The 72,089-nt window shown below is 39.3% G+C and overlaps 1 protein-coding gene across 4 annotated transcripts; it reads right to left on the reverse strand.

Moving 5' to 3' along the window:
• Nucleotides 1-5,919: 5,919 nt before the first annotated feature.
• LOC131234690 (transcription factor IIIB 60 kDa subunit) lies at nt 5,920-55,301 on the reverse strand. Of its 4 annotated transcripts, XR_009165743.1 has the most exons (21): nt 55,030-55,301; nt 53,652-53,746; nt 52,732-52,813; nt 52,448-52,523; nt 44,940-45,025; nt 44,778-44,854; nt 43,626-43,682; nt 43,166-43,278; nt 41,153-41,232; nt 40,962-41,048; nt 30,632-30,712; nt 29,474-29,641; nt 29,230-29,385; nt 15,798-15,876; nt 15,555-15,676; nt 14,869-14,949; nt 14,638-14,775; nt 14,150-14,258; nt 8,991-9,080; nt 6,940-6,993; nt 6,417-6,501 (listed from the first exon to the last, which is right to left on the reverse strand). XR_009165743.1 is itself a non-coding variant. In XM_058231618.1 (20 exons), the coding sequence occupies exons 2-20, from the start codon at nt 53,714-53,716 to the stop codon at nt 6,265-6,267; spliced, it is 1,929 nt and encodes a 642-aa protein (XP_058087601.1). In that variant the 5' UTR covers nt 53,717-53,746; nt 55,030-55,283; the 3' UTR covers nt 5,920-6,264. The 4 variants fall into 4 exon arrangements, 3 of the variants coding, with proteins under 3 accessions (XP_058087601.1, XP_058087602.1, XP_058087603.1); XM_058231618.1 differs by lacking the exon at nt 14,150-14,258 and having other exon boundaries at nt 5,920-6,501; nt 55,030-55,283; XM_058231619.1 differs by lacking the exons at nt 14,150-14,258; nt 41,153-41,232 and having other exon boundaries at nt 5,920-6,501; nt 40,962-41,086; nt 55,030-55,285.
• Between the last annotated feature and the right edge of the window lie 16,788 nt (nt 55,302-72,089).

The raw sequence follows: 72,089 nt of genomic DNA on the forward strand, positions 1-72,089 counted from the left end.
AAATTAGAGTGTGTGTGATGATGACTTCATCAAACACTCCTACAATCTGTGAAATTGGACTTAATTGCCTGCTACTAAAAGGGGAATTTTGAAGAAATCATATTTTAATAATTTTTAAGTAAAAAAAAAAAAATTTTCCGAAAAATCACAAAAAAAAAATAAAACATTATGAATCAATAGATCAAGCCTTATATATGTTTGATTTCATATTTGGAGTGTATAATTGCAACCAATTTGGGAGAAATTAGGAAAGTTTTGAAAATTTTCCCAAATTTGACCACCTACCCTCAAATCTTGAAATCAAATGCTTAAATCATTGATTTTCTATTCAAAATATAGAGAATTTTTTTTTTTTTTTTAAATGGCATTGATTTTATATGATTTGAATAAAAAATATGAATGGAAATGCAAAATCACTCACTGAATGAAACAGGGACTAAATCTATAAAAATCTTGATTATGGTTTTAAATTTCTATTTTCCTCCCAAAAGATTACAAAGGATGGACCGAAATCCACTAATGATATGTTTAAATTAGAGAAGAATCAAGAAAAATGACAAAAAAGAAAATTTTCTGTTCGGAGAGTTTTTCGTAAGAGGCAGTAGATTTCCTGTCAGGATATTTTGTGATATTGGCGATATTTTGCAATAAAGGCAGTAGAGTTCCAGAGAATTTTTCAAAGGAGAAATTGGTGACATTTTACTATATTTTGCAATATTGGCCATGCATTTCAATACAATATGTGATAGGCATGATTTTCTATACTCCATACATGTTTAGTACCATTGACATGCGATATTCATAATATTGGCGGATCTATACTGCAAACATTGTTGCCTAGCCATCAAATGGATGTTTAGGAGTAAAATCATTAGCGGTCCAAATTCATATATAAAAATTGTATGACTAATGTTTTTTATTCAATGCGATTTCATTAGCAATTTGGGTGGCCTGGATTTCCTTATAACAACACCATTCATAGTTTTGAGGAGTCATATGTAATTTGGCCCTTTCAAATGAATGATGGTAGACATTTTGTACATCTCACTATATTTTTAGACAAAGAAATTGAAAGATATTATTGACATAATATCATGATATTTTCGAAATATTTACATTTTGCATTTTTTTTTTCATGAAATTATCCCTATATTAACATGAAAACATTATTTAAAATGTTAACTAATTATATAATAAAAATTTTTATTAATTTATAAGAAATATTTAAAAAAAATTATTTTAGCAAGATTTTTTCAAAAATATCAATAGAAAATCCTTAAAAGTTAAAAATATCTTCAGCTCCCAAGCTGAGAAATTTCAAGAACAATATTTGTCACTATAGCACCTACAGTAGACATGAAGAGAGGAAATGGTTGCATGACGTAGAGAATGGGACGGGGAATAATATAGAAGCACATGTAGAAAACGAATACAATTATTGCCTTCTCCCTATTAATAAGTTCAATGGTAGGCTCTCTAAGTTTCAACATTAAAGTTATGGGTTCGAGTGCCCATGTGGTGTATGTGGATGTGAGTGTGTGCCTAAAAAAAAAAAAAAAAAGAAGCATAAATTCATAAAAGAAACTTTAAACACAATAATAAAATTGATATTAGGGAATGGGATTTTTTTACAATGCACTTGATATAACTTATGGAAGTAAAAATGCCCACAACTCTAATTTAACTCAAATTAGAAAACTGTCCAAAAATAGTAAACTTACAGAGAATAATAAATCTACACAACTCATAAACCACCCTTAGATAACTCAAGCCAAGACTTTGGACCAGAATTGGAATCTTACAACTAGGAATTTCATAAATTGTGACTTACTCAAAATAGTAAATTTGACTTTGGGCTCGAAATTGATTCCTAAAATAATTGAATTTTGTAATGGATTCACGGATCAATGAGCCATGGTTAATTTACAAGGACACATAGCTCATTAATAATTCTTGAACAAGATACACTACACACGAATCTGATGACTTGTCACCATAGTGCATTTAGGCCTTTTTGCCCTATAATGAACTTTCTAGGCTGAGTTTTTTCTGATATAAGTTGCCCATAAAGTCATCTTAACCTATTCTACATGAAAGGACCATAAAAGGGGAGTTGTCCAATACTTTTTTAGAGTGTTACATTGTAGACACCCCACCTCAGGCTGATAAGTTGATTAAGTTTGAACTGACGGATGGACAACCGAACTTCAATCCTAAACCCTAACTCTAGAAGCCTAAACCCTAGGAACCCAAGTCCTAAACCCTAAACTCAGTTCATTCAACCCAATCAACTTAACAGGCTAATCCTGAACCCTAGGAACATAAAACCCTGAACCCTAGGAACCCAAAACCCTAAAGCCTTGAGTTAGCTCGGCGAGTCAACTCACCCAGTCAACCTACCCCCCTGTTAACCCAGTCAACCCACCTAGTTAAGCCCAAAACCAAGCCTCATTGGAGAAATGGTCGAAACCTTAAAGCAACAACATTCCTAATAGAGCCTCCACATGCTTGGAGGATGTTGTCTACCAAAACATGGAGTCCAAGTGGGGACTCCCCCTCTTTGGAGCAACATTCCTCAAGCATATGAAACTCTCATTTTTCAAACCTTAAGTGTGTGGTTGAGGTGCGTTTACTCTAATTTTCGCCTTCTTACCCAAAATTATCCTTTTAACACCTCATCCAACCCATGAGATGATGTCATATGGCAATCTTCAATCTTAGCTATTTAACCACCTTTTGCCCCTAAGATTACTAGAAATTACAAGAAAAACCTGATTGGAAGCTATAAATAGCCCTCTTCCCTTCTCATTTCAAGTACTCACTCACCCCCATCTAAAATATCCATAAGAGATATCTTAACCTTAACCTTAGCCATTTAGTCATCTTTTCACCAAGGAGAGTGAGTGCCCAACCCTGATCTAGCCTAGCCTAGCCAGATTCCTAGCCTCCTGAGCACTAAAGTTCAAATCTGAGCCACTAAATCTAGCCTTGTGACCCCACTGTTCATCCAATCATTCAAGCTTTTATCTGTTTCATCAAACCTGAGCATTAGCATCGTGCAACATTCATTCCCTTCTCAACCCTTATGCTTCTCATATGCATCAGCATCATATTGCATTTCATCGTTTTCTTACATCTGACTGGCGGGCATATGCTCTGAGGTTTGCTAATATAATCAGATCTTGCCCACTAAAAACCTTAGCTAGTTAGCCGTCGCTTTAGCATATACACTGCATTCCATCGGTTTCTCGTATTCGGCTGGCGGGCGTATACTCTGAGGCCTGTCGATATAATCGGAGCAAGTCAACCAGAAACCTTAGCCGGTTGGCCATTGTTTTATTATAAACATCCATACAACATCAAGCATCTCATACATACATACTTTGCACATTGCACTTGATCGTTTCGAACGTATGCTCTACGGTTTGTCGATATAGTCGGATTATGCTCATTAGAAATTTGGATTGGTCAATCACTATTGTCATTACATCGTATTACATTTTCTGTATGCAAGAACTAATTTTATTCCTCAAAAATTAGTCAAATCTTATGAAGTAAAGACCGTACGTCCGTACGGGCAAAGTGGGTGCATAAAATCTTCCCTTTTCTGTAATTGCGGTCCCTTGCTTGGAATCTCTTGAACGCAAACTCATGAATCATCTTAAGGTTAATGATCTTTAGGTCCTCAATTTTAAGCATTTCTACAGGGTCTAAACGACTGTAGAATCGTAATAATTGGTTAGTGGTGACTATAGTCAAATATTATACCATTTTACCCCTTTAATGAAAGCCCTCGAGTGAGGCAACCAGTGAAAATTGAGAGTCAATCTCCCATCTCCTCAGGAAATCCGCCCTCCATCATCCACAAACACCTTATTAGATACATAAAGACATCAATCGTTGGATCTAAGACCCATTCAATAATTAAAACCACCTATATAATAGGCCTAATCATAGACAAAGGATAGGGGACTTCTAAAATAACTTTATGATTGAAGTATACCAACCCTTTGATGGTATGGGGTTATGATGATCATCCAAATTAACAATAAAGGAGTTAAATGATTAAGAGAAATTATTTGGATATAAGATATTTTGCCTTTTATATATATCTAGTCAAATGCGAGACCCTTCATATAAACAATTTTGGATCACTGGAGGATGACCTAAATTCAAAGGTTTAACTCCAACATACCCTAAAGCATAAGGTTGTCAACGGATTGGGTTCGAGTTAAGTCTTCTAGTACTCATACCCAAGCTAACCGGAGTTCGAATCTTGTCAGGCCGAAGTCTAGATCTTAGAGACCAGAACCCACATCTGATCAGGTTTGGGTATCTATTGGGTACTTGTCAGGTCTTTAGATCTAGGTTTCAAGTTGGGTTCGGGACAGTCAAGAGCATTATATGGGTAGGCTTACACAATGGATGCATGAAACCACACACACATGCACCACTTTGACACACTCATGGTATGTAAACAAGTTCTCTTACATATGTATGGCTTAGGAAACCTCATTTCTCTTATCAGGATAATCAATGTATATTAAATATATATAATTATTCCTTTAAAAATTTAAATATATATAAGTTTATTATTAAACATAGTTGGACAAGACCCGACCTAACTTGAATTTAATTGGGTCCATCACATGGACACTAAATCAACTAGAGCTAATTTTTAACCTAATAGAAAGGATTTATTTCTAGGCATATGACCGAAAAAAGCTCGAATTAGTTTAGAAAAAAAGAAAATCACTCATTTTAAATATTTGGCCGCTTAATTTTTGTCCACAGATTTTGTGTATTGTTTTAGATTTTCATTTGAATTTCACAAGTTAGGCATTATGTTTGTCTTCGGAAATATAATTGAAAGATCTACATCTGAAGTTTCACAAGTTAGGTATTATGCATTATAAAGACTAGGCATACCAATGGGAGAGATGGTCTGCAGGTGACATTCGTGGGAGCAAAGGGTACGGAGCCACCCTGATGTTTTTTCTAAAATCCACTCCAACCATCAGGTGCTTGACCCAATGTTAGGACTAAGGATAAAAAATCAGGATGATTTGTGAATTAGCTGCGCCACACCAAAGGAAACAGTTGGGACGGGGTCACCCACTCATATTTTTTGGGTGGCCACCGTGATGTTTATGTAAAATCCAATCCAACCATCCCATGCATCATCCCATGTTGGGCCCAAGGCCAAAAACAAGGCCGATTCATGATTCAAGTCAGCCACACCAAAGAAAACAATTGTAAAAGGGACACCCACCCTTGATTTTTTATAGACCCCACCTTGATGTGTATCTGAAATCCACTCCCACCATCCGATGTCTCACCAAAAGTTAGGCCTGGGACCCAAAAATCAGGCCCAACCGTATCTCAGGTGGGCCACACCAAGGGAAACAGTTAGGAGAGTAGCATCTCCCTGTAAACTGTTCCCAATCATGTGGCCCACATGAATCATGATTGAGCCTGATTTTTGGATACTATGCCAAACACTGGGTGATGCATGAGATGGTCAGCATACAAATCAAGGTGGGGTCCACCCAGAGACCCCTCCCATTTTGCTAACACAACTCCCCTGCGGCACTAATTATACAGGGGGACCAGTGCTCATACCAATGGCAATGGATGTCCAAAATAAAAACTATTTGAGTAAATTTGAAACAGAAACATTGCCATGGGATTGTTAGTTGGTGCTTTGGCTAAGAGCGCCTCGTTATGACACAACACGTCCACAGGTTCATCAAACCATTACTTACATATAAACCACTAATTGGGCTGATCTAATAATCACACGGGAATAAACTTGTGAGGGTTTTGGGTGGTGGTGGTGGTGGTGGTGGTGGTGGTGTGTGTGTGTGTGTGTGTGTGTGTGTGTGTGTGTGTGTGTTTATTCCTACAGTGTGGCCCACCTGAGTTGAATTGACCTGATTTTTTGTTTGAATGATAAGAATGAAATACATCCCTAACAAGCATAACTAATAAAGCCATGCAATTGTGACATTGTTCGAAGGATCTCAACCATAAAAACAGCATGTCTTAACATGTCTGTGCCCACCATCTATCAAAAGAATGAAAGAGAATGAACAAAAGGGGGAGAACAAAAAAACAATAGGATGAAGAAAGAAAAGAAAAGGAAAGGAAAAAATATATAAATTCCTCAAGTCGCCGCATGGGTTGAAACCGATGCTCACCATAGGATACCTTCGGAGCCTAGAAAGCTCATTTGAATGAGTTGGGAATCAAGAAGTTTCTGATTCAATAATCAGAACCGTAACCTTGATCATAACCATATCCATCATCTTGATTTCCATAATATGAGTAGTCGTTGCCATAGCCTCCCCCAGCATCATAATCTTCACCATATCCATACTTCGGACCATAGTCATCATTTTCAATTGCCTCGGATTCACCTGCTTTCTTTTTGTATTGGCCATCTGCTTTATTGCTGATATCTGACTCGACACGCTGTTTCTTTGCATTCTCTGCATTGGTCTGAAAGAACGCCAACATGAACAAAGATAAGGAGTTTGACAATGAAATTAAAGAAAAACGTATGTGGTGGAAAAGGATCAGGTGTGCCCAAATGGTGACTCCACAGCCAAAATAATGGGACCCACCTGTATTCTGTTATAGGCCACTATAAAGATGGGTCCCTATCATTTTTAGAGTTTGATTGTTGTTTCCTTTACGGTTCCTGTTGGAGCTATGATTGGTGACAACTGTCTCATCAAAAGGAGAAGCAGAGGATCTCGGTCACTTTCGCAATATACTGGGTGGCTTGAGCTAAATTTTACTGAAATGACCAAAATACCCCTTTCATTTGTTTTAAGAACAAATAAGGGTATGGTTTGTGCAAAAAGTTCGGGTGGAACTAGAAAGTTATCACCCCCCAATTAAATGCATATCAGTTTGAAACCGAAGAAAACTCACCGAGTCATCAAATAGTTTGTCTAAAACATCAAAGTTGATTTTTGAGCTAAGCCTCTGCAACCAAACCATGACAATTATCAGTAAATCTAAGAAACAAAGGCATGCAAAAATCTATAGAGATTTTATGAAAAAGATCAAGTTAATGAGACTTTTGAGGGGGGGGGGGGGGCAACAGAAAAACCTCTCATGTAGTAATATATGAAAATGGCACTTGTATCGCATGGATGGGATGGCAGAGAACGGCTTTGCCCTCATGTCCTACCTTTCGAGAAAAAAAATAAAAAAAGGATTCACCTTTCAGTAAAAGATTTCTTGCAACCAAAAACCCTTTGTTACCATTTTTTAAAAAGGATTCTGGAAATTTTTTCAAACTGACAATAACACCCTTTTTTTACTGATGGATTATTAGATATTGTGATGGATTAATTAGGGAATTTCTCTGTCCTTTTTTTTTTTCTCTGTCCTATAATGATAGTTAAAACATACAAAATGAGGGATAAGATGAGAGCCAAAAAGATGGACTAAGACATGTTACCCTTTTTTTTCGGTATCGTTATCGCATAATGTATTGCATCGTTGGGATATGGGTACACATCAGTTATCGCATGGGATATGTCGGTTGTATTGCGTAATGTGTCGCTATTATTGAGAACCATGGGAAAACACTGGGAAATTGGTCGAATTTTTCAATGAAACTCCAGTGATTGTTAAAAAAGACATCAACACACTTAGAAATCAAAACATTACAATAAACAAGTGCACATAATATGTTTCATTTGTATGAGGTCCTAATCTACACACTGTTTGATTGAACTGATGCAAGTATATTCAAAGTCTATTCATATAATTTACAAATATAAGAAGACATGTATTAAAAACAAAAGAAATACAAAACAAAACAAAAATAGACATGTGAGTAATGTGTGTGGTTGTGGCTCAGACCCCACATAGAGCTGCACGGTGGCTCAAAATCATCATCTCTATCTCCACAGGGTTTGGCATAGTAATGTAGCTTCACAAACCGACAACACTACTATGCATGGGTCATAATAGAATGGTACCAGTGAAGATACTCTCTAACATAAGTACATAACGCTGATACTCATCCTCTCCAATTTGAGGAAATTTAGAAAAAAAAATTTGAATTTCCACAGATCGGGCCCATCTTTCCCTAAATCCCAAAATTAGAGTGTATGTGATGATGATTTCATCAAACACTCTAAAATGAGGGCCAATTGACCGTAGATTGAAGTAGAATTTATATATATATATATATATATATATATATATATATATATATATATATCAATCATTTAAAAAAAAATTCTAAAGAATCCTCAAATTATCAAGAATCACTAGATCATGTTACACACATGCTTGATTTTGTGTTTGGACACAAATATTGCAACTGATTTGTGAGAAATTGGGAAATTTCGCATTTTTCCAATTTTTCACAACTCAGCCCATCTCTCCCAAATCTTGATATCGAAGCTCCAAATTCATGACTTTTCATTCAAAACATGAAGAATTATGGATTTGTAACCATTTGACACTAATTTAACATATTTATAACAAAAAAAGGATCGAAAATTGAAAATGCTCATTGGATTGAATAGGTGAGATATATTGGCACTATCTATGCATTTCATATTGCACAAGTGGGATACATGATATATCGTGGGATATATTGGTTGATATTGTCGATACTGAAAACATTGTTTGCACCGAAAGGTTTTCAAAGACAAAACCTACGTGAACCAATCTCTTTCTAAAAAATTCATAGAATGGCCCTACCTTCAGTACAGGAGTGCAACTCATAAATTATAAAATGCACAATGAAACCTATCCATACTAAAAGGTCAATCCAATCTCCTTTTAGAAACCAACAAAACCATCCAAGATTTTTGTGCATGACCCATATGTGGTGGGGCTTGCCAGATGATTGGGCTGGATCTTGAAGACGGTACCACAAGACCCAATGGGAATTGAGAAACTTTTATAAATTTCTGCTTCTAAATTAGTTTGGCAGCCAAGTATGCAAGAAGAGTTACCTTCTTTGTTAGCATATTGCGTGCTGCTTCAGCAGCAGTTTGAGCGGGTTTTGAGTTCTTTGCTTCTTCAGCTCGCTTTTGTTTCTTTTCCTGCAAGATTTAAATACAACGCTAAGTAACAATATGTCAGATGGCTATAGTGCAAAGAGAAATGTCAAGAGCAAAAATTGATCAACATCAACAATCACTTTCGGATGCACAAGCGAATTGAATTGTAAACATTCAGTTTAATCACAAGGAAATGACAAAAAGTAATGGCATTGCATGGTTTTCTAAATGATGAATCATTTTTGGAAAAAGAATCTCCAAAACTGTAGGAATAGATGAGAACTGGCAATACCTATGATCGTCTCCACAAACAGACAAGATAAGAATGTAGGTTCAGGTTGCAGCTTCGACCATTCTTTTGGTCCACTAAAATCTCCGTTATCAATGCCTTCAATTGGTTACCATGCAATACAAAAGGGGAAAAGAGGAAGAAGATGGATGGAAATCAATGGGCAAAAATATCTACCATATATAACCCCGACAGCTTTGGACACTTGTCGGCCTCGCAATTTGTTTTTGACGATCGCATGGACTTCCTGATCTCTTTGGACATTGAATGTAATTTATAAATTTGACAGTGGTAAATATGTTCTCTTACATTCTAACTAAAATTTCCCCAGTTATTCACACTAGGGGAAGTCATGTGCAATGCATGTGCACAGAAGAAGGGAGAGTTAAACCATTGGGTAGAAAATCATTTCGGAGGGTAAGGATGCAACCAATACTGTTGAGCCATCAATCTGGGGTGCCTCGACATAGGATGGACCATATAACACAAATCAAACCATGGACCACATAATAGAAATCAAACTATCCACAACAGATGGAATCCAACAGCCAAAATCCACAAAACCAAAAAAAAAGAAAACAAAAGAAAACAAAAAAAAAGAAAAAAAGAATGCATACTCAAATAAATCGAATAAAACATTCCAAACAGTGGAACCATACATCTCAAGTCAGACGTGCGAAATTGGTGGTACCTAATGGATGAGTCATAACCCAAAATCAAATAGCCAAAAAACCCCAAAATCAGATAATAATTTAATAATAATAATAAAACACCCAAAAAATGAAAAAAATAAAATAAAGAAAAAATCTTAACAATGTCTTCCTCTTCTTTTTCCTCTTGTTAATCTTTTTCTTCTAGGAGCCAAAGAGAAATGAAGAGATCGAGAGAGAAGGAAAGATTGACTAAGAGATTTTGGAAAGAGATCGATTTACAAGTTTTTCCCCCCCTTTTCCCTAAGAGGAAGAGTTAGGGATTGGGAATCCCTTCAAAACCCTATTAAATCTGTGCAGTCCATTCACCCAAAGTGGGGTGAAATCTCAACCGTTTATTGCCAAACACTAATACATTCATTTTCCAAAATGGTTTCTCCTCTCTTTTCTTTTCTTCCTCATCTCTCCCCTCATCCATTTTTTTTTTTTTCAATACAACTTGCATGAATTAGACAACTATACTGTAAATTACTGAACTCACTTCAAACCAAAAATGACAAAATTGCCACTGGGCCAGCCTGAGATTTCCTGTAAGTTCACTCTCTATTGCCAACAACAAACACACACACATGCAGACCGAACAATCAGTTATCCCTGCCTGACATGATACTATTTCACTATAAGCAGAAAGTAGCCTGAAATAGTGGTCAGCGTCTTTCAACTCCAACTTGAAGTAACATAATTCCAAATGAGAACTAATCACTGATAAGCAGAAAGTAGCCTGAAATAGTGGTCAGCATCTTCCAATTCCAATTTGAAGTAACATAATTCCAAATGGGAACTAATCACCTAGAAGCAAGAACATGGTAACTGGGCATGTAGATACATCTTTCCCACCAACATGGCATTTGTGTAGGACATCCGTACTAAGAAGATGGCAGGGCTCACCATGAAATATCATCTGGCACACAAATCAGGCTGGTCCACTCATTGGTGGACCATACCATTGGAATCAGTGGACAACCGACCATCTGACTCAACATACAGATGACCATCTAATGAGTGGATCAGCCTGATATTCAAATAAGACATCTTCATGGTGGGGCTTCCACTTGTGTGGTATTGCTGTCCTCACAAGTGGCACATGTTAGCAGGAATGATATAAGTAGATTTTTACAAAACAAAACTAGTAAGGCATTTCTTGACACCTGACAAGATGGTTGCTTAGGAAACTAATGGTGGTGGATTTTCCTTCCAGTGTAATAAGGTAAAAACTGATAGTTGTTCTCTGAATCGATTCAAAACTACATCCATCAAGAATTCGTATTAGCAATTTTTTTGACAAGGTAATGATTTAATCATCACAGATTGGAAAATCAGAACTATTGCCACGTCGTTTTCACAGGGAATTTCGATAGATTGAAATGCTACTTTTATATTTTAATATAAGTCATTAAGGTATAGAATTTTCGATTCACCATTTAGTAAAAATCAAACTCAAAAATTGATCATTGGTACTAATAGCTGAAACCTCAACAATATTGGAGAGCTAGAGATAAATGCAAATGTACACATACCTTACAACAGTAACTACAAAAGAAGATGCATGCTATGGCCATTCGTGCGAAGAGCATGTATTCAAGCATTCACCAGGAGGCTAAAATGGACATGACCTAACAGAAAAATCAAGTTCGTCCACTAATTAGGTGGGCCACGTGTACGAGATATGGCCCACATGGTGACTGAGACCTTCAGTTTTGGGCCAGTATATGCTCATGGTGGCACCCAACTGGATAAGTGGTCCTAATCATGTGTGTCTAGTTGGCACACGTGCACCAAATAACCTCTTCAATGGCTCAAGCAAGTTGCCTCAGCACTTTTCACCAAAAGAATATTGTTAGAAGAAGTGTTTTAAATAGCTACGCTATGTAGTATGTAGCTTACGCTACATAGCATAGCTTAGCCTTAACACTATGTAGGGCTGTACATCGAGCCGAGTCGAGTCGAGGTGGGCCAAGCCTGGCTCGACTCGTCCATGCTATACTTGAGTTCAAGCTCAAGCTCAACATTGAAGCTTGGCTTGTTTGCCAACGTTGTCGAGTCAAGTTCGAGTTGAGTCGAGTCGAGCTTGTTCATGTGTCATGGATTGGGCACAAGTTGCTCAAAGTCACCGAGTGAGCTGCGTGGGTTGCTTGGAGAAATCAGGATAATGAGAGAGCGAAATCAGGATAATGAGAGAGAGAGAGAGAGAGAGAGAGAGAGAGAGAGAGAAGGGGGCAGTTAATCGGGCAGAGAGTCTCGGGCAGTCAGGCTGCCTTGCTAGGTGCGGCCTACGGCGTCTGCTCATGCTCGGTAGGGTAAGGGAAGAAAGAAATAGAGGGAATGGGGATGGGTAGGGTCGGGTGGGATTTTTAGTAAAAAGTAAAAAGTTTTAACTTTTAATTTTTTTAAGTTTTTTAACTTAAAATATATATTATATATATTTAATATTAATATTATATATATATAATATTAAAATATATTCTTCGAGTCGAGCTGGAGCTTTGAGTCGAGTCGAGTTCGAGTTGAAATGCACCATGGTCGAACTCGGCTCGAACTCAACTCGAGCTTTAGAAAACAAGCTCGACTCGCGCCGAGTCGGCCTTTCAAGCCGAGTCAATCCGAGCTGACTCAAGCCGAGTCGAGCGAGCTTTTCGAGCTAGCTCGACTCATGAACAGCCCTAACGCTATGTAGCTTTTGAAATAGCCTAAAGTCGTGCGTAGCCTACACTATATGATAATTTGCATATGCTACACGCTACATAGCTCACATTTCAAGTTATTTTTCACTACAACATTAAAATCAATTAATGTTTTCAATAATTTATTACATTTTCTTATTTTTGGTAAAAATTAGTTAATCTTTTCAATGCTTTTAGTAAAATAATATAAGTAACAATCTCAAATCAGTTTTGTTGCTCTTTCTTTACCTTTATACTTCATAATTGGCATTTCCTACTACTTTAGGTTGCATTTGGTTGCACCAAATATCATGAAATTTTGTTAAATTTCATTATTAATCAGTCTAATTTGGTGCATAATACCCATGAAATTGGTGCAACCAAGTGCAACCTTGATAAAAATCTAGGAGTAGCGTGTAGCATGCTACACGCTATGTAGCCTAGCCTCACGCTTTAGAGGGATGAACGCTATGATGCACGCTATTCGCTATTTAAAACACTGATTAAAGATCATTAGATGGTAAAAGTATTGAAGAAACTCTTAAGGCCTGTTTGTTAAATGCCTAAAAATGAGTTCGGCTCATTTTATTTGATTGCAATTATATATTAGAGATCATATTCTTTCTGGAAAGGATTACAAATAATCCTGATAACAAACAATCATGATCCCTAATACATAATTACAACAAAATAAAGTAAGATGATCTCCTTTTAGGTGTTTGCCAAACAGGCCCTGGTGTATTAAGCGCAGAGAAGTTAATATTATCATGTGCAGAGATGCATGTGCGTTTAGCAAAAAACTCATTACATAATAACCAGTGTTCAAAGTATCGGTATCGCTACAAGTTTCGCTGGTTGGGGATACGGAAACAATATCGATGTCGTCGATAACCAGAAATGTGGGGAAACATGGGGAAAATGGTGGATCTTTTCAGTGAAACTTCAGGAGACGTTAAAATATACATATTTGAATATTTAGGAATAAAAATTTACAAAAAAGAATGCACACATAATAAGTTTCCATTTAGTGGGGGCATAAAAGCATATGCTATCATAAGAAACCAGTCCAACCATCCCTTCCATCCCATGTATCCATCCAACCTTCCATCCAAATATCTATCGATATTTCACAATATCAACAACACGATATTTCATTGAGAAATCGTCGATAACTGGAAAGGAAACTAAAGATTGTGGTCTTGATATTGCCTATATTGCAATATGATCGGTATCATCGTTGACAATTTGAACACCACAAATAACCATGCACCCATAAAAAATTTGAAATGGAAAGTTTTTTAATAAACATATTTTTGGCAATATTGATACATTGGCAATATTATCGAAATATCGCCAATATAGTGGTTATACAAGCGACATCTGGAATTTCCACAGTAAAAAATATTGGCGATATCAATACATTGGTGATGCTTAGCGATACATTGCCGATACCTGAAAATTCTCGGACTCCTGATGTTATCGGTATCGTTGAGCTGGAGATGGGGATAATATCAGGATACTCTGAACAATGGTAATAACTTCTTCCAACTAGTTTAAAGCCCTAGCCTCCATGGAAAAGGCAAGACAACCACGAAAAAAAAAAAAAAATCCTAAACTGCCCCCCATTTCATAAATAAATTAGTTCTGCACTAATGAATAATATTTACACACTAAACAACTTTTTGAAATAAACAACAATATTAAACACCAATGACACATTTTCAATTCTATGTTAGAAAACATCCCTCTTCGGATGCATCCAATAAAACCAATCAAGAAGTGGCCCCTGGCAAGAGGATTACACATACAAATATAGTGGTCCAAATCTATCAATAAAAAATGTTGGAAAACAATATATGAATATAAGAATTTTCCAGCCAAAATAAACCACAAGCTACAAATATTTAAATGATCAGGAGATGATAAGCTCACACTATTACCTTTCTCGATTTTGCAACAGCTGCTGCGGCTGCTGCGGCAAGTTCCTGTGCAGCGAGCATATCTCCGGAACAGTTCTCAAAATTGGCAGCATAAGCTTCCCTAGCCGCCACAGCGGCAGCTTCCTTCGCTGCTTGTTCCTGTAACATGTTACCACTTTACCTACGTTCTAGCACATCCTAAAATAACATGGATGATCAATGCTTACTGACCATGGAGCAAATGATAGTTACCTCAAGATACTCTTTGTTCATTTCTTCCCAGATAATCTTTTTATAACGCTTCTCCTCCTCATTGTGAAGGTACCCATCAACCTATTCAGCTTCAATGGTTTGTGTCATAACTCATAAACTCATGTTTAGGCACATAATGCCATTATAAAACTTATTAAAAGAGGGAAAACTACAAAGATTCCTAACAAAAGGGTAACAGAAAGATATAAAATACAGGGTACAAGAGATCCATCTCCTGTCTACAGTGAACAACAAAACAGCATATACCCCAGCTTTTGCTAACACATCTGCCACATATTCGTCTCCCTGCTGACTGTAGGAAAAACCACAGGATGGGCGTTTGCCAGGTCAGATAATTCCCCGGTAATTCTGGCCATTCTCCAAAGGCCCAATTTGGAACTCACCCAGCATATAGCATTGAAAGAATCTCCTTCCACAATTACCAGGAAGAAGCTAAAAATAGATGCCACCTGGGCAGCATGAATTTATGCATGCATGTACCGAGTGCGAGCATATGCATGAAGACAACAAATTCGAATAGCCTATGCCTAGCAGATGGAGTAGAGAAAGTAGCAAAATAGGTTATGTAATTATACTGAGTTATACATCCATGAAACGCAAGCAATTTTCACCTTGGATGGGAAGGTAAAGTTGCAGAAAGCTGTTGATATGGTTAGATTGCATACCTCAACATCATCAATATCAGAAAGGCTTTCTGATTCATCAACTCCTATGCTGCCAGTGTCCTGATGTGCTTGTGATTGGTCAGAAGCAACGCCATTAACTGCCTGTTTTATTTTTGCAGCCCCTGAAAGAGGATGTATTCTCATACAGTCTTGAAAATTTCTACTATTAAATAACACAACATGTTGAACCTTTTACATGAGATTGTCCATCATGAACTGTAGAACTATGTAATACGCCGATACCTTCAGACTTCAAAGAGGTGTCTAGTTTGTTCTTGATTACATCTTGTTGAAGCTTGGAAGACTCCACTTCTTTCTCATTCTAAAAAAGGAAGAGAAATCAATGAGGAAAAAGGTGATTGGTTATTCTAATTTTAATATTTCCATTATACGTAGCAACAAATGTACGAAGCATTTCAAACGCATGCCACAATAAGGCATAATGAAGAATAGCTAGATGAACTCAGACAAATGATAGAAACATCAGTAATTCTGTAAATGAATGAAATCTGGGACTTAAATAAGAGAAAAGTGCAGATAACTAAGGGCTCAAATGATCTCATGAGAACTTGGTGACAATGATATGAATCTATACATGCGTAAAGGATGAAAAAAGGAAAAGATGTCACTAACTTATTGACTCTTGATTAATACCACATAAGAAATATGAACAGGAAATTACGAAAACAACAAAATGGAGTTAGGATTCTATTTCGCCATCAATTCAACATTATGTTTAAACATGAAAGAACTTTTGAAAAAGCAGGATTCCAGGTAAAACAGAATTACAAATGTAAGAGGGGTATTCCAGTTAGTGTTCTTTTTTTTTTTTTCCCAGATCCATGAAAGAAAAAAAAGCACAGAGATTTATATACATTGTTGAAACACCTTGGAACTTCACCTTGCCCACAAAAGCCTTCCCCAAATGGCCCTAAAGATCATGCTTAGCACTGAGGTAATCAGTTTTGGCTTTGAATACCCCAAGGCTACTATTCATCTCTTGAACAGGCCATCAAACAGCTCATTCAATCCATGCTTTCCATCTAGAAAGTCCACTCTTGCTAAGAAAACTTCAGAGTCATCTAGCCTTTTCAGTTCTAACGACGTGTTCAGAATGTGATTTCTCCTCGATTAGTTCAGAACATCCAATGACAGCATCCTTGCAATGGAATAAAGTGCAGTTTCAATGAAATAAATCTCAAACACTACTCTTCACAAACTTAACGTTTTCCCCATCAAGAACATTTATACAACATGTGACCACACTCCTATTGTCTCACAAGTACCATCAGGGTGCCAAAATGGTCAAGCACAGACAAAATACAAAGGCAGGAGTGATGCTTGATGGTTGAAGGTCTAGAGAAGTGATAGATGGATTTGTTGTGGACATTCCTAGAGGCAATTTATGCTAGAAAGGCATGGCTGCCCTATCTTGTTGAGAGAGGGCTATCAAAACTTCTGTATAAGACCAGAAAAGGATTAGAAGAAGATTTAGCAAATTGATCTTTGATCCCTCTACTCTTCTTAACTTTTGAATAATGAATTAACTGCCAGTGTTCAAGAAAATGTCCCTTGTGGTGCTAGTCGAAGACAACAGAAATGGGGTGAATGTTGAACAGGAGGTTTGGAGGAAAGCTCTAGAGTGTAGAGGTCTAAAACTTAGCACACCCCAAACAGATATTTGGAATATGACTTTACTATGAATAGTTATAGATGTGAGGCTTTAGTTAACCATCACCAATATCATCCCAGCCTTTCTCCAGCAAATTGGGATCAGTTTTAAATGGCCCATTGGAAAATTTTCTACGGTCGCAGGCCCATCGTATCAAATAATAAACGCGTGCACTCATATTGGCACCAAGAGATGCGTATGAACCACCATCCAACCAAAAGTGGTAAGGAATGCTCAAGTAGTTGGCTGCAACAAGTAGCAAGAAGCTCATGATGAATGTTTACCAAATACCGCTCACATGCCAACACGATAATGCCCAATATTGCACTTTTAGGCAAACTATTGCAATTTTCAAATAATTAAGTTCTAAAGCATGCAACGCCAAACAAGCTCTCCAAGTATGATGTCAACCACAATATCCTGATAGTCATGAGAACCAAACAACGATTTCATGTAAATACACCACCAAACAGCAAACATTATGGTATGAGTGTCTCCTCTCTTGAATATGATCCTCATAGCTTCTATTTACATCTCAATGACATAGATACTTCTTAGTACATCTCCCGGCTGCTTAAGACAACAACCTACTCTAATATGCAGAATCACCTCAATGCATTTCAAGTTAATATGGTGATCCAATTAATGGGCTTGAAAATGCAATACATACTTCCAATCTAAAGTGAACCGAAACATGTTGGGGGCCTTAATGCATAATTTTGGGACGATAAACAGCCACAACTCGCTTCCCCATCAATTCATAATGAGTAAATATGATGAAAATAATGTAGCATTTCTATGTTGCTTGTTGCTATTAGTGGGTGATATTCTGATGCAAGACCCACTTGTTATAAAAGCTCGAACTGTTAGAGTATGGCGAATTAATCCCCTTATCTCATAGCCCAGGCCCCACATCTCATAGGTTAGGACCTCAACCGAACCCCCCTCATAGGCTCGTGGGCCCCAAATCACATGGGCTACCCACCCCGAGTGTGTCCCCGCATCCCACGAGCTACCCCACTCGAGCCCGGTATGAAATGTCATTGCATTAATCACCCCCGGTGAGGAGTCTTGAACACGAGACCTCCCTCGTGAGCCCCAAATCACATAGGTCACTCACCCCGAGTGTGTCCTCGCATCCCACCGGCTACCCCACTCGAGCTCGGTGTGAAAATGCCCCTGCATTAATCACCCCTGGTGAGGAGTCTCGAACACAACACCTCTCGCTCTGATACCAATTTGATGCAAGACAATTAACCACTTGCTCTAAAAGCTCGAACTGTTAGAGTATGGCGAATTAATCTCTTTATCTCATAGCCCAGGCCCCACATCTCATGGGTTAGGACCTCGGCCGAACCCCCCTCGTGGGCTCGTGGACCCCAAATCACATGGGCCGCCCACCCCCAGTATGTCCCCACATCCCACGGGCTACCTCACTCGAGCCCGGTGTGAAATGCCCCTGCATTATATTCTTTTCTTATGATCTTCATGTTTTGGTATCAAATTGTTTCTTTTACATTTTGTTATAGCATCTTGTTCACTTTCAATGTAAAAAGCATCTACATCTTTTTTTTAGGTTACACTTGAATCTCAAAAGGGGTTAGCTAGGACATCTTCTACAAACTCAAAACATTACGATTCATCTCATCTTTTAAGATCGGTCCCTAGACTTTCAGCTCGGGTTTCAACAGTCTCGTGGGGATCTAAATCAATTTAGGCTGACCTTCTGCAATGCCCATTACGAGTCTTGCCTTGATTGCTCTTTACAAATTACAACCATATGAGGTTAACAAACTCCTAGAGCCCCTAATGGATTTGGGTTTAAAGTCTAATCACAACTTAACTAAAATGGTGGGAGACATTCCAGAGATCATGAGCTTCTACAAGATGTTGATTGAGTGTCTTCAATCTGATGCAGATACAGGATTTTCAATCGATTGACAACAGTTTTGATTGAATCAAGGAAATCTCGAATTTCCCAGTTTTAGACCTATTCGATTGATTGATCATCAAGGCTCGATCGATCAAGATAATTCCAAAAATATGAGTTTGCTCTTTGGACACTTTCGAGCATGTTTGATCAAATCGAACATGTGGCGTCGATCAATCGACAGTGCGCGCAACTTTCTGCGTAAGTGTGCAATTTTATTTCTAATTCTGTAACCAGGTTATATAAACCATGTTATTACGGGATTAGGGTTTATCTCATGTTGTGCTAGAGAGAGCTGGGGTTTTGAGAAGGGGAATTCGTCTGAGAAGACAAGGGTTTTAAATATGTAAGTTGTCCATCTCTTGTAACTTTCTGTTCATAGTAGATTCGTTGTCACTTGGTGCCATGATTTTTTCCTACAAGGGTTTTTCCACGTAAAATCATTGTCCTCCGTGATTGCTCAAATTTTCCGTTTCTTTGGTGCGTGTTTGATCCGCTCAAAGGTTGCTTCCGTGCCTAATGTGTGGCAGTTGCACACAATAAGTGGTCTCAAAGCGTAGGTTTTACGTTGGGTTGTTTAGATAAAATCTTAGAATGGGATCGAATGGATCCGAATGTGAAGTTCGAAACGGAGAAGTTTACAGGTAAAAATAACTTTGGTTGAAGATGAAAGCCCTCTTAATTCAACAAAGGGTGTCGCAGGCACTCATTGGCAAAGCGAAACGTCACAAATCGATGAAAGAAGAGGATTGGGATGAACTTGATCAAAGGGCAATTTAACGCAATTCAATTGTGCTTAGCCGATAAAGTCATTGATAATGCTATTAATGAGACGACTACCGCAGGCCTATGGGAGAGCATCTACAGGACGAAGTCGCTCTCCAATCGCCTATATCTAAAGAGACAGTTGTACACTCTAAAGATGGCGGAAGGGTCGAGTCTCTCAGAACACATCAACGTCTTCAACAAACTAGTTTGCAAATTGACAAGTGTTGAAGTGAAGATCGAAGAATACAAAGCCCTAATATTGTTGACGTCCCTTCCAGATTCCTACGAGAATCTAGTGGATACTCCGTGCCATGGTAGGGATTAGTGTTCGAAGTATCCGTATGACTACAAATTTCGCTGGCCAGGGATATGGAAACAATATCGATATAACTGATAACTAGAAGTGTGGGGAAACATGGGAAAAATGTTGGAATTTTCAGCGAAACTTTAGGATGTGTTAAAATGTACATACTAGCATATTTAAAAATAAAAAAATTTGCAAAAAAGAATGCATATATAACAAGTTTCCATTTAATGGGGCCTTAAAAGCATGTGTTGTTGTAAGCAATCAGTCCAACCATCCCATCCGGCCTATTTACCCATCCAAACATCCATCGATACTGCAAAATATCAACAACATATGTTATTTCACCAAGAAATCATCAACAATTGGAAAGGAAACGAAAGATTGTAGTCTCAATATTGTGCATGTTGCGATATCGATAATATCGAGATATTATCAATATTATAAATGATAAATTGAACACTATATACAACCATGTGCCCATGAAAAAAGAAAAAATATTTTTTTTTCTAATAAACAAAATTTTGATGATATCAATACGTTAGCGATATTATTGAAATATCGTCAATACAATTATGATACAAGCATTATCTAGAATTTACATAGTCAAAAATATTGGTGATACATTGGCGATATTGATGCATTGGCAATACAAGTGACACCTAGAATTTACATAGTTGAAAATATTGGCGATTACATTAGTGATATTGATACATTGGCGATACTTAGCGATACCTAAAATTTTTGATACTACCAGTGTTATCAATATCGCTGAGTTGGAGATAAAGATATTATCGAAGAAACTTTGATAATATCGAAGATAATTCGAACATTGGTAGGGATACCTTGGACATTGATACCGTAATCTATGCCCTTAAGTCGAATCAACAGAGAAGGAATAACGGTGGGGAAGGTACTTCTGCAGGGGCACTGGTTACAAGGGGTAGACCGTCTAAACAAGAAAAGGGTAAGTTGCGATCGAGGTCCAAGTCGAAGGGCCAAGGGAAGTTGAACTGCTAGAATTGGAGCAAGATAGGACATATGAAGGACTGCACAAATCCCAAAACCCAAAAAGACGAGAATTCAGATAATTCACCGAAGGACGCCAATTCAGCGGAATCCAGGGAGGAGACAAGTGGCTGCGACGTATTGTCTATGTCCAAGGTCGGACACTTGTATAACGAGTAGATTTTGGATATGGGGGCATTGTGTATCACATGTGTCCTCATCGGAGTTGGTTCGTCACGTACAACGAGCATGATGGCGAACTAGTTCTTATGTGCAACAATCATGCCTATAAGATGATTGGAATTGGATCAGTTCGTATAAGAATGTTCAATGGGGCGGAGTGCACTCTGATGAATGTGAGGCACATTCCGGACCTAAAGAAAAATATGATATCTCTAGGAGCTCTTGAGGTACTCGATTGTAAATTCGCAGGGCATGAAAGTGTCCTGAAAGTCTCGAAGGGGGCACTCACGATTATGAAGGCACAGAGGAGAGGAAACCTTTACAGGTTGATCGAGAGCACTGTGTCGAGTAGAGCTACAACATTTGTAGTGGAATTCACATTAGCACGTGTGTGACATGGGCGCCTAAGCTACATGAGCGAGCGCGTTGTGAGGGTACTGATTAATCGTGGTTTAAGATGTACGCGAGCATTGCATATACGGTAAACAATCAAGATTGTCATTTAAAACTGGGAAGCATATTAATAAAGGACAACTTGACTATGTCCATTCTGATATGTGGGGGACGTCGCTCGTTGTTTCTAGAGGAGAGTCATCATTATTTGTAATATTCACTGACGACTTCTTTAGAAAAGTGTGGGTTTATTTTCTAAAACATAAATCCGATGTGTTTGCTACTTTCAAGTCATGGAAGGTTATGGTTGAAAAACGATTAGGGCGGAAACTAAAAGTTCCAAGTATAGATAATGGCGGAGAGTTTACTTCAAAAGAATTTAATCAATTTTGTAAGAACGAGGGGATCATGAGGCATAACACAGTTAGGCATATATCAAAGCATAATGGTGTGGCGAAGCATATGAATCAGACTCTTTTAGAAAGAATCTGAAGTATGTATGTTATGTTGTGTTAGGAAATGAGCTATGGCCTGAGGTTGTTAACACGGCTTGTTATTTAGTGAATCGTTCCCCGTCTACGCCGATTGATTGCAAAATTCCAGAAGAAGTATGGAGTGGTTAGGAAGTTGACTACTCAAGGCTGCGGATATTTGATTACAATGTTTACTCTCATGTACCATCAGTTAAGAGAGAAGCTAAACCAAATGGCGAAAAAGTGTACATTTTATCGGGTATAATGATGGATTGAAAGGGTACAGATTGTATAACTGGGTTTCATATAAAATCATATTTAGTCGTGACGTCAAATTGATAAAGGTTCCTTATATTGTAAGGATGAGCACAAGGTAAACAAAAAATCGGTTGTTAATGTTGAAACACCTGAAATAGATGAACCGCAGGAAGAGCTACATGAAGAGGTGGTAACACCACTTGTCAGGAGTAATCCACCGAGAAATCGCAGATTACCGATGAGATACAGGGATGCTTCAAAAGTTGTATTTGCCCTCATTACGGATGAAGGTAGAGCTGGGCATTTCAGATCCGATCCGGTGGATCCAACCCGATCCGAACCGATTCGAACAGAACCGACTGTATGGATCGGTCAGGATCGGGTAGCCCCATCCAGATCCGAAATATTTTCAAGTCAAGTTTGGATAAGACCTGTTCCGACCCGACCCAATCCGGAATCCGATCCAATTGGATCTGATTCGGACCGATCCGATCCGGACCAGATTTATTAGGCTATATATATATATATATATATATATATATATATATATATATATATATATATATATATATATATATATATATATATATATATACACACACACACACACACACACACATACTTATACCCGGCCTGTTTTTCTATCGCCGAACCCTAAATCCCCAAATCATCCCTTCTCTACCCTACCCTACCCTACCCGCACCCGAAGATATCAATTACTAAGGGCGTGTTTGATTTCCGAGAGCTTGGGTAAATACCCAGGAAATGGGTAATTATTACCATTTCATCCGTTTGAAAATCCAGGGAAACTTCGGCATTGGGAACCGGTTCAAATAGCTAATTAAAAATTTTGAACCTCAAGGTAATGTATATGATATATCAATTCCATCCATATGTTTTAACAAAATATTTTGAGGCATGAGCCAAAAAATGAGGATGATCCAACACACAGGTGGCCCACACCAAAGGAAAAAGTGGCCTCACAAAGTTTTTAATGGTAAGTATTCGATTCCTGTTTTTGTATGGTGTGGTTCACTTGAGTTTTGGATATACCTCATTTTTTTGCTCATACTATAAATTCAAAAGGCATAATGGATGAACGGTGTGGATAAGCGAAATGCATCACAATGGGACCCATATATATTTTGTAATGTTTTAGGTTTTCGTGCCAAAAAGTAAGTAGTGCTTGTAAATTCACAGGGAAATAATTATTACTCTTTTCCCTGGTATTTACCAGTTCACTGGAAAATTAAACAGGCCCTAAGTGTCTTGCAGAGTGCATGGATGATTTCTGTGTAGCTGAAATTTCAATTCTAATGATTTTTGCAGCAATCCTCAGGAACGAAGTGGGCTGGTTTGATGAGGAAGGGAGCAATTCCAGCCTCGTCGCGGCTCGCTTAGCAACAGTTGCAGCCGATGTGAAGTCCGCCATTACTGAGAGGATTTCTGTGATATTGCAGAACATGACTTCGCTTCTCACCTCCTTCATTGTTGCTTTCATCATTGAGTGGCGGGTGTCTCTCCTTATCCTTGCAACCTTTCCTCTCCTGGTACTCACTAATTTTGCACAGGTAAGCTGCTTTCCACTTAAGAGATTCCATTCTGAATAGGTAATGTTTTTTTTGTTTTTTTTTTTGGAGAAATGCTCTACTTGAAGTACTGATCTTAGTTGGGGCAGTGTTTTTTATAGAATGTCCACATGATAGCTACCATGTGAGGCTTCACTCTCACCGTCAATGGCACACGTGTGACCAAAATCAAGAGAGTGCAATCATCAAGTGAGTCATACATGTAGCTGTGATGTGGGCCTCGATGTCATCATCTTCATCCCAATCTAATGTCTCCCACCACTCCTTCTCCCCTAACATCTCGCAGCGATAAGACACCTTGCGCACCCCTTTGCAGTGGCAGAAACTATAAAAAATGGACCGATCCGAATCTGGCATAATCCGATCCGACTCGGTTCTCCTGGCCGAGTCAGACTCGGATCGGTTCATGCCAGTATGGGTTAGGATCGGATCGAGTCAGATGACCCGGACTCGGTCCTGGATCGGACCGAGTTTGGGTCAGGCCATGTAGAACTCGGACCGACTCGAGTTGGGGCCCAATCCGATTCAACTCGGTCCAATGCCCAGCTCTAGATGAAGGAGATCCGTCTACCTTCCAGGAAGCATTAAATGACCGAGATGTTGAGAAGTGGATAGCCGCGATGCATGATGAGATGGATTCTTTGTACAAGAATGAAACATGGGAGCTGATGGAGATACCTGTTGTAAGGAAAATGATCAATTATTAAGTGGATTTTCCGCAAGAACTGGATAGGTACAAGGCGAGATTGGTTGTGAATAGCTATGCTCAGAAAGAAGACGTCAACTTCAATGAGATATTCATGCCTGTGGTCAAGCGAGTATCTATCATATTTGTATTGGCGTTGGTTGCGCAATACAATTTGGAATTAGAACAGTTGGATGTGAAGACTGTTTTTCTACATGGGGAACTAGAAGAACAAATCTACATGAAGCAACCTAAAGGGCTTGACGTACAGGGAGCAGAGAATAAGGTTTGCAGGTTGAAGAGGCAATTGTACAGCCTCAAACAATCGCCTAGGTAATGGTATAAAAAGTTTGATTATTTCATATTGAGCCAATAAGAAGTGAGTTCGATCACTGTATCTATTTCGGATCACTAAGTCATGGGGAATTCATAATTCTGGTATTATATGTTGATGATATACTTATCGCCAGCCATAACATGTCCAAAATCAACATATTAAAGGCTCAACTATCTAGGACATTCGAGATGAAAGATATGGGTGTTGCGAAAAAGATTCTCAACATCGACTTACACAGAAACAGTGAAAGGAGCAGGCTATGGTTGTCTCAAGAGAAGAATCTCGAGGTCTTTGATCAAGTTCGGACTTAATATGGCTAAAACGGTTAGCACACCCCATGCTGCTCATTTTTTGCTTTTTGCAAAACAATGTCCTACTTCAGAGGAAGAAATGCAGTATATGTCTCGTGTGCCTTACTCAAGCGTAGTTGGCAGTCTTATGTATACCATGATTTATATGAGATCGGATATTTCACATGCAGTGGGTGTTGTGAGCAAATGCATGTCAAACCCCAGTAAGCAACACTGGGAGGCAGTGAAATGGCTACTTCGTTACATACAAGATATGATAGGCTACGTCTTGTCATTCAAAAAATCTGAGCAGAAACTGATAGGCTACGTAGACGTTGATAATGCGGACAATAGAAGGCCGACTTATGGTTACTCGTTTGTGTTAGCAGGTGGAGCGATTAATTGAATGTCGAAGCTTCAATATGTGATTATTCTTTCCACAACCGAAGCTAAGTATATGGCAATGACAGAAGCATTGGAGAAAGAAGTTTGGTTTAGAAGTATAATGAATGAGTTGGGGCTTTAGCAGGAAGCCATGCATGTGCATTGTAACAGTGAACGCACGATCAAGTTGGCAAATAACTCAGTATACCATTCCCAGACTAAACATATTGATGTGCGTCATCACTTTATCCGACAAATGTCAGAAGAAGGCATTGTTACTCTTGAGAAGATTCACACTAGCGAAAATCCATATGCTTACGAAAGTGATTCCTACAAAGAAGTTCAGGTTTTGCTCCTCTGGGCTTGACAAAGGATGAATGCAGACAAGTGTGCACATGAAGTGACGATGGGGCTATGAATAAATTTAGAGATTATGATAACAGCTTGTGAAGATGTAAGATTGAAGCCATGGTAGAGATTGTTGATTGAATGCCTTCAATCTAATGCAGATACAGGATTTTCGATCGATCGACGACACTTGTCTCTAGACAATTTTGAACCTATTCAATTGATCGATCATCAAGGCTCGATCGATCAAGATAATTTCGAAAATATGGGTATATGGGTTTGCTCTCTAGACACTTTTGAGCATGTTCGATCGAATCGAACATGTGGCGTCAATCGATCGGAGTCGATTGATCGACTGTTCAATCGATGGTGCGCGCAACTTCTGCATAAGTGCACAGTTTTGTTTCTATTTCTGTAATCGGGTTATATAAACCACGTTATTGTGGGATTAGTGTTAATCTCACATTGTGCTAGAGAGAGCAGGGGTTTTGAGAAGGGAAATTCATCTGAGAAGACGAGGGTTTCAAATATGTAAGTTGTCCATCTCTTGTAACTTTCTGTTCATGGTAGATTCTTTGTTTGTTGGTGTCATTGTTTTCCACGTAAAATCGTTGTGTTCTCTGTGATTGCCCAAAATTTTCGTTTCTCTAGTGCGTGTTTGATTCGTTCAAAGGTTGCTTCTACGCCTAAGTGTGGCGGTTGCACACAACACAAGATGCATTCAACGAACAATTCAAATGCCAATTTCCATTTACACACAATGACAAAAATCCAATAAAGGAGTATATATTACCAACATTTGCATGTTTCATAGCCGGCTATATCCATATAACTGAGGCATATTTGATACATATGGTATGCATTGTTTTTACTTTTTCACTTCTCTACTTTCTACTAAGTAAATTTTAAGATGCACAAGCACCCACACACATGGACACTCACATACACGGGGAAGAATGTTAGCCTTAAGAGACCTTCATCAATGAATGTGCTCATTAATTCAAGTTGTGTTCGGTAGAACAATTACTGATCGCGTAGGCCACTACTTGAAACCTAGACCAGTTGGATGATCTGAAGTTATAACCATGCAAAAAATCATCCTACAATATCCATTAATTGGATGGTGAATAAAATTTGGGCCCAAAAGGTTGAAAAGAATAGCCAGAATTGTATTGGCTACTTTGGAATGGTTGAAAATATTGTTTTGGGGCAAAAGCCTATCCAAGAGGTTGCTATGCTAATGGATGGCTCAATTGGCATATTCAACGGTGAGGGGTGGTTAAAGACCACTGAAGATTGACATTTTTCACCAACACAGTGAAGTGTGACAACACCCATATAGACACACATGTATATACGTATTTATGTATCTGTATACGAGAATTATCACAAACAAATGTTATATGGTACAACAAATAATTTCCCCTTCAAATTAAAACGAATATTCTGAAAGAATCCTTTCAAATATAAATCTAGGAGGAATCTTCCCCATTGTATTACAATTTACAAGAGTTGTATACACACACAGACACGCACGAGCACATAGACCACTGCATTGTCATCACAGCCATGTCCAAGCTACCTGGGAACAGCTTTACACCTAATAGCAACTCTCCTCCTTTACACAAGCTGGGACCAGCAAGTACAATCACTACCAATCGAAGTTGCAAATCGTCAAAAACATAATACCTGAATTTCATTTATACTTCAGCAGGATGGGCGCAAAGAAAAATCCATATCTCAGTAAGCATACATATATAAATATATGGGGCATGACTTCAATCCACAATACGCACCATGAGTTGGTGCTCACAGACAAATGATTTAAATATCCGTATTGATGCATGTATCGCACCCTTGGGATATGGAACATACTGGCAGCATCCATGGGAAATATTGCATATAGTAGAGAAGGCATCACTGTTTGAGGGGAGCATTGGGATATGATGGAAGTTTTCAATAGAACCTCGGAATATGTTGAAAGAGGCATGATTAGACACTAGGACCCAAAAGATCACAAAAACAAGTATGCATAACAAGTTCCATTTGTATGAGGTCCTAAACAATGTGGTCTGACAGAAGTGGTGTAATTATATCCAAATGGGTTCATATAATTCATAAATAATACAATACAAGTTTGCAAACAGACTCCCCCAAACAAATTTGGGAGAAAATGAATTTTTGTGCAGTTTTTTGTGATGTTTTTTTAAATTTCCAGCGGGGGAATGTATTGCATGTATCAACAATATGGGTGACTTCTATGAAGGGTTTTTGGCAAAAAAACACAACGTATCAACATATCGGGATATACCAGTGATGCATTGCATTTTTTTTGTGAATACAGGGAAATTTAATAACTCCCCCCCGTGACTCGGCGCATGCGATATTGATAGTATTGGTTGATACTATCGATATTTAAATCACCACATATGATCCACTGTGTAAAGACAGCTTGCAAGAACCTAGCAAGTGCTTCAAAATGCGAATTTTCAATTACCCATTTTTAAACATGTCCTAAGGGTTACACCACCATTATTGGATGGTCACACTGACAAACTCCACACACACACACCCCTTTCAGACAAGCATATTCAAATAACTGATGCATGGGTTTCTTTCATCAAGAAAATCCTGGTCGTAGAAACAGGGAACTGTTCATATTTTATTTCTCCAATGTATAGAGTTCAATATTTCATTCCACGTTGTCTTGACAAGTATTAGTTAGCTTTGTAACTCAAAACATTGAAAGTATCGACAAACAATGGCAGCAAACTTTAACAAAATTCGTAAGTTTGTGTGAGGAAAGTCTTCCCCCAAGCAAAAGCATGAGAAGTCCGGTTGGATGCATAATTTAATAGAAAAACTTGGTAAAATAGTGGCAAGCCAGGAAAGCCCAATTTTGCTTCTCCATTCACAGAAGTGACCAAATGCAAGCATAAGAAGTTTCATTTGATGCATAATTTAATAGAAAAACTTAGTAAAATAGCAGCAAGCCAGGAAAGCCCAATGAGAATCTATTAGCATATTAATCAATATTGTCAAGAGCTCATTACTTGTTTATGATGAATTTTGCTTTGGGAAGGCATGGTATCAAGACATTGCTCTGTTGACTTTTCTTTAGATGATGCTTCAGCCATTCTCTGCCTTTCAGCACGTTGGAATGCAGGAGGTTCAGATCCTCCTTGAAGCCCTCCAGAAAGTTCTACAAACTGCACCAACAAATAGAAGCATCAAGTATTCCAAACAAGAAAAATTAGTGAAAACAGACAATTGGAAGAAAAGTAAGCAAGGGGTTACATCATCGTAGCACTTTCTACAGAGTCCATGAGCAAAATGAGGCTCTCCACGGTCCTTGTGTTCACAAAGCACTTCCGTGATCCCAGATATTTTAGACCCACAACTTGGTTGCTGTTTTGATTGAAGCTCTCCTTCAAGCTCACTTGACTTCGTAATGAATTCCTCAATCTGATCAACAGAAAATTTAGGAATCGAACCTTAATTCTAATCATGTGGTACAGAGATCAAAGGTTACACAAGACAACAAGCATGAAACTTGGAAAGTTGAAAAATAACAACCAAATCTATAGATCTTAAATAACATGCAAATGGACAAATTAGGATCGCAGTTTCACGCAAACACGATTGTTGTGGGATCAGAATGTCATGCCTGGAGATATTAATGCAATATCTGATCGATTGTAAACAACTTCGTATTGAAGTCTATTGCTTGATGCTCGAGGACCAAAGGGACTAGGTGGACTGACCCTCTACAGCTATAAACTTTCATATTTAGGGCCTGTTTGGATAATGGAAAATGAAAAGAAAAGAAAATACATGGTTTTTTCCCGCAATGTTTAGATAATAAGGAATATTGGATTCAAAAAGCAATCATTACGCAAACACCATAGTCAAAATCCCATGCACAAGACACGAGGTAACCAATGTGAAAGAGATTTTCAATTCCTATCCAAATAAAGCCCCCAAAAATGGAATCCATGGGAATCCATGCCTCATGGAAATCTTTGGCATCATTGGGTAATCATTATAGTTTTGATTTCTTTTCTTTTCTTTTTATAATCATCTTAGTGCTGTCCCAGCTTTTCGATGCAACTTTCTGATGATTGCTTGGCAAATGTTTTGCAACCAGCTTGCACATCGCTACCAGCTGAAGATATCAAAATAGAAAACCTTGTTTTCCACCATGCTCTGACTAATCCAAGTAACTACAATTTCCAAATAAATAGCTCACATGTAGGACCTATATGTTTGTATGCCCAACTATAGAAATTGTTATTATTGTGCTTTATCATATGAAATAAATAGAGGCATGATTTGATAAAGCTCTAAGAATCAAAATATGATATGGAATAGAAATGGCAATTTTAAAATATGGCCAATTTCTATTGCAAGATCAAGTTTCTTGACATAGTTGAGTCCTGGCACAAAGAAGCTTACCGTTAAACTGCCTGATTCTGTATTCTCAAACTCAATTAGACGTTTTGTCAATGTCGCTTCGCAGATGTGCACAACACTTACCTGAGGAAAATTAAACAAGTCATAGAAACAATTATGATGAAGGCTAGAAAGAAAAGGCAGATTTGCCAATTAGGAAGGTTACAGAATAGAGGATTACTAACTTGAATGAAGCACATTGATACAAGATTGTGTCTGGGGCAATATTCTATATTTCTAGGGTGGATCCCATCATGCTTGGACCACCGCATGCAAGCCTCACAGATTGGAAGATTCTACACAACCAATCAGTGTACCTTTTCCTGTTCACTGCATACTGCCAGTATTCTTTTCTACCATCCCTTTGTAGGTCACGAATCAGATTGTTCAGATCATAAAGTTGGAATTTTGTTGATCCAGAGAGGGATCCACCATATATTCCAGATTGTGGACAATTGTGCCACATAAACAATTCGACTAGCGGCTATAGTACAGTAGATGATTATTTTGGGGTGCTTGTCCTTATGATAGATACTTCTTTAGAATATAACATGCCCCACTTGAAAAGGGAAGAACGGAAAAAAAAAAAAAAAAAAAAAAGACATTTACAAATCATTCTGACAATACACCCAGAGTTAGCAAATGAAAATGGCACAGAGAATTTTCACTGCCTTCAAGAACTTACACTGTTGTCTACAAAAGTGAAGTAGGCAAAAGTGCAAGTAAAGCCCTAAATCCACTAGCATGAACTCTAGTCTTTCTAGCCTTTCAGGGGACACCACGTCTTGACAGACTAAAAAAAAAAAGACATTTACAAATCTTTCTGACAATACACTCAGAGTTAGCAAATGAAAATGGCATAGAGAATTTTCGCTGCCTTCAAGAACTTACACTGTTGTCTACAAAAGTGAAGTAGGCAAAAGTGCAAGTAAAGCCCTAAATCCACTAGCATGAACTCTAGTCTTTCTAGCCTTTCAGGGGACACCACGTCTTGACAGACTAATAGGTATTTCTTTTGTGTGTAAGTCAAGTTTATTGCCAAAAGGGTTTAGCACCTATTATTAAGTAGGTATAAGACTTTCCAGACTTAACACAGAGATTGGAGCAACTTCTGGTAAAAGTTGACAGTTACGTGGGATCCACATAATGCCTTGGATTTCCCTTTTTTTTTTGAAAGGTCAATGCCTAGGATTTCTAGCAACCTAATATTGGAACCCACAGGATGGACAATGATCATCATTAAGAGACCTTTCAACCCCCCCACAAAAAAAAAAAAAAAAAAAAAAACTAAAATAGGAAAGCATTAGATTTGGAGATACATGGAAGGATTTTGTTCAAGTCCAAGTTTAGGACAGTCTTGGTGTCTTACTATAGAGTTCCTAATTTGTGGGTGTTCATTTAAGTATGTTTAGGCGTGAGAAGTTAGTAAGCTAGGATTTAGAAAAGTGTAGCTGTCAACTATAGGACTAAATCATTTTACATGCATACATTAGCATTGAATATCCCTGATACTATCAAAATATCCCCAATATTATCTATATCTCCAGCTCAGCGATATCGATAACACTGGTAGCAATATTGATAATACTGGTAGTATTAGAAATTCCAGGTATCAGCTATGTGCCGCTAAGTATCACCAATGTATCGATATCACCAATATTTTTTACTGTGTAAATTCCAAGAGTTGCTTGCATCACCGATGTATCGATATCGCCAATATTTTCAACTGTGTAAATTCCAAGTGTTGTTTGTATCGCCAATTTATCAGAGACATTTCAATAATTATTTTAGAAAAATAATGAACTTTTATTAAAAGAGAAGGGGGAAAAAAAAAAGTAGGCAGAGGCACCGAGACAGCGACCCAACTACATCCCAAGAAAAAGAAAATTACATCCCTTAAGACATGGAAGACCAGAAGCCCATTCAATCACTAGAAGCCTTGCTCTTTGGGAGGTTCACTCCATCGACTTGGAATCATTTGAGAAGCAGCTTGCATTCCTTTCCTCCCAAACAGCCAAGAGGGACATCCTCCATAGTGTCTTCTTTGTCTTCCCGAAAGAGGCACCATTGCCAGCAAGAATAAGATCGTCCACCGTCTTAGGGAAGGTCCAAAGAATCTGAAAACACTTCAAAATATCTGCCCAAATAGAGCATGCAAAAGGAAAATGCATGAAGAGATGATTGATAGGCTCCTCATCACTCATGCAAAGGAGGCAAATGTTCGGGTGGATCATTCATCTTTTCCTGAGGTTGTCAATTGTTAGGATCTTTTTCCTTCCAACCAACCATCCAAAAGCAGCAGACTTAGGAGGCGGTCTATTGTGAATATGAAGGACCTGGTTCTCAAAGTAGTGGGTTTTGTGGTGGACGTAGGTTCTAAGGTCAGATTTTGGACAGATACATGGTTGGGAGGAAGAAAACTGGAAAAGGATGTATCCTTGGCTGGCTCAAGTGGCATTGGATCCAGACCTTCCTGTAAATCAATGTTTTGTCCCGCATATTTCTGGAGGATCATGGTTCCCTCCTCGAAGAGATCTCCACGATGATGAGTTTCAAGAGCTGTTGGCCTTATTGGAACATCTATCGGGTGTGTCTCTTTCTGATGAGAGGAACTCGGTTTGTGGACCAATTCAAAGTCAGGTAAGTTCTCGGTCAAATCTCTTTACTTCCGAATCTCAGGCGGATCTCAGGGCGATGTCAAAGCTCAGACTTACCTGGCGTTGGATCCAGACCTTCCTGTAAATCAATGTTTTGTCCTGCATATTTCTGGAGGATCATGGTTCCCTCCTCGAAGAGATCTCCACGATGATGAGTTTCAAGAACCGTTGGCCTTGTTGGAACATCTATCGGGTGTGTCTCTTTCTGATGAGAGGAACTCGATTTGTTGGACCGATTCAAAGTCAGGTAAGTTCTCGGTCATATCTCTTTACTTCCGAATCTCAGGAGGATCTCAAGGCGCGTCAAAGCTCACACTTACCGTATTTGGGATTATGGTGCTCCATCGAAGGTGGTAGCGTTTGCATGGCTAGCAAGGTGGAATAGGATTCTCACCATCGATAACTTGTAGAAAATGGGTCTCGATTTAGTAAATATGTGTTCATTATGTTGGGGAGATGAAGAAACAGTGGACCATCTCTTTATTCATTGCTCGTTTTCCAGCAAGGTAAGTAGTAGTTTCCTAGATCTTTTTGGAGTGAGCTGGGTGATACTGCATTTGATTGCTGAGTTTTTTAATCAATGGCACGGAGTTGGGCTGGTCTCACTGGAAAGGGGGAAATGGAGCTAATTCATTTTGGCAGTTTTGTGGGCTATCTGATCTGAAAGAAATAATAGATGCTTCCAAGATAGGTGCAGCAGTCTGATGCAGGGACATGTGATGGCCTAACCCTAAAAGCATGTATAATTAGGTTGAACATATTCAAATAATAAAATTAATCAACTAATTATTTTCAGTCAAGTGAATTAAGCAAATCTCAACACAAAGATGAAATCGTTCTGTCAAGATTATGCCCCTTTAGCATAAAATCACGTAAACAGTAAAAAATGAAGAACCTAGGGATATGAGGATATCTCAAATCTGGCATAAGTCAGTCCATAGTTAAGTTTGGATCCAATTCTCCTGACTAGTCATCCCTCTTTTCCATTCAAACTAAAAAGAAATATCCAGAGAGGAACAAAGGAGATGAAGAAGAGATGGGTTCAAGATGAAAGAAAGTACGGATTCTATGACATCAAAGAAAAGAAGACAGTTGATTCTTACCATTTCCTGCACCTCAAAAATCTAGAAAGAATGAAAATCTGAAACCGGGGGTGGAATCCTTAACACCTAAGGGCCAATCCTGAAACCCTAATCTCTTTGGCAAAAAGAGTAAGAAAGCATACAAATTCTCATTCATTCAATAATAAAAATACGGTTTCTCACAATGTATATATAAGCCACCGGGAAAAGAAAAAAAAAAAGTGCACTAAAGCCCTTGAAAACAAGGAAAAGAACAAAAGACGCCTAAAACTAAAACATCCGCGCGACAAGGTATGAAGTCCGCCCCGTGGGCCTGCGGTCATGCCGCGCATGCACTCATAGCGTATCAGAAAATGGGTCTGATGGACCTAGCGTCCATCCACATCAACTCCTTCGCTCCGATACTCTGTCAGCGACACCTCATCCTCTGGTACACTCTAATGGGTGCACCACCAATGTCCGCATCAATTCTCCCCGGGTAGAAAGAGTTCGCCACTAGTGAAAGTGAGCTTTTGTATCTCTCAAGCACATTCGGGTCAATGCGCTGCATCTCTATCTTTGTGATCCAAGAGTTATCTGTAACGGGCCTATACCTCCATTTGAGTAGGAATTTCTAGAAACCCCCGGAGCAAGTGGAAACCGCCTTGGAGCCCAAAATTTCCTTTGTCTCGACTATTCTTGGTGCAAGTGGAAGAGAAAGAAAGATGAGTACAGGACGGTCAGGCTATGGCCAAGGTCCATATATAGCGGGATTTGGAAAGAAACAGGGGAACTAGTAGATAGAAGTGATGGCCCGTGATAGGGAACTAGATCTTCCACATTAAATGTGCTGATGCTCATGGTAGCAGGGATATCAACAACATAAGCATTAGACCCCAACCTTTTCACAATTTTATGTGAGCCTTTGTTACGAGCATGAAGCTTCTTCATAGATTCAAGTAGAAACCGATCAAACCTAATACGAACTATGACGTCATCTCCATGTTGAAATTCCCTAAATCTCATGTGAGTGTCAGCAGAAAGTTTATAACTTTCATTACTTGAATTAATCTTCCTCCTGATCTCACTATGAAATTCATGTATATGTTGGGCGAAGGACTCTCCTAACTCTGAAGTACGTTGTGGGGTAGTCATGGGGATTAAATCTATTGGGGCTCGAGGTCTAAGACCTAAAACAATTTCAAAATGGCTCATTCCTGTTAACCTATTTACTGAAGAATTATACGTGAACTCTGTTTTGGGAAGAACAGTGTCTCAGGTCCTGTGGTGGTCTCTAACCAGATATGTCAACATATTCCCTATGCAACGATTCACTACCTCTGTTTGACCATCAGACTGGAGATGATATGCTAAAGAAAACTGGAGCCTCGTACCCAAAAGATGCCAGAGAGTCTTCCAAAAATAACTAGTGAACCTAATATCTCTATCAAACACGATGGATCTAGGTACTCCATGAAGTCGCACCTCCTCCTGAAAGAATAACTTAGCAATGTGGGAGGCATATAAGGTCTTATAACAGGGAAGGAAATGGGTCATCTTAGAAAACCGATCAACAACCACGAGTATGGAATCGTGCTTACAAATAGTCTTGGGAAACCCAAGCACGAAGTCCATACTGACATCTTGCCACAGGGCATGTGAAACTGGCAAAGGAGTATATAAACCTGTATTTTGCTTCATCTGCTTCACCAATTAACATGCCCAACACTATCCTACAATCTTAGCCACATCTTGCGAGAAATTAGGCCAATAAAAACGATCAGACACAAGGGTAACTATTTTATCTCAACCAAAGTGACCTGCCATCCCTTCAGCATGCAACTCTCAAACTAGAAAATCACGGAGGGATGTGCGTGGGATACAAAGCTTGTCCTCTCTAAAAAGATATCCATCTGTAAGAACGAACTCTGCACTCCTCGAGAGCGGGTCACTAGACTGACGCATAAATGATCACAAAATCAGGACAGTTTGAATACTCACCATTAATTTGCTCAAAGCATGTAACTTCAATGCTCATGGACCGCAGCGTCATGACACGACGGCTAAGCGTGTCAGCAGCCTTATTCTCTTTTTCGGCCTTGTGCTTAGGCACAAATATATACTCTTGAAGAAATTGTGCCCACTTGGCATGCTTAGGGCTCAACTTCTTTTGAGAGCTCAAATATTTCAATGCCTCATGATCAGAGAACAAGACGAATTCTTGCGGTAATAAATAACGCCGCCAATGGCACAATGATTGCACAACCGCATAGAACTCCTTGTCATAAGTGGAGTGGCGTTGTTTAGCCTTGTTCAGCTTCTCACTAAAAAAGCCATAGGATGTCCCTCTTGGCTTAACACTCCACTTATGACAATTCTTGACGCGTCACATGCTACCTCAAATACTTTGGCAAAGTCAGGTAAACGCATGACTAGCACTTCCGTCATCTTCTTTTTAATTTCTGAGAAAGCCCACGTCGTGGCTTTAGTCCGTTGAAACTCCCCTTTTCGTATGCAATCTGTATGGGAGCCATAATCAAGCTAAATCCATGGATGAACCGTCGATAGAACGTAGTTAAGCCATGAAAACTTCACACATCATGTATGGTATGCAGCGCAGGCCAACTGATAATGGCCTTAACTTTCTCAAGGTCTGCAAACATACCCTCTGACGACTAAAGCTGGGCATCGAGTCAAGTCAGACCGAGTTAGGGCTGACTCGACTCGATCCAGTTTTGAAATAGGCCTGACCCTAACTCGATTTGACTCGATACTGAGTCCAGCATGCCTGACTCGATCCGAGTCCGGTCTGGCCTGGACTGATCCGATTAGAAGTACCGAATCTGATCGAGTTGGCACCGAGTCAGATTGAGAGATGAGGGAGGGAGAGACCAAGAGAGTGGAGAGGAGAGAGAGAGGAGGAGGAGGAGGGTGATGGTGGTGGGTGGTTGTCGGGCTTAGAAGATGAGGAGGATAAGGGAGGGAGAGAGATTTTGGGATCGAGTCGGGGTAGGGTCCGGAGGGTAGGGTTAGAGAGTCGGGTTTCAAAAATCGAGTCGGGTCTAACCGAATCTAGTTTCGGGTCGAGTTACTAGGTAACTCGAACTCGACTCGGTTTGAGTTCAGATTAGGCGAAGCCTACTCGGTTCGGACCAACTCACTCATTCGGTTCGGGTCGAGTCGAATCTGAACAAGTCGAACAAGTCGAGTTAGCTGGATCGAGTCATCCAGTGCCCACCTCTACTAACGACACAACGAACCCTAGGAAGATAACTTGGGAGGTCAAGAGGGAACACTTCTTAAGGTTCGCATAGAGCTTTTATGTGCACAAGGTATTGCAGACCTGCCTCAAGCACTCGATGTGTTGGCTAAGGGACGTACTATAAATGAGGATATCATCGAAGTACACAATTAAAAACTTGCCCATAAAGGGTCGCAGCACCTGAGTTATCACCCTCATAAACGCACTTGGGGCATTGGTTAACCCGAATGGTATGACCAGCCACTTGTACAACCCGTCCTTTGTCTTGAAGGCAGTCTTCCATTCATCTCCCAGGCAAACACAAATTTGGTGATAACCACTCTTGAAGTCAATTTCTGAAAAGATAGTAGAGACGGTCATCATGTCAAGCATATCATCAAGCCTCGGGATGGGAAATCGATACTTGACAGTGATCTTGTTTATGGCTCCTACTAATGACACACATGCGCCACATGCTATCTTTATTCGGCATATGAAGCACGAGCATGGTGCACAGCTAAGACTCATGAATGAATTCCTTTTTAAACAATCATCCACCTGCCTTTTCAACTCAGCATGCTCGGTGGGGATCATTCTGTAGTGAGGGAGGTTTGGTATGGTCGCCCCTAGGACGAGATATATCGCATGTTTAATGTCTCGCATCGGTAGAAGCTCGTCTGGAAGATCCTCAAGAAAGACATCCCGAAAGTCCTCTAGGACTAGACGAACCTGCTAGGGTATCCCCATAGCAAACTTAGGTGTACTCTCCCTAGCCAGTAGGCCGTACACCATAGTCCCCACCTTGGTCTCTCTCTCAAACTCCTTAGCATCTAATGATGTGAAGCGACTTCGAATGAGGCGCCCTTTGACTGTTAGAACTGCCCGGGGACGCAACATCTTTCGCTCATGTTGACAATTTGGGAGGGAGCGGGCTCCAGGCTTCTTTCCTTCATGCTTAAACACACAATTATTTGTACGCCCGAATATTGTGACATCTTTGTCATAAAGCCATGACCTTCCCAGGATTATATGACCAACGTCCATCGTGACCACATCACACCATAACTTGTTCTTGTATGGTCCAAACTCAATCAGAACAAAGCATCGCTAGGTCACAGGGAGGGATGTTGCATCCATCCAAGAAACTCTGTATGGGTTGGGGTGAGAGATTGACTTCAACTTCAGGTGACTCAAAGTAACTGGGGAAACTATATTCTCACAACTCCCGTTGTCTATAATCACTTTGCAGCTCTTTTCTCCACACTTGGCATGTGGAAAATGGTGGTTATGCGCCAATCTTCACTTTCCTTCACCTAGGTCAAGGCGCACCTCACCACTGCAAGCGGGTAGTCTCCACGGTATCATCATCGGCATCACTAGTCGGCTCAAGGTATGGGATAATGATCTCTTCATCATCCGGGGGTCGCCTGGGCACCACCTACAGTAGCAGTTGGAGTAACAACCTCTAAGCGCATAACTCTCTCCTCTAGACGCATGAACCTACTATCCCGATGCGCAAACTGTTGTGCGATCTCATCCCTGAAGGTTCAAAACTGTTGATCAATTCTCTTAGTTAGGCCCTCCATATCCTTAGCAAATTGATCAGAGTCCATTGTGTAATGGAGACCAAATCCACGACCAGTGCACGTGGGCATACACTAGGAATGAAAAGTGAAGGGTTCTAAAAATATAAATGTTGATACCAATGCAATCCAACTATCTTACATGGCCTAGATCTATATGAGGACTCAACAAAACCTATGAAAATGGCTAACTAAACTCAACAAAATATATCCCCCTCGCAGAGTCAGTACATGGGTCGACGATTTTTATGATTTGGGTTGAGGGGTTCTTTAGTAATTTTTCACCACAAAGAGGCATTGTCGATAAACTGACATACGTTAAAAACCAATCTTTGATACCAAAACTGATGCAAGGACATGTGATGGCCTAACTTTAGAAGCATGTTAATCAGGTTGAAGATATTCAAATAATAAAATTAATCAAGTAATTGTTTTCAATCAAGGAGATTAAGCAAATCTCAACACAGATGAAATCATTCCGTCAGGATCATGCCCCTTAGAATAAAATCACGTAAACAGTAAAAAGGGAGGACCTAGGGATATGAGAATATTCCAGATCTACCATAAGTCAGTCCACAGTCAAGTTTGGATCCGATGCTCCTGACTAGTCATCCCTTTTTCTATTCAAACCAAAAGGAAATATCCAGATAAGAACGAAATAGATAAAGAAGAGATAGGTTTGAGATGAAAGAGAGTACAGATTCTAGGGCATCAAAGAAAAGAAGACAGCTGATATTTACCTTTTCCTGCAACTCGAAGATCTAGAAAGAAGGAAAATCAGAAACCGGGGTGGAATCCTCGATACCTAAGAGTCAATCTTGAAATCCTAATCTCTTTGGTAAAAGAGTAAGAAAGTATACGAATTCTCATTCATTCAATAATAAAATGGGGTTTCTCGGAAAAAATAAAAAGTGCACTAAAGCCCCTGAAAATAAGGAAAAGAACAAAAAAACGAATATAACTAAAACACTCGCACGATAGGGTGTAAAGTCCGCCCCGTGAGCCTGCAGTCAGAGTACGGTCATGCCACTTCTGCACTCACAGCTCGTCAGAAAATGGGTCTGATGAACCCAGCGTCCATCCACATCAACTCTTCCGCTCCGATACTCTATTGGTGAAGCCTCCTCCTCCAGTACACTCTAATGGGTGCACCAAATGTCCACATCACAGTCCTAGGAGTGTTTTCCTCTCCGCTCACTCATTTGTTGTAGAGTGGGCTAATGTTGTATCTCCTTAAAGTTTGTGCTCAAGCTTTTTGTGTTGTGCTAATTTTTCCTCTTTTTTTTTCTTTTCTGGTTGTATTCTTTCCGACGTTGCTGTCTTTCTTAACAAAGTTGTCATCCTTCAAAAACAGCAGTTCCTTCACATTGACTATAAGCATCTCTCATTCAAGGATCTTATCTCACTACATTAAGGAAACCTTAGCCTAGAGGAGTATACATAGAATAATATGATCTGACAGTGAGATGTGAGGTGTTTGAAAATGAAAGCCAGGCTGTTGCCCATTACTGCAATGGAATGGCAGGAGAGATTCAACAGGAGATGATGATGGTTCAAAAATAGAAATATTGACTATTTTATAATGAAGAGAGCAAAATAATTATAACAAAACAAAACAGAACAATACAACGTGATGAACAGTGAAACAGAGTCCTAATTGCATGGATTTGAAACAAAGCCAAATCCATTATCTAATTTGTAACCTGATAAACTACATAACCATGTCCTTGAAAATCCAGATACATGTAACTTGAGAAAATGGATATCAATAAATACTTTGGTCTCACTTACAATATCTGACTTGGAATATTTGAGTCCGTGAGAAAGTGCAGATATGTAGAGCGCTGCCCCACACAACCCACTAGGTTTCCTCCCTGTCTGCAGATCCATATTAAGTGAGAGTTTGAAATAATCTCCTGAAAAATAAGTATCCATCCAGACTCAGCAAATCTTGTTAAAAAGGTTGCAAAAGAATAATCTACCTGCATCCAATCTCGCTTCATGCTAGCTATAATTTGCAACGCAGTCTTAGAAACTCTGAAGTTCTTTTCTCCAATTAAACCTAGAAACAAATGAGAAATCATGCTTTCTTGCTAGAACAGAATGTGATTTCAGATAGAACCACATGCGAACAAGTACCACAGCAATCTACTGTGATGATTTTTAATTTCAGCTTCCATTTCAAATCAATAGTAGATATTGTTAATGATCAAAAAGCACAAATATAAAGAAGAATAATTAAGATGAACCTACAAAAGAAATCATGCAAAGCAGAGAGGGGCCAAGGGGGGAAAAATAAGTGGTTTTTTACACCTTGAAGAAGAAAAGGCATTCCATTGAGTGGAAAAAATACTCCAGTAATCTCAACAGCTATCCTGCACAACTAAATTACTTCAATCCTATACACGGATAATTTCTTAATATCCGAACTACCTGTTGTTGTTGTTGTTTGGGGGGTGGGGGGAACTTAAAAGACTAGTTACTCTATATATTCAGTCTCAATTTTAATATCTGTAACATCAGATTCTCACAAAAGCACGCGCAATAGCTGCCATAAATCCTCAAAAAACTTTGAAACAAGCGATACTGTCCAAAAAGAATAACTCAGCACACGTTGATGACAGAAGTACAAATAATGAGAAACAGACTTCATGAAGGAAAAACAAAAAACAAATAGCAATTTGTAGTTTAGAAGTCCGACAGTAATACAATTACACAAGTAGTCATCAGGACATCAAGTCAAGAAAGATGAATTGTAGGCTTTAGAACAGAATATGATAGGGACACTGAATAAACAGAAGCTCAAATGCTAAGCATATAGTCATCATCTTCCCAACATAGGCCGCATCTTTCTAGGAAAAGGCAACGTATTAAGATGAGGCAGCCAAACATGATGCTCATCAGAACCAAACAATCGTTGATGAGGCAGCCAAACATGGACCTAGCCTTCCAAGAGTACATAACTATAAAGATCACAAGAACTTCAGAACTTTTTTTCTTTTCAGATTTAGGCATCCATGAGCCCTGGATAATTGCTCTTAATGCAACAGGTGACATGAGCATCTCAGTGAAGAGGAACTGTGTGATCCTTGACCCACACATATGCATAGGGTCCTCAGGTTTCTCAGTTTGAACAGGTTGGGGCATGTGGTTGGGTGATCCAGACTGTTCATCTGGTGCCCAATCAGCAGATCCTAGCCATCTCCCTCACTCTCTTTTCTTCATCTTCAGCTACCTTCTCTCAAGCTCGTTTCTTCCTCTTCCCCTCTACATAACCACCAGGACTCCACCACCCCTCATCTCAGCCGTCGACCAACCACTGCCCGCTCTTCGTAATCCTAACAACATAACCAGTGGAAGAAATAGCTCCAACTTTCCAATTAATAGTGAGTGCTCCATATTCGAAGGGACAATGGGATGATTAACATTATCTTCAGAGTGCAATTTTCTGGTTATGCTCTATCCACAATAGGGTCTGCAATTCTGCAACCTGGACGGTCTAGACTACCACAGTTAATAATCATACTGCAAGAACTAAAGGCGTCAATGGGCCAGGCTAGGACCTGGCACAATCGAAATTTTGAATAGGGGCCGGCCCCAAAACAGTTCAAACTCCAGGCCGAGACCAACCCCAGGCCCAGCCCATTAACAGCCCTAGCAAGAACAATCAAACTACTCCATTCATCAAGGCGCGGTTAGTTACGAAATAGGAATGGTCCAAAAACTCCAGTATTTTGACAATTTCACCCCTTCAAACAATGTGATGTGCAGGCAAGTGAGATCAAATGCATATAACAAGTGGGATCCACAGTGTAGGGCCGAACTATGTGTCTTTAGAGGCCCTTCAAGCTGTACGGAGACACGCATCTCACTTTCAATTATTAATTAAATAAAAGTATATATAAACCAACAAAATTCAACGGGTATCACAGCATGCTTTCTGATAAAAGCAACAAAGTGAACAATACGAAAGGTTAAGGATCAGAAATGCTTACGTTCTGTGAATCGATGTATAAAAAGGCTAGGATCAACAGGTTTTTGAACTATGGGATGTTCTTCAAGCCTTAGCAACTTGCAAAGCTGCAGAAATACAGCACCTAGCACATAACTGAGACAAATTTCAGATGAGAGTCTAACAAATCATCTACATAAAGAGCTGCAACTGAACCATTGTTTTGTTGACTTGGCAACTCAGACCAACTCATCCGATCCTAAGTTGAGTAGGGATGTGTGCAAGTCAAGGGAGTGACTCATCTGAGTCAGGACGAGTTGGGTATATTGGGGCCGTGACTCATGGTACTGAACCAGATTGGACTTGACAAAATCTGAGTCAACTCGGACGAGTAACATCAGACTCAGTCAAGTTGGCAATTCATGAACTTAACCACAGCATAAGATAGTCATTTAGTTTTAAAGGAGAGCTGAAGTTACGCAAAACATATTACATATCCTTACACATTTATCTGCAAGTACTCCGAAAAATCAATGAGGAGATATGCCTTCTCATTTTGCCTGAAACAAAGCATGGAAACTAGTATTAGTTGCTGAGAAATGCTTAGTGAACTTGCCTGGTGCACTTTCGAAGTGACCTGCGGCAATAAGTACCAGTGTGCCACACATGAGACAGATCTAAGTTGCTTGTCAAGAGGGCCCCAACCCATAGATGCCCCGACTCAATAACCAGATTAGTCCACTCATTAAGTGAGATTTGCACATGTATTAAACTCCTCTTTTTTCTTTCCTCTTTTTTCTTCTTTTTTTTGTTGACATTCATTCTCTTGCATGTATGGCCTAACTAATGAGTTGACCACAATGTTTTCCAACAACTACCTGGGATATCGCACACGAATGCCGGATTGGCACATGTGGGCTGCCAAGTCCCTTGGAAAGTGCACTAAAGTGACTTCATAGGACTCTTAGTTGATCAGTTTTGTTTGTAATCTTTTCCAAAGATACAAATAAGTCACTAGTTCAGAATAACTTGTATCCAAGACACAGAATCTGAATGAATAGCTGGAACAGCTTCGATTCCAAGACCAGCCTTTTACTTTGTCAATAATATCAATGCTTCATGGAAATAAAAAAATTAACACAAATGACTTGTTGATGAGTGAATAAGCAACTGTAACGAACTCAGTTCATAGTTATCGTAGAAGAACCATAACATAAATGCAAGATTTTTCTGGAAATATGCATATCAAGATAAACATGTATAGGAAAAACAAGTGCACTTTGATTTTGTTCATCAGCCAAACTTTTCCTTCTTTTTTTTCTTTTGAAAAGTTCCACACTTAATGTTTACCAGCAAACTAATGGATAAATACCACAGCGAATATCCTTACAGACACAACCACTTTTAGGTTTTTGGGTGGTCAACTGAGAGTGTGCCGTTCATCAGGCTAACCAATGCAAAAGCACCTTAAAGTCTAATCTCAATAAACCTTTTACTAAACATGTAGAGCAGCATGGTAACATATTTTTCTCTTTCTTTTCTTTTTTCTTTTTTCTTTCTTCCTTTTTTTTTTTTTTTTGGGGGGGGGGGGGGGGAAGACAAAATACAAAAGAAAGAAGAAGAAGAAAGAAAACCATCTAAGGGTCAGTGCTAACCGGCAAGCAATGTAAAGGCACGAAGCTGCAACAAGTGCTGTCCTACGCCCCCTGGTGAAACTCCGCTCAACCGCTATCTTCATGAAAGTGAAGCAGGTTCAAACATTCACTAGTTGATACACAACAGGTAACAAAATCAAGAGTGAAGCTAAAGAAGCACACCGTATAAAAAGCATGAGCCTGATTTATTATAGAATCTCCACCGCTCACGCATAGACTGCCAACCATATCGCTAATTTCTTCTCTTCCTACAATACAATAGCAGAATGGCGTGTGATGAATGAGAATCTCAGAAGACCGAAACGCAAAACTAATCAACATTCACCTCTATGAATAAAATCCCAAAATAGTAGCGCCAAGATTGCATGTCCAAATGGGTAGTGAAAGTACAAAAACCCAAGGTGGAACCAATCACTGTGTGTTCCCATCATGAGGGCAACAAACATGTAACAATCAGCGCAACAATTGGCATAAATAATACCTACAGGGGATCTCCTGGCTTCTTCGAGTTCATCTCTGACTTCAACAACCAACTGTTCAAATCCCAATAATTGGATTGTGGCACGAAGCTTGATAAGAAGCACATCATAGAGAACATGGCTTTCACATCATCAAACTTCCTCAGGGTAATCATGGAAAGTCACAGAATCCATACATCTGCAGGTGCCTGGTTCAGTGATCCAGACAATTGATTTGATGAGCCCCATTGTGGATGTCAGATACCCAAAAATCTCTATTATCAGAAGATACCAAACCTTCGATGTTCAGTCCTTTCCAATGAATGTGGATTGTTTCTGCTTTCCACCAATCTAAGGGTCAGAATCTTCCAACTGGAGATCCCTGCAGCATTCCCCAATCAAAAGTGGGGCCCATCAGGTTGATATATTGGATCACTGAACCATGGAGTCCACATGTACAAAATCCTGACCCTACAAGCTCTTTCCCTCTTTTTACCTTAAAATTTCTCTTTAGAATCATGTACATCAACAAGCTTAGCATTACAGCAATGCCATTAGGGAAGTAATGGTCAAACCATCAACAAATGGGTCACCTCACCTATCAAATAAGACCATATGCCCAAAACCGGACAAGTTTGAGGTTCATAAAGACAGCCCCTGTAACGGCCCATACAATCGCATACTAATATATATATATATATATATATATATATATAAAAGGAAAGAATATAAAAAATAATAGAAAAATGGACAAAAAAGATTGCCGATCAAAAATCATCATCATCATCATCATCTGAGCCTCATCCTAACTAATAGGGGTCAGCTGCATGAATCCTTTTCCTCCATTCCACTCTGTTAAGGGCCATGACTTCAGTTAGACCATAGGTCATCAAGTCTTTCTTATTACCTCCACTCACGTCCTTCTGGGCCTTCCCCTTGCCCTTTTAGAGCCTTCAACTTGTACAAACTCACTCCCTCTAACCGGCACAATTCTTGGTCTCCATTGCATATTGTTAAACCATCTAATTCTACTTTCCCTCATCATGTAACCTACTGCTGCTACTCCAAAATTCCCTCAAATGCATTCATTTCTAATTCTATCCTTCCTTATCTTATCACTAATCCATCCCAACATCCTCATTTCAGTTACACTATTCCCATGAACAAGTTGTTCCTTAACTGCCCAACATTATGTCCTATAAAGCATGGTTGATCTTATAGCCGTCCTATAAAAGTTCCCCTTCACCATCCTATATAAACACCTCTAGATACAAACCCAAAATCAAAGCTAACAAGAAACTGATTTTCCTGAACTTTTCCAGACCATTTTTTTACAGAGCAAATATCACTTCAACAACTTCAACAAAGATAATAAAAGACTGCAAAAATCCTAGAAATCCAATCCCAACGAAAGAAACACATGATTTTCAAACAACTGGAAAGAACTAGGGGACCATATGGATGATGAAATAGGTCATATGGCCACATGACATCAACAAGGGATAACTCCTGTTCATAATGGGGAAATTATCTTAGTAAATGACCATGCGATGGTTTTCTCTAGAATTAGTAGGGATGCAAATGATAAGGAAGATGCGTTAGCAAAAGCGGGTGTTCATGCTATGTTTCTTTCCATTTATCTTCATTCCCCTGTTCATTTTTCTATTTTTGTTCTCAGGGTATTTCGTAATGGTAACAATGGCCATAATGGCTGCCACCATTACCTTTAAGCTATGGGTCATAACAACTATTACAGCCCCCATAACGGCAGTTATGGTCTCTTTTTTTATTGAAAGAAAAAAATCTGAAAAATCTGTATTTCTATCATAACGTTGAAAAAAAATATATCCGAAAAACCTATATTTGTCCCGTAACAGGCCATTACAAGGTTGTTACAGCCTTTAAAGGGGACGTAACAGGCCATTAACGACATTTATAGGTCATTTTTTCCATAACAGTTGTTATGGACGTTACAACCCCAAAAGGTGTAACAGTTGCCACTAGGGGTGCACACGGTTCAGTTCGGTCCGGTTCTAGGGTGAAACCGGAACCTAACTGTTCCTTACGGTTCTAGGATTTTCGGAACCAGAACTGGACTGTTAGCACCGTAGAATCGAACCGGAACCGGACCATGAAAACCGGTTCAATTCCGGATTGGTTCCACGGTTCTGGGCTTTTTATAATCCAGCCTGATTGCATGTTCTATTTTATAATTTAGCCCATGTCCATTCGTGTTGTGATCCATTTGATGAATGGTTTAGATATTGTATATGGCGTGAAAAAATACATTTATGAAAACAATCAAATGGTGCATTGTAAACCATAAATCATGAGTCAAACATACAACTAAAATATATTGTAAACTCACGGTTCCAGGTTCGGTTCCACGGTTGGGTTCCAAGTTCAGTTCCACGGTTCGGATTCACGGTTTGCATCACAATTCGGTTCGGTTCTACATACCCCCAAACCAGAACCGAACCGAACTAAGCGGTTCTTTAATTTTTTGAATCGGAACCAGAACCGGTGCACTCTAGAACTGGACCAAACCAGACCGTTTGGTCGGTTCCAGTCCGGTTCCACGATTCTACTGGTTCGATGTGCACCCCTAGTTGCCACCATTACCTTTATGTAATGGCCTTTACAACACGCGATTTTGTTCTTCTTTGTTTGGCTCTTTGTAGCTTTTTTCCTGTTTAAGAAAATCTTATATTTTACCCTTAAAAAATAAAAAGAAAACCCCATTTGATTCTCTTTTTCTTAAGCCTGGCTTTGACACCAAGTTAGACAAATTAAGTGTCGCCGAAGCTCACAGTGAAAATGTGTGAAGGGGAAGGATTTCACAAAAAAGAAAGAAGAAAGAAGAGAAAAGAAGAAGGGAGAGAAGAAGGGGGGTACGGTTGCATTACCTTTATGTAATGGCCTTTACAGCACACCATTTTGTTCTTCTTTGTTTAGCTCTTTGTAGTTTTTTTCCTGCTTAATAAAATCTCGTATTTTTATCCTACCCCATTTGATTCTCTTTTTCTTGAGCCTGGCTTGCTTAATAAAATCTCGTATTTTTATCCTACCCCATTTGATTCTCTTTTTCTTGAGCCTGGCTTTGATACCAAGAAAGACAAATTAAGTGTTGCCAAAGCTCACTGTGAAAACGTGTGAAGGGAAAGGATTTAGCAAAAATGAAGGAAAAAAGAAGTCAAACGAAGAAGAAAGAGAAGAAGGGGGGTGCGGTAACACCTAACCCCACCCCCACATAACAGCCTTTACAGCACGCCATTTTGTTCTTCTTTATTTGGCTCTTTGTAGTTTTTTCCCTATTTAATAAATCTCCTATTGATGCAGGGCAATTAACCACTTGCAGCTCGAACTGATAGAGCACGGCGAATTAATCCCTTATCTCATAGCCCAAGCCCCAAATCCATGGGTTAGGTCCTCGGCCGAATCCTCATCGTGGATCCCAAATCCATGGGTTCCATAGGCTGCACACCCCGAGTGTGCCCCCACATCCCATAGGCCACCCCACTCGAGCCCGGTGTGAAAATGCCCCCACCTTACCTATTCTCCTATTTTATCCTTTTAAAAGAAAAAAAAAAAAACTTTAATTCGCTTTCTCTTAAGCCTGACTCTGATACCAAGTTAGACAAATTAAGTATCGCAAAAGCTCACTGTGAAAATGTGTGAAGGGGAAGGATTTAACAAAAAAGAAGGAAAAAAAGAAGAGTAAAGAAGAAGGGAGAGAAAGAGTAAAACCCCCCGCGTTCAATTATGGTTGCACGAAACAATATTTGAAATTTCCAATAATGGCTTTCTTGCTTAAGTGATGTACATAAAGACCATTCCTATAAGCTTAAACCCAACATGAAAAAAAAGCCCAATAGCTCAAATAACATGTACAACAGTTGTATGACATTCAACACTTTTAACACACCCCCTAAAACAGGAGTATAGATATCATATATGCCCAACTTGGATATAAGCTTTTCGAATTGAGACTTCTCAAGAGCTTTTTGGAGAATAAATTTGCAACCTGATCATGGGAGGAGATATACGAAGTGTGCATTTCCTTTTGAGAGACCTTATCTCAAATGAAGTGGCAGTCGACTTCTACACGCTTTGATCTCTCATGAAATACTGGATTTTTGGCAATATGTGTGGTAGCTTGATTATCACAATGTAAAGGTATGAACCTTGAACAACTCTAATTCTATAAGAAGAGATTTAAGCCAAACAAGTTCACAGGTTATGTGTGCCATTGACCTATATTCCTTTTGAGAGACCTTATCTCAAATGAAGTGGCAGTCGACTTCTACACGCTTTGATCTCTCATGAAATACTGGATTTTTGGCAATTTGTGTGGTAGCTTGATTATCACAATGTAAAGGTATGAAACTTGAACAACTCCAATTCTATAAGAAGGGATTTAAGCCAAACAAGTTCAGTTCACAGGTTATGTGTGCCATTGACCTATATTCCACCTCAACATTTGACATGGCAACCACATTCTGCTTCTTACTTTTCCTAGTAACCACATTGCGACCAAGGAAGGTATAGTTAAACTGTAGTCAATTGTGTGTCGTATCTCAACCTTGCATAATCTATGTCAAGATAACCAATTGGAGATGACCATGAGATCTGTATAGGATATCTTTCCTAGGTGTACCCTTTAAATACCTAAGAATTCTCATAACTACCAAGGTGTCTCGCATTAGTTTCAGTAGGCATATCAGGGCCCACCAAAACCGATACGTGTATTGGCCCTAATTTCATCTTTTCCTCAAATTCTAAAAAAACCTAATTCCAAAATCTCCAATTCTAAAGAACCCTAATTTTCCAATTTTCATATTTTCCCCTTCCTAACCCTAATCATAGAACCTACAATTCAATCCCTTGAGTGTGGAATGTGCCTATGCTACAAAGTTATATCCTTCCATCGGGCCTAGTTTTAATTGATTTATGTGATTTCTTAGCATGTGGGCATGTAATTTAGATTAAATCAAGTTTTATTTATATTGTTTACTCTTAATTACGTGGTGGGTTAGCATCTTTTGTTAATTGAATTACTTTATGGACCCTTAATAATCTCCACGTTGCATGCTAACATTAAATCATGTGTCCTGCATCAGGAATACATCTTGTTCACGATATAACAAACATCTTTGCAGCGTTCAAGAACACCAAATTAGAACTTACCTCGAGTTCCATGCTATTCCATAACCAAAATTTAATCCGAGCATCATCACCAAGGTATTCCGTATCGATAACGGTGGCCATAACGGTCACCACCATTACCGATACGAGGGCGTAACGACCGTTACGATCCCCTGTAACGGTTGAAAAATTTTTTACCCGAAAAATTCTGAAAAAATATTTAGAAAATCAAGAATAATGTAAATATTTCAAATATGTATTCATTTTTTGTTTTGAACATATTTATGGTAGTGTAATGGTCCACTCTTTGGTGAGAGTGTTGTATCGGGCTATCTAGTGAATTGTTTAATATGATTATGTCTCCAATGTTTACACATCACAATCAAGCATTAGAACTAGAAATCAGGGGGGAAAAAAGCCTAAATACTACTTTTTCAATTTTTTGAAAAAAAAAAAAGGGGCCCTCAGAGATTTTATTCGCTCAAATCACTTCAATCCACAGTTTTAATCTTAAAAGCTATAGTCAGAGTGGTCGAAATCTATTGTAAAATGATATAGGAGAGTTTTTGGAATGACAAAAGTGAAAAAAAAAAAATGAGAAAAATAAATTAAAATAGAAAAAAAAAAGTTATCTTTTTTCGACTGTTACAAGAGTAACGATCGTTATGCCCCGTAACAGTCTTTACGGCCACCGTAATGGCTGATACAGTCTCAAAAAACTAACTGCCCCTTTCACCCTCGTATCGCGTAACGGTCATGGCCGTTACCTATACATATCGGCCTTTACAAGCATATCGTAATGGATACGGAACACCTTGATCATCACACATCCACCGTTTATATCTAAGATCAAATTTCTCTGGTTTAGATTCTATAAGGAATTGATTCTTTTCCCGGGTTAAGAGAAATACTTCAACATATTTAACCTAGTGAAGATAATTCTTCCCATTCAACTTTACGAATGTTATGGACGCATTAAACAAAGGTCCAAACACTTCTCCTAGTGATGAGAGACCACTAACTACACCTTTCGGTTCCATATTAGGGACCACTAACTGCATCTTTATCCCCCCAAAAAAAAAAAAAACTCTCTTTAGTTTTATTAGGGTTGCACCAAATGATATCTGGAAATACAATAATGCCTCCTTTTTTCTTTTGAGAGAGAATAATAATTTATTAAGAAGCCTTCCAAAGACAAGAAAAGAATACAAACCAAACCACAAATTGAAAATTGAATGAAGATCATCAGAATTAACTTTCTCAACATACGAAGTCCAACCCAAAATATTGTGCTTAATCTTCTTAAAACAACCCTCAATTGAGATATCGCTATTCTGAAAAGCAACGGTCATTTCTAGCCCCCCAAATCACCTAGAAGATAGCCATGATTAACAATCTCCACAGCTCTTTTTCCAAATTTCCAACCCCCCACCATACCAAGCCCATAAAAGCTCAACCACAGTTTCTGGCGTCACCCATTCGGTGCCAATTAATGTAATATAGACTATTCCTATGGGGCTAAACACCACCCAACATGAAAATCCCAACAGCTCAAATAACTTGTACAATAAAGCCCAAACAGGCCAGCCATATGACATTCAATGCTTTTAACACTCATTAACATGCTTATCCAATTGAAGTTTGCTAACCACTTACAACTTGTGGAACATTTTGTATATCAATGCAACTTCCTGAAAATTGCCAATTACTGTAGCAACTTCATAAACTAGTGAACGTCTCTGAATCTCAAACATAACAACTAAACAAACACCACAAATACGTAGGGAGAAATTTATCATTCAAAAATAGTTACAACCATCAGCATTTCAAGGCTTTCATACAGATCCACAGAATCCCCTTGGCTCAAGGATAATAGAACATAATGCTTATCCTACTACTGTAGTATTCACAGATCAGTGGTGTAGTCTTCACTGCATGCAGCGAATATATAGCATTGCCTGTACTACTCCATGTAACTACATAATCCAGCACAATGAGGATTCAAGCAGTTTTCATTCTATGTATAGGATTTTGTACAAGCAATAGGAAACTATGATCAAAACTTACCCTTCATCAATGTCCTCTCATGTGATACAGAATATTCACTCTGAACACTTCTTATAAAACTACCTGCCAACTGACTCTGCAAAAATAACAATAGCAATGGAAAAAAAAAATTTAAAATGAAAATCTCAGGCACAACATTGCATCTGCTTCAATTCGGCATTTGAGAAGCTAGCAATCCATATCGTCTCGTAAAAAAAGGCATATAACCAAGAAATATCCTCTACCTACTGGAAGGAAATGAAACCATGTGATATGGACTAGAACATATAACAAAATCAACAAACCTGCCCCCCAGCAGTTTTAACAAAGCTAACATCATTAACAAAGACATCCTGATCAATAACCCTTCCACAACCGCTACAACATCTGAGAGAAATAAAAGAGAGAAAGAGGGAGAGGGTCAGTTATCATCTCAGAACCAAAAGTGCAGTGTGGTCTGCAAGATGGTTGCGGAAAAGACTAAACAATCATTTTTCAAGGGTATTTGATGGGAATATGGCTTTATATAGGAATTTGGCATAAATTGTAACTTCAAAACAGGCAATAAAAAAAGGGGGGGTGCTTGCTCAAGTGTTGCTAGTACCTCCACAAGCTTATAGTGGTACCAGATACGGGGCCCACGTGATGAATTAAGGCCATCATACCCGCCCCTCAGATGCATCACCTGATATTAACCCCAAATGCCAAAAATCAGCCTGATCTAATACTCAAGTAGGCCACGAAACAGGTGTCGATGTGAGAGGGGATGCCCACCCTTAATTTCACAGGGGCCCATCCGAATTTTAAAACAGCCTAATTTTCAGCCTGACACTTCGTCCTAATCCAATGAAGGGCCTGAATGGCCTGGATTTCATATATACAATAAGGTGGGCCCTCCACGCAAATCAATAGTGGATGTTCCCTCCCAACTTGTTCCATGTGGTGTGACCCAAATGATTCACAAATCAGCCTGTTTTTAGGTCCCTGGGGATGACGCGCATATGATGGACATGTTGGAATTTATGCATCATGTGTGCCACTACAGCCACTACAGCAACGCCCAATAGAAAAAAAAAGAAACCCCGAAATTTCAAGTTTGCAATTGTAGCCCGCCTTAGTATAAACCAAAGTGTCATAATCTTAGCAAACGGCTTCTCCAAAAACCAAGTTCATATGCTTCATAATACATCCAAAGAACAAAACAGCAAGACAGATAGCTACTTACACATAACCATTGTCGTAATCACGTATTGTAGGATGGTCTTCTGCACAATGCTTACACCAGACCATCTTTGAAATGTAAAAGTGTCATCAATTGAGCTGGAAAAAAAATGCACATGCGTGATCAATACAAGTAAAACTACTCAAGAATGTTGGTTACAAGTTACCACTGACCAAAGCCAAAGGATCTACAAACAAAGAACGCAGATTAGCCACTCAACAGTTTAAACACTTATAAATCAAGCTACATAACTGCCTTTCAGATGGATGTTAGTTAACAGAAACAGAAAACAGGTATACGTACAGCCATCCAGTCTGTGGCACATACCAGTGTCAATTATAAGAGACAAAGACCATGTCCTTACAAGTGCATTTCAGCAAGAACTTGTTATGCCTCAAGGACCTGAGCTTAAAATGAGTTCAATGTATCATATGGGTGCAACTTGGGCAGGTCAGGTGGTCAAGTTGAGGGTCAAACCAAGCCCAACCCACCCTGAACCCAACCCGAATTCCTCTGCACTTGACCCAACCCAACCCAAATACATGCGATTATTCCCTAACCAACCTAACACGACCCGAATTTGTTCAACCCGAACCTAACACAATTTCAAATCGGGTTGCCATTTGCAACCCAAAACCGACTCGAAGACCTTGACAACTCAACCCGGCCCAACATAAACTCAGGTTGGGTCAATCAGGTTCGGGTTTACCCAAACCCAAGTTGCAGCACTAGTGTATCATCCCCAAATGAACAACACGATTGATGTAGTCAATCAACCCTAGTGAATCATCCCCGAACGAACAACCAGACTGAGGTAGTCAATGTATGGAAGCTTCTCTTTGATTTTTCTCCAAAGACCGCCCAGTGCAGTGGTAAATACTCCCCGTTGGCTGAGTGGTGGTACAAAACTGTTTTTCACTCCAAATTTGCTGATTTATATCCAATTATCCAAGGCATTTTCATAATTTTATACATCAACTAGTTATGTGCACCCAAAGTTGCTGATTTGTTGGTGCTATGAAGAAGTTTGAGTGATCATTGCAAGAGTCATACAATGGGCGTTGAGCGGTTGGTTTTTCCACCTTTGTTACCTCCAGTGGCTAATCTCAGGTTTGCCAGAAACAATGGGAGGTTAAGCTTCACCTACTCCTAACCAGTGTTCGCAATATCCATACTATCGGCCGATATTATCGGTATCGCGGTCCAGCGATGCCAAACCTTCGGAGAGACTAAGAAATTATAAATAAATAAATAAATAAATAAGCGATATCGACGATATTGGCATCCCGGTCATCCAGGTAGACTAGGAATAACGTAAATATCCGGGAAAAAAATAATAATAATAATAAGAGAAAAACGTTCAACAAGGTGGATTCGGTACCTGTAGGAGAGGAAGCTTCATTTGGTGGGTCATTCAATCGAAGCGTTGCGTAGGTGAGTGCAAAGGGAATCTCCGAGTTCGTCTCGAGAAAACCCAATCGAAACGCAATGATGGAGGTATCGCGCTTTGAAAAAATCCAGAGAAATTCGAAAAAAAAATACCTGAGATTTGGGAGGTAGTTTGGGGTTTAAGTCCGGAACCCTCTTTGGACGCGGATTAGCTACTGAACTCGACAGTAGGAGTCTCGGAAGCGGATTGCGTCCTACCCCCGGGCGGATTTCTGTGGGGGCCAACGTGATGTAAACGTCTTATCCACGCCGTCCATACCTATTAAAAGATCATTTGATGGCATGACTTAAAACCGAAGCTGTTCCAGATCTTCAGTGGACCACACCAAAGGTAGCAGTGGTGATAATGACACCCACCATTGATACCTCTCTAAGGGCCACTGTGATGTTTTTTTACCATCCAACGTATTCACAAGGTCATTTGACCTGGATGAAGTGAAAACACAAATATCAGCTTGGTCCGAAAGTTCCGCAGCTCCCAAGAAATTTTTAATGGCAGGCCTTCAATCACCACTTTGTGGCCCACGTAAGACTTGGTTTTGCCTAATTTTTAGTTTTATACCTTATAATAATATGTAAATAGGGATGGACGGCGTGGATAAGAATTTTACACCAAGGTGGCCCCCACAGAGATCTGCCCGTCCGGGCGGGGGTAGGACGCAATCCGCTTATGCGAGTTGACGTCACCAAGTTCTGTCGGCCCAGCATGATGTATGTGTTGTATCCACGCCGTCCATCCATTCGTAGAGATCATTTTAGGATGTGAACCAAAGAATGAGGCGGATCCAAAGTTCAAGTGGACCCCACCACAGAAAATAGTGGGGATTGAACGCCTACCATTAAAAACTTCTTTCGACCACGGAAGTGTTTCGATCAAGCTGATATATGTGTTTTCCCTAATTTTATGTCTGTGTTAACTTATAAGTAGTTTAGATCTCAAATAAACATCATGGTGGGCTATAGAAAGTTTCAATGGTGGGTGTCACTATCTCATAGTTTTTTGTGATGGGGTTCACTTAAGCTTTGATATGCCTCATTCTTTGGCTCATGAACTAAAACGGTCTCTCCAAGTGAATGGATGGTGTGGATACAACACGTACGTTATGGTGGGCCCGAATATGGTGACGTCACTTCAGTAGCCAACCCGCTACTGTCGGGTTCAGTAGCTAATCGCGTCCACCATCTGTGACTTCCGAAATCACTCCCGGATCCCTTTTTACGGCGCCAATCGAGTTAGCTGGAGATGGACAGTCCTGTCTCTATAGGGCCCACCATGATGTATGTGTTTTATCTACACCGTTCATACATTTTTATAGGTCATTTCATGGCATGAACCGAAAATTTAGATAGATATAAGGCTCAAGTAGACCAAACCACAGGAAGGCGTGGTGGTAATGATATCCACCATTGAAGCTTTCCTAGGGCCACCATGATGCGGATTTGCCATCCAATCTGTTCATAAGGTCTGACAGACCTGGATGAAGGGAAAATATAAATATTAGCTTGATCCAAAAGTTCCGTGGCCCACAAAAAAAGGTTAATGGTAGCCATTAAATGACCATTGTTTCATACGGCGTGGTCCACCTAAGATTTGGATTTGTCTCATCTTTTGGCTCATTCTCTGAAATGATATGTCAAAATGAATTAACAGTGTAGATACATCGTATTACATCCAGGTGGCCTCACGGTCACGGACCAACCCAATTCGCTGGTACTAGGTTTAAGGACTCGGATAGGGTATTTAGCAAACTCTTTGGGGCCACCTCAATGTATTCACTACCTATCCATACTGTCCATATGTTTGAAATGATTATTTTATAGCTTGGTACCAAAAATGAAGTAGATAAAAGTTTCAAGTGGACCACACTAAAAGAAATAGTAGTCATTGATCTCCCACCATTAAAAACTTCCAAGGGTTCTTATTGACCATCCAACCTGTTGAAAAGTTCACAAAAACTTGGATGAAAGGTAAAAACAGATATCGCCTTCATCCAAAAAAATTGTGGACCAGAATGGGTTTTTAATGGTCAATAACCACTGTTTCGTGTAGAGTGGTCCACAACGACTTGAAATTTGCACCTGCATCATTTTTTGGACAAATCACTAAAATCATATAGCAAAACAGATGGATGGTGTGGATACACCGTGCATGCATCTTGGTGGGCCCTACTGTCCGGGTCCCACCCACACGCTGGTTCGTGCATGAGACCCGGACATAGATTTCCTACCAAAGCCTTTCAGATGAAGTTCCTATGTTGGATACTTGGTAGGGCCACTGTAATGTTTGTGAGAAATCCATTCCGTCCATCCATTTTTCTAGATCATTTTAGGACATGAGACCAAAAATAAAGTGGATCCAAAACTCAAGGCATCCACACAAAAGGGAAAATTGGGGAAAGATTTGCCTACGGGTGAAACCTTTCTAGGCTCTACCTTGATGTTTATATGCCACCCAAACCACTTATAAGGTAATTCCCACTGGGATGAAGTAAAAACACACGAAACATAGAAACATAGTACGATATGAAACTTTTGTGGCCATACAAATGTTTCAATGGTGGTTACATAATCCCCACTGTTTCCTCTTGTATGGCCACCTTGAGTTTTAGATCCACCTAAATTTTGGTCTAATGTCTTAAAATTATCAGGAAAAAGATGAACCGAGTGGATTTCTCACAAACATAACGATGTGCCCCACCTAGCATCCCACACAAGGACTTTCAATGGATGACTTATGTGGGGCTCACCTTGATGTATTTATGCATCCACATTCTCCATCCATTTTTCTGGATCATTTTAGGGCATTATTCCAAAAATGAAGCAGATGTAATCATCAGGTGGACCATAAGAATAAATTGTGATTGACTGTTAATGGGCTACGAAAGTTTTGGATCAAGTTGAAATTTGATTTTTTTCATTCATTTAGGCTCATCTGACCTTATCAATAGATTGGATGGTAAATAAACACTAAGGAAACATTAAGGTGTACCCAAAGATGTTTTTAATGGTAGGACAGTCAATTACTACTGTTTCTCATGGTATGGTCCAACTGATAATTGGATCTGCTTCATTTTTTAGATAATGCCCTAAAATGGTTTGGAAAAAACAAATGGACTGCATGGATACATATTACATACATCAAGGTGGGCTCCATGGTAAGGCCCTCTTGGGTGAGATCGAGGACTCACCTTATCCGCCCTTCAAACCTAGACAACAAATGACATTATGGGGCCCACTATGATGTATATGCCTTACACCCACATGGTTCATCTATTTTGATAATTCACTTTAGGGCATGATGCTAAAAACAAAGCATATCTGAATCGTAGGTGGACCATACCACATGAAAAAGTCATAATTAAATCCCCACCATTGAAAACTTCATAGGGGCCACCTAAATGTTTATTTGCCATCCAACCCGTTGATATGATCAGCATATATCTTTTACTTTTAAATGCATTTGTCATGTTTTCATACATATCTTGATACATTTTTAAATGTTATGCATTGTACTTAAATATAGTTGTTTTAGTTCAATCAGTTAGCATATAACTTGAGACCATATACAAAGGAAATTTATTGTGTGCACATTTTTATTTTTATTTTGAGATGTTATGATTTAAAAGTTGATATTAATTATTATTTATTAACAATCCCTAAAGTTTTTTTTTTTTAATTCAACAAATTTTTCAATGTTTTCCCATGTTTCCCAAAAAGTATGATAAATTATGCGATACAAATAATATATCCCATGCGATTATCGATATGGATCTGCATCCCAAGCGTGCAATACATAGCGCAATATCAATATTTCGAACACCGCTCCTAACCACTAAATGGCTTGCCCAAAGTACAAGGATTTCTTCGCTATAGCTGTCCACTTAGCAAACCATTCAAGGCAGCTAGGGAAGTACATCACAAAGTCCCCCAGCTAGCAGTTTAAGGACATGCTTAGGTCCCTCAACCGAGAGTCATACAATGGGGTGTAAGTGGAACATAATGTACAATGAGATTCTTATCTATTCCTAATCCCTAGGAGTCCATCCACCTCAAAGTAGGACCATCGTTCCTCTTTTCATTTGTCCATTTTTATGTTCATCTTTTTTCACCTTGACTGCATTTGGGACTATTATCAACCAATGTGAAAGAATCTGCGAGGCATTTACTTTGTAATATTTTACTAGCATATTTGTTTTCCATGAAAACACTTCTTGTTAAGCTTCTCTTAAACTTCAACTTGAAATGTGATCGGTCCCATCCAAAAAGTTCGCTATTATATTTCCCAATGAGACCCCAACTAAAAGTAAGGAAACATATTCCCCAAGTTCCACTGGGGATAATTTTATCAAATCATCAAAGAAACATCTCTTTTCCAAGCTATTGATTGGATAGTTATGAGCATACAATCAAAGTGACTTTTGAGAGGGGTGGACAACCAAAAGTGAATCCCACGTAACCTATGGTATGGCGTCAATATGCGGTATCTATTTTCCAAGCTTTGCTTAGGGACTGTTTGATTTTCTAATTACCTTGGTAATTCAAGGTAAATGGGTAATAATTATTTACCTTCATATTTTTAGTTCGATTTTTAAGGTAATATTGCCAGCCACCTTTTATTTATAGCAACCCTCACGTCCCGTGTAGAAAAACGTTAAATCCTGGGGCCCACCATGATGTCTATGTCTTATCTATACTGTACACTTAAGCTTTTGATTTTGTTCACTTTTGAGCTCATGCATTAAAATGTTATGTTAAAAAGGATGGATGGTGTGGATAACTCACATATATCATGATGGGCCCACATTTAAAACAGTAATAACAGGGTTTTTATGGACCCGGTTTCCCTGGCGAATTCAGACAGGTGGAGTAAGTGACAATTACTTATTCCCATGTATTTACCAGGAAAATTAAAAACAAAACCACCCCTAGGCATCATTCAATCAAGTGATGTTTGAGACCATATGGCAATCAAAGGCGGCCCCACTTGATGGATAATGATCAGACCTTCTACTATAATAACTATAGACCTTAAATTTCCTAGACATCAATCGGATGGTTAGAATCAACTCACGTGGATTCTGGGGAGAGATTGGTAACCAAAGTGGGCCCACATGATTGATAGTTTAGACCTCTTATTGAACCTTTTCTAGTATAAAACTATGATCTTCCTGTTTCAAGCCATTGAGTTGATGGCTAGGATCAATGTAAAGTGATTTTTGTGAGGGATGGGCAAAGAAAGGTGGGCCCCATGTGATGGACGGTCTTAACCAATTGGAGCTTTCCAAGTACTCAATATGGAAAGTTCATTTTCCTAGCCACTGGTCATATGGTTGAGATCATCCAATAAAAGTGATTTTTGAAACAGAGCAATACGGGGTAGACCCGACACCAAGGACAGCATGATCAATAATCCAAGGTTCTCTCATATAATCAATATGGGCCGTCTATTTTCATAGTATTGATGACCCACTGAAAATCATCCAATCAAGGGAAACCGATTAAGTACTGAGTAACTCAGTACACTAGGCATAATGAGTAAACTCTGAGGGGCGCAATGAATGTATGCGTCTTAGAATCCTATCCACGCCATCCATCCATTTTTCCAAATCATTTTAGGGCATGAACCCAAAATTGAAGCATATCCAAAGCTCAAGTGGACCACACCACAAGAAACAGTGGGGATAATGATGTCCACTGTTGAAACCTTCCTACAGCCATAGTGATGTTTATTTGTCATCCAACTTGTTCATACTGTAAAAAAGATATGGATGAAGGGAAAACACAAATATCAGCTGGATCAAATACTTCTTTGGACCCTAAGGAGTTTTCAATGGTAGGCATTCAATTCAAACGGTTCCGTGGTGTAGTCCACTTGAGCTTTGGTTATGCTTCAATTTTGGGCTCATATCCTAAAATGATATGGAAAAACGAATAGATAGCGTGGATAAGACATGTACATCATTGTGGGCCCCACAGTTAACTCAGTACGCAATCTGCCTCCCTGATCAAGGTGACATTTGTGAGGGATGGCAATCAAAGGTGGGGTCACACATGATGGACAATCGTATCAATGGTTGCAATGTTAACATGAATCGAATGTTGAGAAATAAAAAAATCAATAAAGAAAATAAAGAGTTGTGTTGGATTGGAACTACATAGATGATGAATCTGAAAAGGAAAAGAAGAAGATGATGATGATGAGAGAGAGATTACAGTTCAACTTCAATGGCTGAAAGAAGCCTCGGTTTTGAGAGAGGGAGATATGCTTACCATGTGAGGGGAGGAAGATGGACGTTTCTGAAAAACCCTTAATTCAAAAAGCAACGGTTCGAACTTGAAACCCTATCGTCGGAACGTGCACTCCCCACCACCGCCGGCACGATATTGCACGTAATTGCTTCTTCTCTCTTCCGTATTACTCGGACGCGGATTTCCTGCGATTTCGCAGTAAGTTCCTGCGCAAGGATTATGGGTGAGCCACTGTGATATTTGTGAGAAATCCAACATGTCTATCAATTTTTTGAGCTACTTTTAGGACATGCAGCCAAAAATGTGGATTATCCAAAACTCAAGTGGGCCATATGTGATGAAACAGTGGGGAAAGGAATGCCTACCGTTGAAACCTTCCTAGGTTCCAACTTATGTTTATATGCCATCCAAACCGTTTATAAGTTCATTTTCACTGCGATGAAGTGAAATCACCCAAAACTTAGACTGATACAAAACTTTTGTGGACATAAATGTTTCAACGTTGGTCACTAAATACCCACTATTTCCTCTCGTGGGGCCCATTTGAATTTTTAATCAATTTAAAAGGATATCCTAAAATTAGCTCAAAAAATTGATGGATGGGTTGGATTTCTCACAAACGTTACAATGTGCTCCACCCAAAATCCTTGCTCAGGAACTTAATGCGAATGGCTTTCGCAGGAAATCTGCGTCCTCCTGACACCCCCTGGAGTCAGATTGGGTGGTGACCCAGCATCCAGCTGATGATGGTGGAAAAGCTCTGTGGGCCTATCATGATGTATGTGTTTTACCCATGTCGTTAATACATTTTTTCAGTTCATTTTAGGGCATGACTAGAAAATCGAGTTAGATTCAGAACTTGAGATGACCACACAAAAAGAAATAATGGGGGTTGAACTCCTACCATTGAAAACTTTCCGCAGCCACTCTGGATCAAACTGGTATGCATTTTCCTTTCATCCACGGTTATGTGACTTTATGAACAAGTTATATGGTAAATAAATACTACCATCGGCCTCAAAATATTTTCAACGGTAAGCATTCAGTCCCCATTGTTTCCGGATGTGGATTGTGTCCTACCCACGATGTAAGTGTTTAATCCATGCTGTTAATCGCTTTTCTCAGACCATTTTAAGATATAAACATAAAAATTAAGCAGGTCCACATATCCATTGGGCCACACCAAAGGAAGCTGCAGTAATAATGACGTCCACTTTGGAAACATTTTTAAGGGCCACTGTGATGTGTTTTTACCATCCACCTATTCATAAGTTCATGTGGACGTGGGTGAAGTGAAAACAAAAATATCAGCTTGATCCGAAACTTCTCCAGCTCCCAAGAAGTTTTTAATGGTGGACGTTCAATCCCCACTTTGTGGTCCACATAAGACCAGTACCTGCCTCATTTTTTGTCTCATATCGTAAAATGATCTGAGAAAAACAATTAACAACATGGATAAAAACTTACATCACGGTGGGCTCCACAGATCCCTGCCCGGCGGGGATAGGACGCAATCCGCGTTCCACTGTTTCCCATGGTTTTGTCTGTAGATTTGGATCTGCCCGAGAAAAAGATGGACGGCACAGATAAAACACATATATCATGGTAACGGAGCTTTTCCACCAGCTACCTGAAGGGTTTTGGAGTCCCCACGCAATCCGAGAAGAAACGAACGCTGATCGGCAGTGACCCTAACATCAGCCAGCTTGCTGATGTCAAAGCTCGGAGGACCCTGTCAGGATGTATGTGTTTCATCGAGGCCGTTCATCCAAATCTAGACCGCAACAGCATGCGTTCAATCCACTCTCTCCTGCAGTGTGGTCCTAAGTTTTGGACCTTATTTTTAGACTCATGTCCTACTATGAGCAGGAAAAATGGAAGGATGTCATGATTAAAGACATGCATGATGGTGGTGTCCGCAGGGATTTGACTTTTGACCCTGCTAGCTGACTGGTCCTTGGTAGCCAGCCAAAGGAAACGGATTGGCTACTCCCCCTGCCACCAGCAAATGGCTGGTGGTTGGTGTTCTGTGGGTCCCACCATGATGTAGGTGTTTCATCCATGCTGTCCATCTATTTTTTTAGATAATTTTAGGGAGTGAGACCTAAAATAAGCTATATTCGAATCTCAAGTGGACCACATTACATAAAACAGTGTTGAGTGAGCTTCGACCATTAAAAACCTTTAGGGGGCCATAAAAGTTTTGGATCAGGCTGATCTTTGTTTTATCCCTTCATCTAGGCCTGTATGACCTAATCAGTATATTGGATGTCAAATAAACAGTACAGTGGACCTTAGGAGGATTTTAATGGTGGATATCCTATTACTATTGTTTTCCTGTGGTGTGGTCCAACTGAGATTTATATCCCTCTCATTTTCGGGATCAAGAACTAAAATGATCTTTAAAAATGGATAAATGGAATGAATGAAAAAATATATCATAGTGGGGCCAACAGAGCACCGACCACCAGCCATCGGGCTTGTGGCAGGGGGAGTAGCTAGCCAATCCGTTTTCCCAGTCTCAAGTGGAAACAGTACGCCTTATTGGTCGATGCTGTGGGCCCCACTGTGTTTTGTACATGCCGTCCACCACCGATATATTTTTACCTCATTTTACAGCATTAGGTTAAAAATTAGACATATCCAAATCCCAAGTAGAACACATCCTAAGAAACCATGATGATTGAACGCTTGCCATTGAAAACTCACTGGGTGCACATGCATTTTGGATCAAGAACTGACCTCCGTACTTGGGCTATGATTCGTGACTATGGGGCCCACTATGATGTACGTGCCTTGTATCCATACTATCCATCCATTTGAAAACTCATTTTAGGGTATAATCTAAAAAAATTAAGTAGATCCAGATCTTAGGTGGACCATACAATAGGAAATAATGGTAATCAACTATTAGAAACTTCTCATGAGCCATGAAAGTTTTGGATCAAGCTGATATTTGTGTGGTCTCTTCATTTAGGTCACAAAATCCATTTTTCTATATTATTGTATGATGTTATCAAAAAAATGAAATAGATCCAATTACAAGGTGGACCATAGTGTAAGAAATAGTGTTGGTTGACCATTAATGGACCATAAAAGTTTTGGATCAAGCTGATATCTTTTTTAAAAAAAATTTAAAAATTAAAAATTCATCAGGCTTACATGACATTATTAATGGGCTACAAAAGTTTCGGATCAAGCTAATATCTTTTTTTAAAAAATAAAAATAAAAAATTCATCAGGGCTTACATGACATTATTAATAGATTGGATGGTAAATAAATACTATGAAAACATTAAGATGTATCTTAAGAAGTTTTAAGTGGTAGGATGGTCAATCACAATTGTTTCTTCTGATATGGTACACCTAATAATTGGAAGTGCTTCACTTTTTGGATAATGTCCTAAAATGAAATTGAAAAATGCGTGGAATACCTCGATACATGATGATGCATATATCAAGGTGTAACCCCATGGTAAGGGTCGCATGGTCTTGGGTGGGGTCCCACCTAATCTAATCTCACATGGAGGGAAATTTCCAAGTGTACGACCCATATGTGGCCATCAACCATTTGAAGCCCACTTGTTTTTTACCTCCCAGGAATAAGCCCCGGCTGTACGGCCCCATTTCTCAGGTCGAAAATGCCCCTGCTTCTCGCCGGAAGCAGATCGCTGGGTGCTCGAAGACCAGCGCTGACGCTCCTCGAACTTCGAGTTGTACGAACGGTTCAAAAGATATCAAAGTTACGTGGCCCCACAGTTATGTATTTATTATATCCACAACGTTCATCCATATTTGGAGATCATTTCGAAGTATTATCAAAAAAAAAATCACATCCAAAAATCAACTGGGCCACACCACAAAGAGCAGCGGGAAAATTGATTTTCACCGTTAAAAATTTTGTAGAGCCCACCATAAAATTTATTTTCCATCCAATCTATTCATAAGGTCACAAAGACCTGGATGGAGAAGAAAAACAAATTTCATAATGATCCAAAACTTCCGTGACCCCCAAAAGGGTTTCAATGGTAGATGTTCAATCCTCCACGGCCTTTTACAGTGTGGTTCACTTGATAGCTAGATCTGTCTTATGTTTCGTCTCAAACCTTAATACAGAGTTTGCCAAATATATGGACAGTTTGGATATAATACATATCTCATAATAGGACCCAGGATAAGCAGTGGGATTACAGCAGCAAAAAATAAAATAAAATAAAATAATAATAATAAAAGGTAGAACTTATGGCTACGGAGTTTTCTATAGCTACGGATAATAACCGTAGCAATAGCCGTAACCTGCCTTTTCTATATATCCTTTTACATATATTAAAGGCCTTTCGATATGTATCAAAGGTCTTTCGATTAATCGAAAAGAGTTTAGAATTGTCCAGTGAGTTTCCTCAAAATTCTGGTAATTTTCGATACATATACAAGAGCATTCAACATGTATCGAAGGTGATTTGACCAATAGCTACGGATTATAACCGTAGCCATAAATGTAGTCTGTGCAAGTTTATGAAAATTTTTTATTTTTTATTTTTATTTTTTTACATGTAGAACTTTATTCTACCTACAATTTTCTCTAATACATATTTATATATAAGCATATAAAAAAAATTCTCTCTTTTTTTTCATTTCTTTCTTTATTCATTTAACAAGAATATCTTCTAAACCAAAATTAGTTACTTGACGTACCCTATATGATTTTGCGGTAGGAGAAGCTACTTTAGCCAACCAACCTAGTTATTTTTCAAGATTCTATTAGGTCTATGGTCGAAAATCCATTCCATTCACTTTACAGTCAATTTCAATCAGTTCGCGGTCAATTTCATTCATTTCATTTACATCGCGACCAATTCCATGCATTTCATGGTCAATCCCGATGATTCTGTTTTGATTTACGATCATTTTGATGCATTTCACAGTCATTTCCATGCATTTTATGGTCAATTCGCTTCACTTCACGGTCATTTTCATGCATTTCACGGTCAATCCCGACAATCTCGTTTTTATTTACGGTCAATTCCATGCATTTCACGGTCAATTCCCTTCACTTCATGGTCATTTCCATGCATTTCACGGTCAATTCACTTTACTTCACGATCATTTTCATGCATTTCACAGTCAATCCCGGTGATTCCGTTTTGATTCACGGTCATTTCGATGCGTTTCATGGTCAATTCCCTTCATTTCACGATCATTTCTATGCATTTCACGGTCAATTCGCTTCACTTCACGGTCATTTTCATGAATTTCACAGTCAATCCCAGCGATTCCGTTTTGATTCACGATCATTTCGATGCATTTTACGGTCAATTCCCTTCACTTCATGGTCATTTCCATGCATTTCACGGTCAATTCACTTCACTTCACGGTCATTTTCATGCATTTCATGGTCAATCACGGCAATTCCGTTTTGATTCACGGTCATTTCCCTTCACTTCACAGTCAATTCCCTTCACTTCACGGTCATTTCCATGCATTTTACGGTCAATTCACTTCACTTCACGGTCATTTTCATACATTTCACGGTCAATCCCAGTGATTCCGTTTTGATTCACGGTCATTTTGATGCATTTCACGGTCAACTCTCTTCACTTCATGGTCATTTCCATGCATTTCACAGTCAACTCGCTTCATTTCACGGTCATTTCCATGCATTTCATAGTCATTTCCAACGATTCCGTTTCATCTCATGGTCATTTCGATGCATTTCACGGTCAATTCCCTTCACTTCACGGTCATTTCCATGCATTTCACAGTCAATTCGCTTCACTTCACGGTCATTTTCATGCATTTCACGGTCAATCCCGGCGATTCCGTTTTAATTCATGGTCATTTTGATGCATTTCACGGTCAATTCCCTTCACTTCATGGTCATTTCCATGCATTTCACAGTCAATTCGCTTCACTTCACGGTCATTTTCATGCATTTCACGGTCAATTCTGACAATTGCGTTTTGATTCACGGTCATTTCAATGCATTTCATTTCCACGCACTTCGCGGTCAATTCAGTTAACTTCACCGTCATTTGCGTTCATTTCACGGTCATTCCCGGCGATTTTGTGTTCATTCATGGTCAATTCAACGCACTTCACGGTCAATTCACTTCACTTCACGGCCATTTTCACGCACTTCGCGGTCAATTCACTTAACTTCACCATCATTTCCATGCATTTCAGGGTCATTCCCGGCGATTTCGTGTTCATTCACAGTCAATTCGACGCACTTCACGGTCAATTCACTTCACTTTACGGCCATTTCCACGTGAATCAAAACGAAATCGCCGAGATTGACCGTGAAATGCATGAAAATGACCGTGAAGTGAAGCAAATTGACCGTGAAATGCATGGAAATGATCGTGAAGTGAAGGGAATTGACCGTGAAATGCATAGAAATGATCGTGAAGTGAAGGGAATTGACCGTGAAATGAATCGAAATGACCGTGAATCAAAACGGAATCGCCTGGACTGACCGTGAAATGCATGAAAATGACCGTGAAGTGATGTGAATTGACCGTGAAATGCATGGAAATGATCGTGAAGTGAGGGGAATTGACCGTGAAATGCATCGAAATGACCGTGAATCAAAACGGAATCGTCGGGATTGATTGTGAAATGCATGAAAATGATTGTGAAGTGATGCGAATTGACCGTGAAATGCATGGAAATGAGCGTGAAGTGAAGGAAATTGACCGTGAAATGCATCGAAATGACCGTGAATCAAAACGAAATCGCCGGGATTGACCATGACATGTATGAAAATGACCGTGAAATGAAGCGAGTTGACCGTGAAATGCATCGAAATGACCGTGAAGTGAAGGGAATTGACTGTGAATCAAAACGGAATTGCCGGTATTGACCGTGAAATGCATGGAAATGACCGTGAAGTGAAGGGAATTGACCGTGAAATGCATCGAAATGACCGTGAATCAAAACGGAATTGTCGTGATTGACCGTGAAATGCATGAAAATGACCATGAAGTGAAGCGAATTGACCGTGAAATGCATGGAAATGACCGTGAAGTGAAGGGAATTGACCATGAAATGCATCGAAATGACTGTGAATCAAAATGGAATCGCCGGGATTGATCGTGAAATGCATGAAAATGACCGTGAAGTGAAGCGAATTGACCGTGAAATGCATGGAAATGACCGTGAAGTGAAGGAAATTGCCCTGAAATGCATCGAAATGACCGTGAAGTGCGTCGAATTGACCGTGAATGAGCACGAAATCGCTGGGAATGACCGTGAAATGCATGGAAATGACGGTGAAGTGAATTGAATTGACCGCTACGTGAGTGGAAATGGGTGTGAAGTGAAGTGAATTGACCGTGAAGTGCGTCGAATTGACCGTGAATGAACACGGAATCGCCGGGAATGACCATAAAATGCATGGAAATGACGGTGAAGTTAAGTAAATTGATCGCGAAGTGCGTGGAAATGGCCGTGAAGTGAAGTGAATTGACCGTGAAGTGCGTCAAATTGACCGTGAATGAACACGGAATTGCTGGGAATGACCGTGAAATGCATGGAAATGACGGTGAAGTGAAGGGAATTGACCACGAAGTGCGTGGAAATGGCCGTGAAGTGAAGTGAATTGACCGTGAAGTGCATCAAATTGACCGTGAATGAACACGGAATTGCCGGGAATGACTGTGAAATGCATGAAAATGACGGTAAAGCGAAGTGAATAGACCGCGAAGTGTGTGGAAATGGCCGTGAAGTGAAGTGAATTGACCGTGAAGTGCGTCGAATTGACCGTGAATGAACATGGAATTGCCGAGAATGACCGTGAAATGCATGGAAATGATGGTGAAGTGAAGTGAATTGACCGCGAAGTGCATGGAAATGGCTGTGAAGTGAAGTGAATTGACCATGAAGTGCGTCGAATTGACCGTGAATGAACACGAAAATTTTGAGAATGACCGTGAAATGCATGGAAATGACCGTGAAGTGAAGGGAATTGACCGTGAAGTGCATGGAAATGACCGTGAAGTGAAGAGAATTGACCGTGAAGTGCATGGAAATGACCGTGAATCTAAACGAAATCGCCGAAAATGACCATGAAATGCATGAAAATGACCGTGAAGTGAAGCGAATTGACCATGAAATGCATGGAAATGACCATGAAGTGAAGAGAATTGACTGTGAAGTGCATGGAAATGACCGTGAATCTAAACGGAATTGCTGGAAATGACCGTGAAATGCATGAACATGACCCTAAAGTGAAGCGAATTGGCCGTGAAATGTGTGGAAATGACCGTGAAGTGAAGGCAATTGACCGTGAAATGCATGAAAATGACCATGAATCAAAATGGAATCGCTGGGATTGACCGTGAAATGCATAGAATTGATTGCGAAGTAAATGAAATGAACGAAATTGATCGCGAACTGATTGAAATTGACTGCGAAGTGAATGAAATGGCTTTTCAACCATCGACCTAATGGAATCTTGAAAAATAACTAGGTTAGCTAAAGTTGCTTCTCCTACCCCAAAATCATATAGGGTACGTCAAGAAACTAATTTTGGTTTAAAAGATATTCTTGTTAAATGAATAAAGAAAGAAATGAAAAAAAAAAGAGAAAAAAAATTATATGCTTATATATACATATTTATATAAATATTTATTAGAGAAAATTGTAGGTAGAATAAAGTTCTCTATGTAAAAAAATAAAAATAAAAAAATAAAAAATAAATTCATAAAGTGGCATAGACTACAGTTGTGGCTATGGTTATAATCCGTAGCTATTGGTAATAATACCTTCGATGCATATCGAATACTCTTCGATATGTATCGAAAATTGCAGGATTTTTGAGGCAAACTTGCTAGGCAGTTTTGGAGTTTTTTCGATTAATCGAAAGATCATCAATACATATAAAAAGACATGCTGAAATGGCAAGGGCTATGGGTATGGCTACGGTTATAATCCATAGCTATAAAAAACCCCGTAGCCATAAGTTCCTATTTTTTTGTTTTTTATTATTATTTTTTAATTTTTTGCTGTTGTAATCCCTACCGTTTTTTTTGGGTCCTATTATGAGGTCACAGAAGTTTTGGATCTTATGAAATTTGTTTTTCCTCTTCATCCAAGTCTATGTGACCTTATGAATAGATTGGATGGAAAATAAATGTTATGGTGGGCCCTACAAAAGTTTCAATGATGAAAATCAATTTTATGTTGCTCTTTGTGGTGTGGTCCAGTTGATCTTTGGATATGATTTCCTTTTTTTGGATAATACTCTGAAATGATCTCGTAATATGGATGAACGTTGTGGATGTAATAAATACATAACTGTGGGGCCCACGTAACGTTGATCTCTTTTGAACCGTTCGTACAAATCAGAGTTGAGGAGCGTCAGCGCTCGACTTTGAGCACCGGCCGATCTGCTTGAAGGAAAAAGCAAGGGCATTTTTGACCTTTGGGAAGGTGTCTGTACAGCTGGGGCTTATTCTTGGAAGGTAAAAGAGGTGGGCTTTGTCTTGGAAATGGTCCATAAATGGGTCGTACAGTCGGAAACTTCCCCTCATCTGGATCCAAATCCACCAAAGTCACGGCCGCACATAGCTCCTGATGGACAATCCTGTAGGGGCTCCGTGGGGCCTACCATGATGTATATATTTTATCCACACCGTCCATCCATTTTCCCACACTATTTTAGGGCAGGCACTATAAATGAGACAGATCTAAGGTGCAACTGGGCCACACTATAGGAAACAGTGTGATTTGGGTGCTTGCTGTTGAAAACTTCTTAGCCCCACAGATGGCTCTGATCAAGCCGATATTTGTGTTTTCCCTTCATCGAGGTATGTGTGCCCTAATCAACAAGTTGGATGGTAAATAAATATTACAATGGGTCATAGGAAGTTTTTAATGGTGAGCATTAAATCACCATTGTGTTTCTTGTGGTGTGGTCCACTTGAGATTTGGATTTGTGTCTTCTTTTTTTCTTTTCTTTTTTTCATGCACTAATATGAACTTACAAAATGGATGAACATTTTGATATAACACATGAATTATGGTGTGGCCTACATAACTTGGTGACGCTAGTTTGGTGATGTGTGGCACACCATGTAATCTGGTTCCAATAATGGTTGTGTTATACATAAGGGTGTAGACGAACCGAGGTAGTTCGATTAGCTTGCTCGACTCGAAAAAGACTGATTCGACTCGGTTAGAAGCTGAATTCAAGCCAAGTCGAGCTAATTTTTTGAGCTCAAAAATGAGTTCAAGCCGAGTTCGAGCCGGCCCCAGCTCGACTTGACTTGGATTAAACCCAACTCAAATCGAACTTGGATCGAACCAATTTGGTGATTCAGTTGCTTTGAAATTGATGTTGCTCACCAAGTGTTTGATGAAATGACTTAGCGAAGTGTGGCTGGTGACAAGGAAGGTATGTATACGAAACAAATACCATTTTTTTCTTGATTTTTATGTTACTTAGAAGGTGTTTGATAAAATACCTATAAAATCACTGCTGTTGTTTTACATATAGTGAGATTTTGAGGGTTCAGTCCATGTGTTTGTAAAAATGCTGCATAGGCGAACTCAGCTCAAACTCGACTAGAACTGGCCCGAGCTGCTGATCGAACCGAGCTGAGCTAGCCAGTCAGGGTCGAGGACCGAGTCAAGCTGAGTTCGAGCTGGGGTCAGCTAGTGGCCGAGCCGAGTCGAGCTAAGGCTAGCTTGACTCGGTATACACCCCTAGTTATACACAATGGATTTCCAGTTAAAGCCTTT

This window comes from Magnolia sinica, chromosome 19, assembly GCF_029962835.1.
Source record: "Magnolia sinica isolate HGM2019 chromosome 19, MsV1, whole genome shotgun sequence".
In the NCBI taxonomy this organism is placed as follows: domain Eukaryota; kingdom Viridiplantae; phylum Streptophyta; class Magnoliopsida; order Magnoliales; family Magnoliaceae; genus Magnolia; species Magnolia sinica.

Excerpts from the sequence above, each read along its gene's own strand:
- LOC131234690 (XM_058231618.1), bottom strand. The coding sequence starts at position 53,716 with ATGGTCTGGTGTAAGCATTGTGCAGAAGACCATCCTACAATACGTGAT. Across the intron at positions 15,677-15,797 it reads CACCTCTTTGAAGTCTGAAG|GGGCTGCAAAAATAAAACAG; the intron begins GTATCGGCGTAT and ends ATCCTCTTTCAG. Across the intron at positions 14,776-14,868 it reads TGAACAAAGAGTATCTTGAG|GAACAAGCAGCGAAGGAAGC; the intron begins GTAACTATCATT and ends AACATGTTACAG.